Genomic DNA, 72,089 nt, shown 5'->3' with positions numbered 1-72,089 from the left:
ACCACTTACTATTACTCATTTTCTTTGTTCTTTTTCCTTTATGAAAACACTCATAAACTGCTTTGGAGGATTTGAATGTGAACACTTCATGTTTCATTTGAATACTCTAATACTTGCTATAATACACTCATAAAATTAAAATAAAACATGTACAATTGATTTATGTTTTACAATGTTAAGTTTTTTTTGGGTACTAACAAGGACATCCCTTTACCTTTTTTTGATAAGGAACTAATCTTTTTCGAGGTTTATTGTTATACCTCACAACAAATATCATTCACACGGACTAAACTCTCGACCTTGGGGATCTGACCTTACATCACTATATCAATGTTTTGTTAATTTTTACGAATGCAAGTTGACAATGAGATATATATTCCTAAGGATATTGTGCCTGCATCGACAACATTTTAACAATTACGATAATTATACCATCACTGCAATTTAAAACATTATTTGAATTTTTGGTTGCTAATCATACCCACAATAATTCGTCTAATCATTGAGCCAATAGAAGATGAGAAACCTAATCACATTCAATAAAAAGAGTGAAAATAATATGAAAGCATCTTCAATTTTCATGTTAGACCAAGAAAATTGAACCTTAGAAAAACAAATCAAGTCTTACATGTTCTGTAGCAAAATCAAACTAAAGAACTATAAAATATGTAAAAAATGTGGTAACAACAATAATCAAGTAGCAGAACCTTAAGGTGCCTCACATAAGTTGAGAAACTTTATAATATGTTTGATGTTCATTTATTATTTCTTCTAATATATTTATATTTATGTGTTACCTTTTTCCTTACAACAACTTACAATATTTTAACCAACAACGCGAGGGTTAAAATACTAGAAGTGTAAGGTCCTATTGGATCTTTAAGGTTGTGGGTTCTATTTTTAGAAGCGATATTTGTTGAGAGAAATAATCATGAATCACAAAATGATTAATTTCTTACCAAAAAATGTAATAAAATATTGTTGGTAGTACAAAAAAACTTATAATATTTACACTAATATCAATATTATCTTTACTTCCATTATCTTTTTCTTTTGGTATATCTAATATCCTGTATGCTAGTAAGGCTATTCTTAAACTTTTTCAACAAAAAAGTTGCAAAAGATCATATATTTGTTAGTTTTTATTCGTTTGTATCTTTGCCATTCAAATCCATTCATTCAAACTCGTTCATTTTATTGTTGCAGCAAAAGTGATTGTTGGACAACATTGGTTCAGAAACAATTAAATAAAGTGTATAGAATAAATAGAAGATAAGAAACAAAATAATTTAGTAACGGCGAAGCTAATTGTACTTACATCCTCGTGAGCGCTGAACATCTACCAAGATGTTATTAGAAAATAAATATTACAAGGCCTAATACACACATGGGTCCAAGTACCCAAAACATGTTTCTACTAAGTGCTTCTATCTGGTACACATAATAACAAGACACCTGAGTTCAATATATCATTGATATTCTATTTTATTCTAATATTAGATATTGTGAGACTTCATATAATAACACATTTCAAACATCTCTAACATATTCAAATTCATTCAATCAAATACACAATCATTTTCTTCTTCTTAATTTCCTTCAATATAAAGTATTACAGATAGTTCAAATCAATATACCTGGATAGAGACATATTATTTGTAGTAATATATGTAGTCATTTCCGTCAAACGATGTCGTATATGTATGGTAGTGTAGTGTGCGGAGGAATAATTATCTTCTCCTTCTCCAAGGGGTGTTTATGTGACAATAATAGATGACAAGGTGGATCGTGATACTTTCTCTATAAACGTATTAGGTACTTTTTTTAGTGTGTGATTATTCTTTCAAACAAGTATCGATATCATTAATTAAATTTTTAACCTTTTAATCTATATAAAGTATGAATGAAATCTTATATCATTGTATCAATTTTTTTTGGTGCATTAGATAACATTTGTTAATGTATTTCAAGTAGTGGTTATCAGGCAACAAAATAAATGCCCAGCTTTAGAAAAAAGTGTTAAGAAGTGAAATAAGTATATAGTTGAAGATAAAGTATAAAATTTATTTTTAAAATGGATGTTTTAAACTTTTAATATATTATAATTATTAAACTTATTTTTTAGTGTTACTTTTCCTTTTTATTATATTATTTAAATAAGATATGTATAATACTTGTCAACCTAACCCAAATAAAAAACTTAAAATGATTATGAGGAATCAAATTAATTTCTAATTTTTTTTGCAAAGACATTATAATCCTTATAAAATGAGATAGTTTCGGTGTCCAAAATTTTGTATCTTTAGAAATTAAAGTTGGTCTTTGCTTTTCTTATAATATTTAATGAACATTGGATTGTGGTCTTGATAGGGTGTAGATTTGGAATACATATCCTCTGTCCAAAAACACTATATCTCTATATCTCTATGTTAATATCTAATATAATTACACTAAATAATATTAAAATATTAATTTATATTCTTATAAATCTTTTTTAATTAAACAACAAATTTTGATCTAACTGAGATATAAATTGGGACACCAATAAATATATGAGATGTTGATTAGTAGATTTGGACTTATAAGTTGTGGAGAAATATTTATAGGTTTGATAAAGATGCTAAAAATAATGGAAGGTGTGTTGAGTGGAGGAGAGGTGATGTAGTCTTTTGAATAAGAATAAAAAGGTTCCTTCTAAGTTGTGGGTGAAGAAACACACATAGTTAGAAAATGGTTAGAGAATATCTATGATGGTGCTACGGTTTTGTTGAGGTAGGGTTTTTAAGCATATTGGTTCAGCAACACAAGAAAGCGAAGGACTAACCAAATTCAAGAACCCAAAACTAGCACATGATCTTACTCATATTGAATATGTCATTGTGGCATGGTAGAGAATAACTCAATATTCACACCAGGTGTTCAACTCTATAACAATGTTTATATTATTGGTGAGTAAGATATTATGTTACATTTGTATTGCATTTAATTTGTATTTTATGATATAATTAGGACTTTATGATTGTTTTTAGTTTTTATTTCTCTTTGTCCGGCTTGAATGATTGTTTTTGGTTATATTGTATAGTTTGAATGGATTGAAGCCAAAAAGAGTAGAGACTGTGTGCAAGAATATGAAATTTGGTATTGAGGCTATGTGAAGACCAATTGAAGGGCCAAAAGAAATCGCATTGGAGTCTGGATAGAAGAGAAGCAACTTAAAGTGAAGCCGTCACATACACCCACGGTCATGGATGTATATTTTTTAGATTTATTTTGTTGGGCTTAGACCAATATTTTGTAATTAGGATAAATAGAGGTTCTCCTTTAAGGGTTGAACACATTTTATATTACAATTATCTAATTTAGAATTTGGTATTCTCTTCTTCATCATGAGTGAGTAATGCCCTTTGTTTCTAGGATTTGGACTATGCCATTTTATATTCAATAAATACTTGTTCTTACTTCTATTTCATTGAGTGTTATGATTTAAATAATTAAACTGAATTTTATTCGTCTAATTGTCTGACCAACAAATTACACCTCTTACATATATTGGAGAATAACCGAGAGGTTAACCCAACTATCCGACCATTTAGTTATTCAAAATAGAATCCTAATTAACGAGAGTAGTCTTAGAATTCTCGGGGGTTTCTGAAATTCACCTTGGGTTGCTACGAAGCTATTAGATACAAAGATCCAAGTAAAGAATTTGATTGATAATCATACTACGAGACTAGGTGCAACTTCAATTGAGTACACGTGCCGGAGCTCGAAAGAGGATGACACATATCAAAGATCAATTCAACCTCACAACTTAAAGTTCGTGAAAAAGAGCAAAACAAAGATTTGCATGTGTAAAAGCAGTAACCCTTATCCTGGGAACTTTTCCTACATTAGATTTCAATTCTTTTTATTATTTTCATAATTATTCTTGTCAATTGTTCAATTAATTTAAACTCACTTTTAATTCCTCTTTGAGTTACGTAAATTAATTGTTATAATTAAAAGAATTTTCTAGTCCTCGTGGGATCAATATTTTATTACTTGATGATATAATCGTGCACTTGTGATTTGTCCTATCAAGTTTTTGGCACCACTATCGAGGACTATGTCAAAATTTCTTTAATTCTCAATTAATTCATTAATTTACTCTAGTGTCTTACACGTTTTCATTTTTCTTGGTACCTCTACAGGTTGCCCATTTGGTTTATGCAAAGTTCAAATCACTACTCAAAGCTAGAAAGGACGTTCCGTAGAAGAAGGCAACAAAGAGAAAGAACAAGAGAAAGACGTATGCGTGTACAAACAGTAGCTGAACGAGATGAAAAACCACTTCGCGACTATGCAACCCCTAATGCTCGTAGTTCACATCTTGGAATAATCTGCCCAACTATTGAGGCATATAACTTTTCTTTGCTATTTGCTCTAATCGAAATGGTGATGCAAAACCAATTTGGAGGAGGAACTCATGAAGATCTGAATGCCTATATTGATTAGTTCTTGGAGTTCTGTGAAACTATAAGGATCCATGGGGCTTCTGAAGATGTCATTTGTCTCTGCATGTTTCCTTATTCCCTTAGAGACAAAGTTAAGATGTGGCTAAGAAATCAAAATGCTGAAATTCAAGCAACATGACGAACTTTGGAGGAGGCTTTTCTCAATAAATAATTTACTCCTTTCAAAACTGTGCACTATAGGCACTTCATCAAAAACTTCAGTCAAAAGGATGAGAAGTCAATTGCTAAGGCATGAGAAAGATTAAATGAGTTGATTGAAGTTTGCCCTCATCATGATATTCCACCTTGGATGTTGGTTCAGAATTTCTAAAGTGGGCTAGACTTTCCATCACAATAATTTTTGGACTCTTCAGCAGTAATCGTGAGTTTTCTTACCCGGTTCCTCAATTAGTACGTCTGGGGGGATAAGGGGTTCTTATCCCAAGGTGTAGTACCTTCACGTAAAAAGGAATTAATGTTGCTTCAAAGATCATAGAGAATGTGGTTTCCAATCATCACCAATGGGCGAATGAGATGAGACATCATCTAAAGAGAGACTCTGGTGCATAATATTTAGGAAATCAAATAGAAAATGTAATTTCCACACTGGAGAATCTTTCTCAAAGGTTTGGAAATCTGGAAAAATGTCATGTTAATATTATTGGGTTTACAATTACAACATGTGAGGGATGTGAAACAAAAGGGCATGAGTGGTCTGAATGCACACAATCCACCGAACCTGTACATGGAGCTTGAGCCAATGAACAACTTGAATCATGCAATTACTATGACTACAAGGAGATGAATGTACAACTATTCAACCCACCATACAAGCAGAACAATCCCAACCTTTCTGGAGGAGCAACAACACTTTAAATCATCAACATTAGGATGAGAAAGGTAATAGGAAACCTACAACACGGTTCTCACATGTACAATCTTCTCCTATTGATCTCACTCTTATAACAATAATGGAAGGTCAGGAAAAATTACTTGCTAACCTTAATAAATTTCAAGGGGGTCAAATCACAATTAATAAAATTGTTTCAAATATGTTAAATAATTTGAATTCTAAAATAGAAAATCTGACCATGAAAAAATGTTAGAAACACAAGTTGTCTAACAAGCTAGCAACTTTAATAGGCAAACATGAGTGTTTCTATGACAGTCCTAAAAAAATTCAAATAATGAACAATGTAAGATTATCCCATTAAAGAGTAAGAAGGAACTCAAGGATGTTCCTCAAACTGAGAATGATACACAAGTGGAAGAGAAACATATTGAGACACAATTCTCTGAAGTGGAACAAAATTCTGAAAATATATCTAAGTATGTAGTTTCACCACCATATGTACCACCTGTTCCTTTTCCCCAGAGATTTGCAAATGCAAAGTTAGAAAAGAAATATAGAATATTCTTAGATATCCTTAAGAAATTATATATTGAATTTCCATTCACTGATGCACTATAGGAGATGCATGCATACATGAAATTTCTTAAGGATATTATATCTAAAAAGAAAAGACTAGAGAATTATGAAACAATTTCTCTAACTGAGGAGTGCAATGCTTTAATTCAAAATAAATTGCCTCCTAAACTAAAAGTTCCTAGTAGTTTCTCTATTCCGTGCTTAATTGGTAACACTTATTTTGACCATGCTTTATGTGACTTATGGGCACGTGTGAGTCTCATATATTTATCCATGTATAAAAAATTGGACATGTGTGAACTAAAACTCACTACTATATCACATCAATTAGCGGATATGTCAGTTAAATTCCCTATAGGCATCTTGGAGGATGTTCCTATCAAAATTAGGAAAGTTTTCATTCCAATGGATTTTGTAATACTAAAGATGGAAGAAGATGCACAAATTCCAATCATACTAGGTAGACTATTTTTTGCTACATTTGGTGCTATAATTGATGTTAAAAATGGAAAACATTCTCTAACCATAGGGGATGAAAATGTTGAATTTGATATTGTTAAATCTATTAAACAACCTTCTCTTAGGACTCATGTTGTATGGTTGATATATTGAACCATGTAGGTAAGGGAGAAAGTGCCTAATGTGAAATATGAGGATCTCTCGGAGAGAAGAATGCTGGTAGGTGACACTTTGAATTTTGATGAGGAAGTGGTCGAGGGTAGTGAACATATACATGCAATCTCAACACTCCCTACAACCCGCATGAGGAGAGCTTGATGGTCATACCTAAATTTGATAATCGGAAGAAATGGAAAACACCTAAAACGAAAGTAAAAACATTCCACCCTTGGGTATGAGTTCATGGGATCATGTGTGATGTGTAAGTACCAACCGTCAAGCTAATGACGTTAACGAGCGCTTCGTGGGAGGCAACCCACACTGAAGGTACAGGGAAAAAAATCACGAACTCTAAACAAAATATTACATGGAAAATTGCTAACACGACTTTGCCTATTAGTTTCCCTATTCACAATGAGTATTTGCATTTGGTCGATCTAGGACATATATGCCATTTGAGACTTTCCCCCTTCTTTTGCAAATACTTCCATTACATCTAATGAAGTCGACCGCTTATAATTAGCACATAAGTCAGGGACACTTCCTACTAACCCGTGAGTTTTCTTTTTCTTTCTCTTATTGTTTAGATTTTTACATTAGAGATAATGTAAATTTCTAAGCTTGAATGGGTCTTGCATTTAGATAATTCATTCATGTCATGCATACCGTATAAATTTTAATCTTTTTTTAGGTTGAATATACATACTATCATGTATTAGCATATCTTAATTATCCTCTGATTTGTTCTATGTGTTGTCTGTCTACTCTAAATAAAAAAGTTTTAAATGAAAAAGTATGTCTAAATGATGATTTTTGATCTATGATCCCATTGAAAAAAAGCTTTTGATAGAATAATAACATGAAAGACATTAGATTTGTCAATTATGAGAAATTTGGGCTAAACACAATAAATGTTCTAATTTAAATTGATAATTGCATTAAAAACCTTTTTTTTTCTTTCATGAATGCATAATTTGTTATGATTGTACATTCTAGAACTTGATTTGTGATATTTTCAAGATTGAAGTATGTCTGTATGTATTAAAATGATTGAAGCAATTATAATATTTTCTTTTAACCTTCAACCGCTTGCTATAAACATTGAAAACTTATTAGTTGCCCACTTTTGAGCCTGAACTTTAATGATTTTTCATAGCTACTTAAATAAGGGTTTTGGGGTAATTTGTGATGTTTGGTTGAAGTAATGAAAAATGTAAAGAAAAACATGTGTGATGAAAGAATCCATAAAAAGGTGAAGAAGAAAAAATAAATCATTCATTCTCTTTTAGAAAATAATAAATAAATAAATAAAAATACAAAGTATACTAAAAAAGAATAGAGAGAAAAAATTGTGTTGTAAAGAGAAAGGTTGATCGAAAAAAGATCATATGATAAAGTAAGGCATATAAAGAGAATTTCAATGCTTCAATTGGATGTCTAAAAAGTTTAAGTGTTTTGAGAAACATTGTAAGTCTTTTGAATTACCATTTCTTTGTTTATCTCACATAGAATCATTCACTTTGGCCTCATTATAATCATTTAAAGACCTCTTGATTTTTGAATGCATTCAAATACAATCAGTGGCAATTGGTCTATAATCAAGTCTATGGTAATATACTTTAATGAAAATTTGAGAGAAACATAATGACTTTTAAACACATGTGACTGATAAGAGAAGATTGATCATATATTCATGTAATTGTTATGATTCAAAGACTTAGCTTGAATTGAATATGTTTGTAATTGTCTTGTCTTAATATCTAGATTATTTAAAACCTATCATGAGATTGTTGGTTATTTTGTGTCATGGTTTCTATATTGTGACTTATACATGATTGTGAAAATTAGACATAATACTTGTTTGAGGTCAAGAAAGAGATAAGCTGAAGTAGATTTGATGAGTGTGAAATTTTGCTACATTTGCATTGCATTTTAGGACATAATTAGGGCTTTATGATTGTTTTTATCTTTTATTTCTCTTTGTTTGGATTCAGCAGATCTTTTTGGATATGTTGTGTAGTTTAGATTTGTTGAAGCCAAAAAAGTAGAGATTGGTTGCAAGAAGATGAAATTCAGTGTTGAGTCTATGCGAAAACCAATTGATGGGCCAAAAGAAATCGCCTTGGAGTCTGGATAGAAGAGAAGCAACTTGAAGTGAAGATGCCACACACACAGTCGTGTATGTTATATTTTATTCTTATTTTTTAGATTTATTTTGTTGGGCTTAGCCCAATATTTTGTAATTAGGATAAATGAGGATTCACCCTCAAGGATTGAACATACTTTACTTATCATTCTCTAATTTATAATTTGGTATTCTCTTTTCTATCATGAGTGAGTAATTCCCTTTGTTTCTAGGATTGGGGCTATGCCCTTTTACATTCAATATACACTTATTCTTACTTCTATTTCATTGAGTGTTGTGATTTGAATAATTAAACTTAGTTTTATTCGTGTGAGTTGTCTTACCAACATATTACACATGTTAGATATATTGGGGAATGACCGAGAGGTGAACCCAACTATTCGATAATTCAGTTATTCAAACTAGAATCCTAATTCACGAGAGTAGTCTTAGGATTCTCGGGGGTCTCTAGAATTCACCTTGGGTTACTACGAAGCCAGATAGAAAGATCCAAGTAATGGATTCAATTAATAATCGTACCACGAGAGTGAGTGAAACTTCAATTGAGTTCACGTGTCAGAGCTTGAGAGAGGATGACACATATCAAAGAGCAATTCACCCTCATAGCTTAAATTTCTTGAAAAGGAGCAAAACAATGATTTACAAGTGTAAATGCAGTAGTAATCCTTATCGTGGAAACTCTTCCTAAATTAGATTTCATTTTTTATTATTATTTTCATAATTATTCTTGTCAATTGTTCAATTGCTCTAAATTCACTTTTAATTCATCTTTGAGTTAAGTATAAATTAATTGTTATAATTAAAAGAATTTTTTAGTCCTCGTGAGATCAATATTTTATTACTTGACGATATAATCGTGCACTTATGATGTGCCCTATCAATTATTCATGTGGCGTGGCAGTTCTATAACATAGTTTTGCGTTGTTCAGGCAGAGTGACAATGTTGTAGCAAAGATCAATAGTTATGCAGTTATTGACCTTGCCATGTGTTGTCATTATCGTCATGTCCTTAGTTTAGTCGATTGTTCAGGCATGATCATGACTGCATGAGTCAAATCTTATTTGCCCAGTTACCTTGTGAATTGCCTGACTAATTATGACTGGTTTTGGAACCATGATGTAACAACGCCTTTTTATGTAGTTAAAAAGTTATCCATTTAAATGGTTGGTTTTTGTGATGAAATTATATAAAAAATTGTTATTCCAATGATAATGATATATGGTTAATGGATATCAACAAGATGTTAATTTAGTGGTGTAAAATTTTACTCGATTCCCATCTAGATCAATATGTCAATGTTCGATTCTTATGAACAAAACTTATTCAAAGGGACAGTCGCATATCTCGAAAGAAATTAGTTCACTACTCATAAGGTGATGAGAAACACTTGATTATACTAAAAATATATAGTCAATAAATATTATCTTCTCTTGGGTTTTTTGGAAAGAGATTACTATTGGTAAGGTTTCATATATTTGTTTCTTTTATTTTCTTGTTTTTGTATTTAAGGGAGTATATCTTTTGTTCCATAATTTGTATTACTTCATGTGCTATGATTTGTAATTATTAGAAAAATTCTTAATAATTAATTTTTTAACTAAAATATATTTTCTCCAACTGATTACAATGGATGACAAATGAAGTGATATAAGTTGTGGGATATCAGATGTGCTCTCTTTATTTAATAGGTTTATTTAGATTTCTTACATCTTTTTCATCTTTTTATTTAACAATTTTGATTATTAATGTTTCAAATTTATACCATGTTATAATATATTAGAAACTTTTAGCTTTGGTTTTCTCTTATCATTCTTTTCTCATATCATGTTACCCATGTTTTGACCAAGGAAGTATGGATCACCTTTTGAACCAAAAAAATAAAGTGTAGATGAAATTTTAATGCACAACTTTAAATATATAAGACTATAGAAAATATGTAATTTAAATATTAATTAATAAATAATTATACTATGTTCTATGGCATTATAATTTTGTAACTCTGTTTCCTACTGATGTTCGGAATTTCATGTAACTAGGAGCAGTAACTTGCAGCTGTTTTTGGTCTTACTAACTTTGGCATCTTTCAATATAATTTCTTCTCCTATAAAAAAAACCTTAACATTATCTTTGTTACCTTTCAAACATCTTAGGTCTTGTTAACATTGTTCATAACTGTTTTGAATATAATATTTAGGAGTGTAAAATTTTAAAACAATTAATACATTATTTATAATTTATTTGAATATAGATTTCTCTATAATATATAATAAGAATTTAACATAATAAATGATTTATCAAAAAAAAGGAAATGAATGTAGTTACCCTACACAATAATGTATTTGTTTCAAAGGCATAATAATACTTATACAGATAGGAGAAAGACTTAATGTCCCAAATTATATATAGATTAATAATATTAAAATGAAATAAACAAAATAATTAATATTTAATTTTTTAATAAATATAAATATTTTTATTAGTTCAAGAAATAATTTGGGACAAAATATCATAATTTTGTCCTCATTACTACTGCTAGGGTTGTTAACACGTGTACAGTTTCTGGAAATTTCGACATGAAAGTTGAGAATATTACACGTACCCCAATCACTTTCCAGAAGTGCAGGACAACTTCTTCACTCTCATTGGTTATTCTTTCTTTCAATCAGACCAATGGTTATACCGAGATCAACACCATTTTCTTTCAGGGTCACTATTAGTGTACATTTGTTGTACCATAATATGTATTATAAAATTATGATTAGTTAAAAAAATATTTAAGTTAAAAATTAATTATTAAATATTTTTATGAATTATAATTTATGACACATGAAATAACACAAATTATGAGAAAAATGTACACACCCTAATAACATAGATCAACCAATCAACTTTCACTACTATTCTGAGTGATTATGAGTCTTTCATTGTTTTTTTTTTGTCAATAACATTAATTATTTTATATTATAAAATTATAATTATTCACACTTATAAACTAATTAAATGAAAATAATAAGTGCAAATATGTATAAAGGTAATTTCAAAAAGTAATTAAAATCAATGTTATAATAGTATATCATTATTATATTGGTGATGATACTTATATAATGGTACATTAATTCAATCAGCTATTAAACTACATATAAGAATAAATTAAATAAATTTATATTATTAACATTATTATCTATGACATATAACTCAATTATTTGAAATGGCTGATGATTGGCCATGTTTCAAATAACTATCCAAGTTTATGATTCAAATCCCTAAAGTATCATCTTGAAAATATTAATATTTTCTTGTAGAACACAATTTGGATCTGTTTAATTTTTCTTAATTTAGTAAGGAAATATAGAAAATTTGTAAATATCCTATGTTGCCCTAGACACGTGGTGGCTCCTGACCCAGCCACCGTGCTACCGTTATCATTATCCCTTCAACCTTTTTCTCAAAGAAAGAAAAGAAAGTGAAGATAGAAGAACCTAACTATCAAAAAGATAATAGAGAGAGAAATAAGAAAGAGATAGATCCACACAAAAACCTTCATTATCAGAAACTGTGATCATGAACAGTGAAGACATGTGGCGCGTGTCATCACGTGAAGGTTTTCCTCACGATAATAGAATACTAAACACGATAATGCTCCGGTACCGACCAATCGCTCCAAAACCGGTTTCCGACGGTTCAATTGATCCGGTTCAGGTGAACCGAATCAATGGTTCAGTTTCGGGGAAAAGAGTGAAGAGGAAGTACGTTAGGGTTCGGAGGAATAATGGATACTTGAGAAAGAATAACGATAAATCTCCAGAGAAATTGGTTGAATCAAGAGATGGTGTTGCGGTTATGACGTTGCAGTTGTTGCCGGAGAATGATAAACCTGAAGAAGAATCATCTCTCGTTGGAGATTCATGGTGTAAGAGCCTTGATCTTAACCTAACCATGGAGAAGATCCAGATCCTTGATAAAAATCAGAAACCACTGTGTATGACGGCGAACGTGAGTTCCGGTAGTACTCTAGATCCATCACCGGTGGTTGAGTCGTCGGTGACGGTGGAGAGCGTGACAGGCACGTGCATGGTTGAAGAAGGTGGAGAAGGTTGTACGGACAGAGAGAAGTTGATGAATCTAGAAACTGACACGTGTCCAGGTTTTTTATCGGACGGTTATTGGAACGTTCGTTGGTTAAACGATGCGTTTAAGAGAATGATAGTTGATAAGAAAGAACCATTTCCAGAAATGGTGGTTTTGTTGAAGGTGAAGAATAATAGTGTATGGCGTTGTTGCTATTCTTACCCGTCGTTCACCTGTAGTGTGAGACTGCAGTACACGTGGCGGAATGAGAAGTGTACTAAGATGGTTCCATGTGATGTATTGAGATTAGAATCAGGTGGGTTTGCATGGAGGCTAGACGTGAAAGCTGCTCTCAGTTTGGGTCTTTGAAATTACAGAGACAACAACAACAACAAATAATATATATGCATATACATTTCTATCATAGAGGTATTATTATTCAAATTCTACTAATGTTGAAGAAAATTTTAAAAAGGTGGGACAAGTGAGTGTTTCTAACAAGTTATAAGTGAGAGAATGGGGGAATGAACGAAGAAGGGTCGATATTGGAAAGTAAGTTCAGCATCGTCTAACTCGTTATTTTGATTGTTTCGAGAATGATTTAATATATAATAGGGTTAATTCTAAAATAAAGTAAGGAGCTAAGTCTTCTATTGGGACTGAAGAAGTAAACTATATTGATAACTAAACATGAAAACTTGTTAGTACTCATGAAAAGTACTTCTATGCTCTGTGTCTATAACATTTAAGTGTGTAACTATTTGTCTCTTAAGACTATGAGACATATTAAAAATAATGTGGGAAAGTATATTGCATATCAATATTTATGTCGTTATCTTAATGCATGAGTGATGAGACTTACTTAGCTTATTTGTAATATAGAATAGAAAAGATAGGCATAAGCATTTTGTACATGTCTTGTTTTGTTCATACTATTTCACTCATGTGGGGTGCTAGACTTTTAGTGTGTATAAGGATTATTTTCTCGAGAGGCTAGTGACGGATATAATAACAAATAAAATATAACATGTAATGATACTTTTATTTTTTATTTATAATGAAATTATATTATTGTCACTGAAAACATGAAAAGAAAAAACATTTGCCTCCACATTTTTGGAGAGGATGTGTGTTATAACTACTTTATGAAAAAAGATTACAAAAGAATGTGCAAAGAGTTCTTAAACTTTATGTTTTTTACAAGTAGGTATTATAAACTATTTTTTGTTCTTTATTACTCCTTAAATTTTATTATTTGGTGAAATTGATTTATAGATAAATATATTCTTAAACTATACATATATAACAAGGAAATCGTTACAATCAGACTTACAATACTATCAATGCAACAATTCAAGTTAGTGAACGATGATATCAGGAGAAAACCACTATCGAAATATAATATTGATTGAGAAGAAGAAAATAAGTAAATCAATGAATTAAAAGCCACTAATGTTATAATATTGTTATATATATATAAATAATATAAAATTACAGTATTTTTTGTTACTTTTAATTTAACATTATCTTTATGCAATGATCAATTTCACCATTAATTAAAGTTTATGAGGTAATTATGAATAAAAATTAGTTAAATATTTGCAAAAAATACAATGTTTAGAGTGTTTTATAAACTTTTTTCTATTAAAATGTAAGAGGTTAGTCACAGTTAAGACTTGAGATATAAAACAAATTGTAACTGTCACCATTTAATTTTTAATACTTAAGATAAACTACACATTACACTTTATCATTAAGCTATAATCATTATCGTATACAAAATCTAATTTGTGACACATGATCCACTTAAAATTTTGGTTAAAGTGAAAATACGTACATCTAGTTTACAATAATGTATAAAAGTGAAAATTTGAATATTTTGTGTACAATGGTATCTAGAAATTTTAATAATTACCAATCATACACTAAACTCTTTGCTTAATGACAAAGAGGTAATATATAATTTATCTGAATTTATTTTTTGAGTTATAAACATATAGTCTTGAATAGAAACATTGGATAAAATATTCAAATCATTAGGTTAATCAACAGAGAAAAATTACCCCCTAACTAAAAAATATTGTAAAATGCCCTATCTTAATAATGAAAAATCAAGGCCGGGTTGTGTGGTTTTCAAATTTAAGTTTTTGAAAATTTCAAATACCAAAAATAGTTTAATTTTTTCAATTTTAGTTTTGATGTGTGGATTTCAGTTAAAAAAAATATATTAACATTTTTTTGGTCTCCACCATTCCTGCGCTACATGGAGGATAGTTGGGATGGTAATTGTTATTGTGTTAATAATTATTCGTATTGTCTCATGACGACCTCAACCATAGCATAGGGAGAATGGTCGAGGTGGAGGTCCTCTTTGATGTTGGTACAGTAATGATGATGTTGATCAAGGTAGTGTTGATTGTGACGATAATGATGATAGTGACAGTAATGATATTACAATGGTTGTTAAGGTCATGCTGGTTGAGGTTGTGAGAATTGGTAGCTTAGATGGCAATGCCTGGTTTGAGAACATAAGAACTTGTGTAAACGTTTATAGAGCTATAATAAGATCTACATTGACTCTAATAAGCCCCTAGGGGGCTAGGACGCAACTCATCAGAAAAAATACAATATGCCAGAATAGTAAAACAATAGCGCTTAAAATTGTTATTTAATAGCACTTTTGAGACGTTTTCTATGTGAGTGCAGTAGTACATGAGGTTATATTTAACAACATTTTTTGAAGCGATGCAGAAAGTAGACATTTAACAGCGCTCACCGAAACAAATGTTATTAAATGTCTACTTTCTAAATAAGACAATATCTCTTCCAGACATTATATCAAATACATGACGAACATGTCCAACTCCACCACATTTATAATAGATTTGTTAAATCACCAACGATTTCAGCTACATTCAACATTAATAGATTCTAATAATATAAAATAACATAATTAGTAATGAGATCTTACACAAATTGTTCATTCTTTCTCCTCCAAATGTGTAAGTCCTTACATAGTGTTCATGTGTTCCTCAATGATCAATGCAAGTTGCAAATACAATAAAAAATGTCATCTATAAACAAATTGCAAAAATTATGAAAAATACAAAATTAGCAGCAATTGATAGAGAATATTTACCATTATACTCAAACATTATGTTCTAAACTAGTGAAACATATGCAAAACCCTAGAACATCATAGATGCATAACTTCACAACAAATAAAGACTTGTTATTTATGGTGTAAATGCAAACATCAAAACTGAATCAAAAAGAAATAAATGAGCTAAAACAAGATAACGATTTACCTTATGCGTAAAGAGAAAAAACAAAAACCGATAACTTGTTTGAAGAGAAAAACTAAAAACAAAAGAGAAAAAATATCATGGAGAAAAAGACAAGTAAGAGAAATAATAAACTGATTGATATGTGTATTATTGTATGTGATGTTTTGTTTTTGAATTTGAAAAAATTCCCGCTCACTAAAGGTGTTATCTTTAACAGCGCTTTCTTCAATAAGTGGTGTTAAATGTTAAGCAAGCGTTGTTGAAGGTGTTGTCTTTAACCACGCTTATTGAAGAAGTGTTGTTAAATATATGAATTATTATCTTTAACAATGCTTTCTTCAATAAGTGTTGTTAAAGATAACACATTTAATAGTACTTTGCTTAAATAAGTGTTGTTAAAGATAATACATTTAACAGCGCTTAGTGAAAAATGACTGTTAAATATATGAAGTATGATCTTTAACAGTGTTTTCTTCAATAAGCGTTGTTAAAGATAACACTTTTAACCGCGCTTTCTTTAATGAGCTTCGTTAATTCTCTTTCACCTTATATTTAACAGCGTTCAACACATAAACACACTTGAATGTGGATTGTTAAATATTAATTCTGCGGTAGTATTTCTATGAAAGAAATAATTTGATCAATTTTATTAAACTTAGATAATCAATTATGGTATTAGCTAGGTTAATGACTTATTGATTGGATAAGTGGATTAGTAATTGAATCAATTGACTCAATTTATATTAAAAAATTAAAAACTCAATACTCCAACTTAATAACTCAAATTCATGATAACAATTAATATTATTTAATAATTCAATACTCCAACTTAAAAACATTATCAAACTTAATTATACAACTAACAAATAAGGTTTCATTACGACAAATACCACAAATAAGTGTTTTCATCAATCATTATAAGTTTTATACTTTAATTGCAACAAAAACGCACATGTAAGTTTAAACTTCAATTAAACAATTAAGGTTTTGCTAGAAATTAGGTTAAAAAATGATAAACATAACTTCATATAAGTGAAAAGCATTTGATTTTGTTTTATTTCATTTCAAAATGATATTGTTTTGGTTGTTATAAAACAAAATTTAATTAACTCGGTCAATCCGACCATCTGAATCAATAATTTTAGGCTTAAATCGATCAAATTGATTCGAATTATCTTAATTTTTATGCAAAACTGGTCAGGTGGAAGGCTTAAACCGACCAGATATCCAATTTAACTGGTCAAAATGGTCAGTCTCAACCAATTTTGTAACGTTGAATAGTTTATTGGTTTTTATTATATATAGATATTATCATTCTGATACCCGATTGGAAACTTAATTTCCTATATAAGGTAATATTTTATATTTCCATAAAAATCATGCCATACTCATATAAACATATCTTATGATAATTAAATAAGTAGGTATTGTTCCACCACAGGTAATCCAAGTCGTGCGAGGCTCGTGTAGAGTCTCCCAACATGCTCGCCCAGCATCCTGGTAGACTGAGGGCAACTGTTCCTACCTGGCGAACCAAAGAGACGCATGCTTGGTCGCCGAGGTAGGTCCCGCATGATTGGCCCACCAGAGTTGACCTTAGAGACACCCCTGGCATGCCTTCTGTACCTCACCAACCCCTGCCAGCACGACAGACAGATGGCAGAACGGCTACCAAACCAGCCACAGGCTAAAAGACAAGAGTGGCACAGAGTACGGTCCTGGCAGACCGCCTGACACGGAAAAAACAACCCCGACAATACCCTTGGTCAGCCACGTGTTGCACTACATGCCAAGAGCCCAAAAGTCAGCTCTCCCCTCTATAAATAGGAGCCTCTACCAACAGGAAGTATCTCAATCTCTCTATTCTCTAGCATTTACTCATTCTATTACTTTCTACCTTCATATTATCATATTCCGATACACTTAACACTGAGTTCATACACTGACTTGATCGTCGGAGAACCTTTTCAGGTACCTCCACCGACGGGTCCAGCTCTTCTACATCACCTTGCTACTTCGACGTCCTTCCTCTTCTCCATCCTCAACAACTGGTCAACTATTGTTTCATACATTTGTGTTCTAGGAAAGAACAGGTATCATCCCACCTTTAAAGTATTTTACAAACCAATCCATTTAGCCAGAGGTTAAAATAATTTAATCTTATTTTTACCATTGACTACAATATAAAACCCACACGTTAAATAAGTGATTATATAACGAATACTGCAATAAATTCGTTTAGATAGAAGGTTTTACTTAACAACGACCAAAGAAGTACCAATTATTATAAGGAATTATAGAAAGGGTTTTTTTTATATTAAAATTAGCGTACAAAATATTTAAAAAGATTTAAATCAATTTTTTTAATTAAAACTTTTAATATTTTAACTCTATTCAATGCATATATTTTTTCATATTTGATCTGATGTTCTAAGAATATTAGTTAGCTTTTTTTTAGAAAACATTTCTGTAGATACATTTAAGGTAAGAAAAAGGTGTGCCTGCTCATAGAATAAAAGTTTTTTAATTGAGGATTATAATAAGTTTGGATGAGTCTGGGTTGTGCATTACCTGGACCCGCCTTGTTTCTTTATTTTTGGATCAGACCCGTCCTAGACCCGTGCTAATACCTGTCAGGTCTGCTACCCATGAGTTCTTGGGTACCCAGCAGATCTGTGGATACCCACAAATTCAAAAACATTCAAATAATTGTGAATAATTTATGTAATTATGTGTTTACTTCATATAATCTTATATGTTATTTAGGTAATTAACAATGGAAAAAATTATAAAAAATATTTAAAGTTTTAAACACATTTTAAATTGACTATTTCAATATTATGATATAAAATTGATTTAGTAAGAATTCGTCGATCAACAAAATATTATATTATACATATAAAATAACAACATAACATCACATCACTACTTAATAATATAACATCGTTGACATTATTGTTTAACAATCTTTAACAATATAACAATCACATTTATGAATTAACAATATATATAAGAAGGAAGAGTGGGTCTGGGTACCCGTGGGTCTGACTACCTCATTACCCAGACCCATCTAACAACGGATCTTAAAATCTCGGGTCTCAATTACCTACGGGTCTAAAAACATGAACTTACACTCGACCCATTGCGAGTATTTTTTGTAGGTACCCATGGATCTGCGTACCCATTGCTATCTCTATTTTTTACGTGGTTATTGTATCATATACCATTCATTTTTAATCATTATTAACTCTTAAATAAAAATAATACAAATAAATAGTATGAAATATATTGACTATATATAAATTTTTATGTATATAGATATTATTCTCTTATTAAATCTGTCAATACATAGATAATATATAAAGTTTTTTTTTTTTTTTTTTGGTTAAGATGGTAAGTTTTATTACAAGGTACACCTAAACATGTTATGACTAAGTTAAGATATTCCTATCTGATCTTGATTACCTAAATTTTCAACATTGAGTGGTCCTTGTCAGAAAATGGCATATCAAAGGGCGTTGTGATTGGTCCCACGGCTGAGGCAGAGTGCCAATGAGGTTGGAGATGGTGTCCTACATTCATGGAAAAGATAGGGTACGTGGCCTCTTGCAAAGGGTGATGACAGTATTAAAATATTCTTGTCTCCATGTGGAAGTTAAATTATTTATTTAATTGTCCCACTAATCTATAAATAGCTACACATGATTATGCTCTTTTTTGATATGAATGGTTTGGGGAGTGGAGGATTCTATCCCTTAATCTAATTTAGTCGGGTTATAATTGAATTCTTATATAATACTTTGTCGATTTTATGGTCAAGTCTGAGTTTAAATATTAAACGTAATTAATATATAAGATTATATAAGAGATAAAAATGAATCGACCTAACATGTCTCATAATTAAAAATGGTTTTTATTCATATATATATATATATATATGTTTACAATTATATAAATAATAATGGCATATCTTTCATCTAGGTTGAATAATACATTTAGTTGTTTCAACATTATATATTCATCCAATTTCATATTTATGAAAAAAAGAATGGTAAATAAGACAACTTGAACACTATTTCCAAGGCATATAAATATGTTGTAGATAGGTTTATAAGTAAGAAATATATTAATAAATGTATATATTGTAATTTATATAAGAGGTATTTTTTCCCACAATTTGGTTTCTGAATAAAATTAAGTTCTAAAATAGTCATTGAAAATTTCTATCACTCTCTCATTAAGGACTATTTGATGAGTTTATTTTTCAAGAACCAATTTATCTCAAATAAAATTTTCAAAAACTACTTTACCACATTATTATTTTTAGGAATCAAATTTGGTCTTTATTGGGTTTTCACTATTTTTATAAACACTACATGTATATGTATGTATCTGAATGTAGATTTGAAGTCAAAGAACATGTGTGTTGGTTATACATGATACTTGAAGTCCTAATGATGAATTATTTTTTATAAACCATGTATGAGGTGTGAACAATGTGATACTATGATGATGATTTTGTTAGGATTTAAACACATAAAAACCTAAAAGACTAGTTTATTAAGTGGGATAAACTCTCATAACTTAAGTACCACATAAAATTTGTTATTCTACTCAATATCAATATGAGACTCCTATTAGATTTTCTCTTTACTTGTTTTGTTTGCCACATATGAAGGACACATAGTGATATTTACACTTTAACTAAAGTTAGTATGCATCTAAATTAATAGAATCATAGTCACATAATTGACCTATATTCCATTTGAACTGCGAACTAATTTGTGGTTCTTCACCATTTGATCAATGACTTGAGAAAACCCATGACTAGAGGATGAAGAACGAGAAAACATAAAAGGTTCATCGTTCAATTAAGAACTAGAGGATGAAGAACTAGAAGTAGAAACATGACTGCTAGATTAGAGAAGGAGAAAAAATCTAAAACTAAAACCATCAAAACTCACTGTTCAGTTAAGTTATTATTATTGAAAAAACATATTTTGTGGGCTGACATATGGTTTTTATTAACTAATTTTTATTCTTAAAATATGAACTTTGTCTTGATTCAATCTGTTTAACTAATAATGGAAAAATATATTTCATTTAGAGATGACAAAAGTAACAAACTCATACTCATGAATATCCATTAAAATATCTATAATAAGTACATGTAAAAATAAATTATGAGTGAGAACGAATATCATGATATTCGCATATTTATAAATTTATTTTTTAATAAATAATTTATATATATTACACTTTTTATTATTTTATAATTATATATTATCTATTTTTATTTTATTTTATTTTATAATAAACATTAGTAATTGAAATATAATGATAAATTTAACATGTACATAAATTTTATTATTATGTAATAATTATTTTATATATATTAATTATTACAAAATATATAAATATATATTTAAACTTAAAAACTCGTTGGGTACCTCGAATACTTGCTATACGTGTGAGTACTTGCAAATAGTGCAAGCATGGCACAAGAAAGCACTACCCACTCTTATTGTCATCCCTAATTTCATTCTATCCAAAACTTTTGATGTTTAATGTTATAAACATAATTTAAGAAATCAATAAAATGATATAAAAGTTTAATATAGTTTGAGTAAAATGAGTCATTTAATGCACATCAAAAACTGAATTAGAAAGAAATGGACGGTGAAATAAATGAATAGTTGTTGGAATTTGTTTGAAAATGATGAATTTTAATGTGGCTTTTAATGCGTATTAATGAGACCATTTAAGATGACTTTTAAGTTTGTGAAATAAAAAAATTCACTAATCTCATATTGCTTAGAGGAGGAACATTCAAAGGCTTTATAACCCTTAAGTTTCATCATTGGGTGTGCCCTAAGGGGTACAATGAGTTTTGTGGGTGGGTGAAGACTCACACAAACAAAACTCCTCCACACACGCATCACCACCTCCGCCGTTGCCGTCCGGCTCGACTCGGCTTGGGTTCGGACCTATCATTCTTTTTAAATAAATTTTTATTTTGGGGCCTTTTTGGGCTTGGACCATGTGTTGACCAAGTCAACACACGCATGCCACACCTGTGAGACTTAGTCCACACGGTTGGAGAAGATCTTGGTCTTGGATAGTGATCCGCATGGAGAAAGTTTCTAGCCGTCAGATCATTCGACCGTTTGAGATTTGGCCTTCATTTTGGGTCGTCGAATGAGGGATTCGTTGGAGGCCTCAAGCTATAAATAGAGGCATCATCCCCTTATTATAACTCGCATCTCAAGTTGAAGGTGTTTCCTCTCAACTTTTATTTCTCCTCCCTGATACTCCTCCGACGCATTTCCAGCAACCTTTTCCCCATTTCTTTTCGTGACACTTGAGAATTGGCATATGCAGCCAAAGTGAGATTTCGAGAACTGACACTAGTAGTAAGGTGACATGATCGTGACTCAGCTAGTAAAGATTATCTTGTGATATTCAGAATTGTTGCGAGCTATGCAAACAACAATTTTAAGACTGTTATACTATAATGATATTCATAGATAATATTACTGGACCGAACAACTATGATTTGAACAAGACATTTCGATTTGACGAGACAAATTTCAAACGTTGGCAACATAAGATGAAATTTTCCTCACTATAAGAAATGTTGCCCACATTCTGAAAATTGAAATAGCTCTCTGGAATGAAAATGATTACTTATGTAAGAACTTCATTCTGAATGAGTTGTATGATGATCTCTATAATTACTACATCTCATACAAGTCTACCAGATTAATTTGGTATGCACTTGAGAAAAAATATGATATTGAGGAAGCTGTGACTAAGAAATATGTTGTTAGTCGCTACCTCAAGTATCATATGACTGATGATAAATCAGTAGAGTCTCAGTCCCACAAGATTCATAAAATTGCTCAGGAGATCATTTCTGAGAGTATGCCCCTAGAAGAGCAATTTCAAGTGGCTGTCGTAATTGACAAGTTGTCTCATAGTTGGAAGGACTTCAAAAACCTTCTGAGGCATAAGACCAAAGAAATATCTTTGGAATCTCTGATCACTCATCTTCGTAAGTAAGATCAGAAAGATGAGGTGTTGATTGTCTCTAACAATAACACTAAGAAGAAATTCTCATGTGTGGTTCTGAAGCCTTCTAGCACTAACTTCAAGAATCAGAACCGCAGTAGGAATAAGGCTAAGAACACGAGTCGAAACAAGAATTGGAACCCCAAAATGTCCAATATGCTAAGCCACTCACTAAGAATGACTCTGGCAACCTGTTCATCTACTTCAAATGTGGGAAGTCGAGTCATATGACACAAAAGTGCAGAAATAATCCTATGGATCATCCTCCATAGGCCAACATGGTTGATGAGCCATTTGTGGTTGTATTATCTGAGATCACTATGGTTGGAGGAACTGATGGATGGTGGGTAGATACTGGCACATCGCGCCATATTTGCTTTGACCATGCTATGTTCAAAACATACACGTATGTTGATGATAAGAAGGTGTTGTTGGGTGACTCACACACCACCATTGAAATAATATGAACAAATTAAAACATCAAAAGATATAAAATCGAAAAGTAATAACATAGAATAAAATAAAAAGTATAGTGTATTGATTAAGTATATATCTCCCATACAATGTATTTGAAAAGTAGCCTATCACATACTCATAGTATAACGTATTATGTGACTATGGCTATACCCTACTAGGTGAGTGACAAGCTCGTGCATCGGACTGTACTTTTTTGTCTTCCGCCTTTTGATAGATGCTGACTGCAGTTCTGACAGGATGCAAGTTCTTGTGGTTAATACTCAACACACTTTAACTTGATGTCTAAAGGCTAAAGAAACACTTCATATTGTTATCAATGCTCTTCAGTTTTCTTGTTTTTAAGCCATCATTGGAAGCAAAAATCATTGATACATAGAACTTTGCACCCAGATCATGAAATTGTAAGTAATGGCTCCTCCACTTTTCACTCTTCAACATGCTTAACATTTATTAAAAGCAATAATACAATCAGATTGAAGAGAATTATTTGTTTGCTCCCTTTATATGGGGACATATGTTTATTCTCTTATTCTTGTGAATGATTTGTAGTCACTCATCTAACATGGAATACATTGACAACAAATATAAAAGCTCTAATGAGTGCATTGCCAATGCTAGTTCTCACATAACTAGGCACCAAATTGAGATAATTTCATGTCAAACACACTAGTTTTCCAATAACAAATGTGGCTGAGGATGAACCAATCTTAAGTAATAAGATATAATCTATAAAACTTATAACTATGAAACCTGTTAGTTACTCTTAATAGGGTAGTTTCATATTGATAAAGCAGCTTTTTCCCTTCTTTCTTTGATATTAATCTGGTTAGGAATAAGATTAAGCCACTGCAACAACATCACCTTTCTAACTCTGGCTTCTCTGATGCATGTGAACTAAGTTTTTGACCTTAAACAGAAATAATGGCCCCTCAATTTCTTACTAATAGAAGTTCTCTTTGCCGAATTTGGTGATTCATCATCATCAGGTAATTGATTTGATCTTGAACAAGATGGTCCAGCGATGTCGTTATCGATGTAAGCACCCTTTTGCTTATCGTCTATTGATCTAGGCGAAGAAGTTGTTGATTTTGAAAAGGAACTAGACCTTGATCTACCAGAAACCTTTACTTGTGGCATGGATTGCATTACTCCATGCACTAGTTCTGAAGCAAATCTCTTTTTGGCATTTGGACTTGACTGGTGACTCCTCACAGATAGAGTCCTTTTGTTGTTAGGAAGTGTCGATGGCCTCGAACTCGAAAATCTTTGCCTCAGTGATAATGGAGATTCATCCGAGTTGTTGTTATTCCATTTACTGTATGAGTCCAATGACCCCTCATCCATAGATTTCTTAGATCCCTCACCTTTCTTGTCCTTCACCCTATGCCACTGAAGTGCTCTTTTCAACCTCGCTGCAGCATAGCTTACAGAATTCGGCCTTTTACTCGTAGCGGTTGAGACGTGATTCATTGCAGCCGAGTCATATGGAATGTGTTCTGATGAAGATGAACTCTTTCCACCACTTCCATGGTCATCTGGTGAATTCTCAATACCTGTGTACAAAAGTATTTCAGTGTCTGAGATTCTAAATGATGTTCCAGGACTTCTACCAATGCTTTGCATTCTCAACTGTGAAGCTATGGCTTTTCTTGAATTATAACCTTCAAAACCAAACATTCCCCCAGCTGAGATCAACTTTTTGATTAGTATATCCGATGAAGCCGAATTTGGGCGTTGCCGAAGATAATCAAGTGGAGTCATGCCATTAGCATCACAGATATTCACATCTATTAATGGAGCAGTCATCAAGAGTTGCACAAGATCAGTATGAATGTTCCCTATGATGGCCATGTGAAGAGCAGTTCTTCCATCATTATTCTCGACATTGATAACTCCTTCAACATTAACATTCTTTCCACTTATTAATTTCCTCAAAAGCTTAACTTGTCGATCCAATCTTCGGAACGCAGGAGTCTGAAAACCGGAAACAGCCTTATGGAGAAAGGTTTCTCCAGTGTTGTTTCTCAGAGAGATCAATGTCGGAAATGCTGTGACTAGAGCTTCAGCTGCAGATAATTGGCCCCTGGAAGCAGCCACATGTAAAGCACTGTTTCCATTGTGGTCTGTGGAGTTGATCATGTCAAAGGATGTTGTAAGATATTTAACTACCTGCATGAGTGTGAACAAGTTCATATATAATGCAAACGAAAATTATCATCTCATACTGTTTTTTAATAAACCTCTTTCACCCCAGATTAATCACATGTATCGGATATTAACGGGTTAACCATTAACCACAAATATATTGGTTAAACAACTCGCTAACTATTCAATACACGTGATTAATCACGAATTTATATATCCTTAGTGAGGTAAAAGAAAATGGTACAATAATTGACATGAAAAATGCAAGGAGGGATGATATTCCTCCATGAGTACCATAACTTGGGAAGCTAAAAAGGGATCTAGGTTCTTATTCAATTGTTATTTTATACCAAATATTCTATAAGGTATGTTTTTTTCATATCATGCACCCAAAGCATCTTAGGTTTAAGTTTAATTAATATCTAACAAAACATACTATATGCCTAAAAGTATTATAATGCCCCCACTACTACATCAGAACAGCCATCTCCTAAAGTGGCAATAACAAAAACAAGGTAAAGATCAACAAGGTGTTGATCTAGTGGTGTAAGGCTCTGCTAGATCTCAGGATGACCAAAAGGTCAAGGGTTCAATTCCTAGGAGCGACCCTGGTTGGGAGGGGTAGCCACGTACCGTGAAAGAGATTAGTTCCTTATCCAAAAGGATGAGAAGATACCCTTGGTAGTACCAAAAAATAAAACAAGGTAAAGACAAGAATACAAATAGCATTAGCACCAATCATTTGTTGATAAGATTGAAAGAAATGTTAAGATCATAAGAGAGCAAAATGAGGAGAATATCACCTCAACCTTCCCTCTGCTTGCAGCTGAATGTAAAATAGTTGAGCCATGAGCATCTCTATAAGCCAAAATATCAGAACAATTTTGAAGAAGCTCTTCCAAAATCTTCACATTCCCTCCTCTAGCAGCAGCATGAACAGCCTTATTCGTAATCTCCCACCTATAAACAGAAGGAATGTCCCCAATATGCTCCTCAAATGTTCCACCTTTATCTGTGTGAAACCTTGGAGACACTGCAAAATCAAATAGCAGCCTGAAAACCTCACAATTCTTGCTCCTGGCAGCAGCATAGAGTATATCAGTGACACCATACTCGCCTTCGCCGAAAACCAGAAGAGGGTTCCTTTCAAGAAGTAATTGAACAAAATCCAAGTCCCCTGCTGAGGCTGCAGTGTACATTAGCCATCCACCGTAGCCTGCGCGAATGAGAGACTTATTCCCTCTCTTGGATTCACATTCTAGAAGCAGCTTTTGGGCCACCTGAGACCGAAACTTGGCCACATCATTGAACTGTTGTTCATCATCCCACACAACTTCCAGGCGCCGGATTCTGCGCAGGGAAGTGAGTTTGAAAAGGTGATTGCTATCTATTCGAAGCAGCTCGCGAACCAAGTCATAGTGGCCATTTGCAGCAGCCCAATCTATGGGTGATGCATACCACCACTGGTCTCCAGTGCTCTCCCAACGAAGAGGGAAATTTATAGAATGCATTGGGAAAAAATCGAACACTAAAGACTAGTGATTTGAGAAATTAACAGCAACAACAAAAAGATGATCGAGTGCACGAGACTCCTCTAGAGAATCTTACCCCGCAAGCGAATAGGCTGTTTCCGGTACAACAACAAAAACCAAACCTAAATCCCACTGAATAAGGTCGGCTATCTGAAATATTAACGAATTCAACTAAGACTCACGCTGAAACTAATGATTTGAGTGAAACAAAGTGAGGTTGGAACTGAATACTGATACATTAGAAGAAAACTAGCTTACATAGAAATTATGACATTAGACAAACCAAGTGAGCAAGAAATCCAATTACAAGAAATGTAGAAAAAAACTAAAACAATAAAGCCACACAAAGAGACTAAGAATAAATTATGGGGTTGAATTGAACCACTTGCAAAATCCAATTACAACACTGATTAATCAAATAAAATAAGGATCACACAAGAACAAAGGAAAAGAAGGGTACCCTTATGTTTGTATATATGGGTTGGTGTGATCATAATAATTTATAATATCTTGTACTATGAGAAAGGAAATAGCTATAATTGTTCTCACTAAGATAATCCAGAAAAGGTAATAAGCACTTCACGAAAAAGCTAAAAGTAGAAGAATGTGGTTATATATAAAGTGATCACAAGACCATTTTCAGAAGATATCAGAACATGATAAAAGGGATATACTCCAAAAGAATTTTGTTCAACTTAGAATCTCAAAGGGAGTATAGATTTTACTCTGCATCAAAATGTTGAATAATTATTGAGGCAAAGCTGAAGCAATGGACATAACTCATGGTGCCATCAAATGTTGTGTACTACTTTTACCTCACTCATGAAGTCGGCTATATGTATCGAACGATATCATAATATTCTATCATATAATAAAATCATGTTGAGAAAACATAAAATAAATTATCTTAGTCATTGTAAAATCAATTACATTCTATGAAGACATGGTTAAAGTGATAGTTTAGTTCAACAATCCACATCTTATCCCTATTCAAGTATTTAACTAAAATAAAAATGTGCTTACTCATTCCAAAGAAATGATTTGGGTAAAGTTTATTGTGGTTGACTTTTTATTTATCACAGTTGACAAACACATTACACAGCCACACGTTTCTAATATATAATATAGTATTCATGAATATAAAATGGTTGGTTATCAATTTTTTAGAATTTCTTTAATCATGCTTATATAAATAAAAAATAAACAAAAACAATCTTATCGATTCTTATAAAACTTTTATGCCTTCATGAACCATATATAAAACCTGTTAGATTAAGTAAACACTTGAACACCCAAAAGGTTGTAGGCACCTTGCAAAGTTTTAATACTTGTGAGTTTGAGGTAAGGTTGTTTATTTTTGTTACCGAAAATAAGTATTTATTCTTAATTAATTATATATTAACTATGATAAATTGATCATTTGTAAATTTGTATATAAAATTTGATTATGAAATTGTTCTTTTATTTTTATATTTAAATATTATATCCTTAGAAATATTAACTCATTATATAGCAAACTAGATATAATGAAGAGACATTAATTCTTATATTATTTGGATTTAACTCTATAATATACCATATTTTGTAAAAATATTGTTTGTAGTTAAACAGAATTGTTTCATTTATTTTCTATGACCTCATTAGCAAATATATTATTTTATAAAATAAATGACAGTTGATAATTATCCTTAAACTCAAATTCAAAACCAATCTTAATATACATTATTTTATCTCAACATTGAAATTCTTTAACGATATAATATTAAAACTAAGAAATGATTTAAATAAAAAATAATGCACGAGTCATAATTTTATTATCATTACTAAAGAGATGTTATACAACTTAAGATCAGATAAAAAATTCGTATTTTATATAAAAAATATGATAATATCGTAAATAATATCGGAAGTCAAAAAATGTATTTTTTATTAAAATTTCATTAGTAATAAACAATAAAAAAATTTGAGTTTATCTTATATTACGTGTCAAAAATTACATCGTCAAAAGGAAACAAAAATATAGTAAATTGTAAAGAAATTCATGTTGATTTCTTACAATATGCATCAATAATTCTAAGGATATATATTTAAATAAAAATGATTTCATAATCATTTTTTATATACAAATTTATAAACTATCATTTATCATAACTAAAATACATGATTAATTAATTAAGAATTGATTACACTAATACCCTTCTTAATTTAACTTAATTAAAATCATCATCCATTTTTAAAAAAAAAAATTACATTCATTTTTCCTACATTAATAGTTAGCATAACATATTTATATAGATTAATAGTGATTCATATGCAAAAAGAAAAAAAATAATATATATAATTCCACTGAAACTTAATAAATATTAATTTACTCTAACAATAATTATATAAAACTACAACTTATCTACACTATAATATATATCACTTGTAATAAGTAAACTAAGACATCATTTTTCTTATCCTAATATATATATAATTTAATTTAAATAGTATTAGTAATGCATTAGTGTCTAGTTGTATAAGGTTTGTTAAATCAAAAAAAAGTTAAAATTAGACATTGAGAAGATAGGCACATTGTCTAAATATATTAGTTAGTTCCTTACTCATAGCCTTGGTAGTCCTACGGTGAGCTAAGATGGATTAAACATGTTCATCAACCATTCTTAAATATTGATCGGATTAATTTTTGAACCCGAATTCATTCTTAATTAGGATAAGATATGTGAGGGATGAGTCCAAAATAAGACGAGTCAAGAAAGAGACGAATCCAAATTGGAAAAGGACAAAATGACAATCGTACTTTTTTTCCTCAAATCTTTAAGCATGCACAATCAAGAGGGTAAGGAATAAATTTTGAAACTGATATTTTAAATTTTGTATTTTGTGAAAGTAAAAGTTTAAAATTTGTGCCGTTACCTACTAAGGAAAAGGACTAAGGTCTATTATTGATTGAATGATGACTTGAAAATAATGGAAAAAATGAAGAAGAGGGGTTGAAGGCTATTGGGTATTGATAATCAAATGTAATAGCATAAGTATAAGCAACTTCAAATAGGAAAAATAAACAATGAAAAAGAAAAAAATAGCTAACTCTTAAGCACCATAGTATATCATTCACTCTCATCGCAATAGTCATTCACTATTTAGATATGATAAGTGGTGTAGATATATTGTGTGAGCTTGTATCTATTTGAGTTATGTGTGCTGAACATAATACTTATTCAACTATAAGGGACAAGTCAGGTAACCCGGACATATAAATGGACTCATCCTTTTTTATGACGAGTCTATCCATTTTAGTTGGGTCTATCCTTTTTTATTTATTCAGACTAACTCGATTATCGGATTAAGATGGGTCTACTGGTGGGGTCGAGTCTTGTTCTCACTATTACCCACAAAGTTTAAACAGTGAATTGTTGAAGTAGCAAAGTAGTAGAGCGGGTTGATAAGCATTATAGACAACTTGAATTTGTGTTGGTCTGTGCACATTGTGTAATGATTTTGTTGTGAGAAAAGAGAAAGTTATGGGAAGAGTCTTAATCCTATCATCATCATCATCTTCAACTTCTCTTCTATCTTCAATCTCTAAAACCACACATAAATGTTTCAATTTCTCATTTCTTCACCATCACTCTCAACATCCATCTTTTCTTCCTTCCTCTTCTCGCTTCTCTATGTCTTCTTCTTCTTCTTCTTCTTCCACCATTGACATTTCTAAATACAAACAAGCATTTTCTAGGCGAATGGCCATGGCTGGACTCAAACCCCATCATAGAATTGGTTAGTTTAATTCACTCTATTGGTTTATGATAATTTTTGCATAAAAATTTGATTTTTTTATTTCCTTCATGAAAAGTTATGTTTTTTATGCAAATTGTTGTGTGCCCTTTTCGATGTGTTTGTAATATCTTCATAACTTCTTCAGTAAATACTCAAATTTGTTCTTGATGATAATAAATGTGTCATCTAATTTCACTTGGTTCATGATAATCTCTAATGTTAACCAACTTGGTATTTTTTTAGGTCTGATTTTAAGGGTACATTAGACTCTACCGAGCACTATTTTGACCGAGATTCCATGTTCATAGGGACCAAGTTGAAATTTTTTCATTAGTGTGGGTGCACTTTTTCTAATGTGTGGATTTGGGTATTTAAAAATTTGTATCCCTTAGTTTAGTGGGTGAGAAACCAAAAACCCAACTTGGTCATTAAGAATCTCATATGTCGGTCAAATTAATCTTTTTAAGGACATATTTTAGGAACATCTTAACCATATAAGGACTATTTTGATACGCATTTGATGTTCATAGGGACCAAGTTGAAAATTTTAATTTCTTGGTGACTGAATTAAGGGAGGGATGGATTCAGGTAGTAACACTAAATTGTTTTATAAAGTTGCTGTACCAAAAGAAATGACATTTTGCATACTTACCATTTGCAAGTGATGCAATGCATCTAATTGTTCCTCTTGCGTAGTTTATTGATCGTTTGATGTTATCATGTCATGCATATTTTCCGATCAGCTTTGGGAGTCTCTGGTGGCCCTGACAGTATGGCACTTTGTGTGTTAACTGCTGGATGGAAAACTGCCGGTGTTAGTGATGTTAGCTCTAAGAGTGGTGATTTCATAGATGGGCTATTGGCTATTATTGTTGATCATGGACTGCGTGCGGAGAGCAAAGAGGAGGCCAACGTTGTTTCTCACCGTGTTTCTCAAATGGGTACATCCAAATTTTGTTGCTTTATCTGTGATTCTGTATTTTGGTGATGTGAGTCAAGTTCTTAAACTTATGCCAGTATAAACTTTGCTGTCATTGACATTAAATGCAGGAATCAGATGTGAGATTGCCCACTGTGATTGGCCAAGTGGCAAGCCGAAACAGGGGCACTTGCAAGAATCTGCTCGTGAAATGAGGTTATTGTATCTGTGAACATTTTATTGAGAAAATATTAGATGTCTGTACTAGGAACTATGATAAAGTATACTAAGTGCTGTTTTTTATTTTTTGGACTTCAGGTATAAAATCTTTCATGAAGTTTGTGCCCAACACAAGATTGGGGTATTGATGGTTGCACATCATGCTGATGATCAGGTTGGTCGACAGTACTTTATGCTTACCTATATCTTTTTTATTCACTCTTTCTGTTTATTTGGATGAACTGCATGCATATGTTACATGTAGAAGTGAGTAACTCCTTATAGGAACTCAAGAAAGTAGTTTTGACCTTTTGGTCATGAGTGATTTAGTAATGTCTGGGCATACATACCCTACATATAGCTAAGTCAAAGATTTGAGGAAATACTTCGATTTTCTTGTGAGAAATGGCTGAATGTGGTGTTTTATTATTTGTAAATTAATTGTAATGTTAAAGGCTTGTTCAAGATGTTAGATTTGTAGTGATTGCTGAGACATGATGCAGGCCGAGTTATTTATTTTAAGGCTTTCTCGAAACAGTGGTGTGCTTGGACTTGCAGGCACGCCTTTCACCTCCCAAAATTTCCCTAATAAAGTTCCAGAAAATCATGGCATCCTTCTCGTGCGTCCTCTTCTGGAGTTTTCAAAGAAAGATATGTACAAGGTTGGTAGTATGTGTTTATTTATGTGTCACACTTTTTTCACTCTCCTCCCATCTGAATCACTAGTTTATTTGAATTATTTGTGCTTTTATCTTTACAGATATTGCAAGGGAGTAGTGAGGATTGGGTAGAAGACCCGACAAATCAAAGCCCAGTATTCACCCGTAATAGGATACGGATGGCACTGAATGATTTATCATCTTGTAAGTTGTGATGAACATTATGATTGCTTTAATAGAACTTTAAGAATTTGTTTAGTTCTTACGGATGACATTATTTTCTGGATTGAAAACACTCATCTTTGTTAAAAAATATGACATCGACATCTGGATTAAAGGGTAGAAAATGCAGGCAGGTCTCTATCCTCAGTCATTCTTCGGAACAAGATTGTCTCCTTTGTGTCTATCGTTCAACATATGGATTCTTCTCCGGGAGTCTCCTTGATAAATTTTGTTGAGGAATTGGGGAGTTATTTGTACTGAATTTTTGTTTGGAGGTTTTCCCGCATTCATGTTTGGTGGTTGGCCTTCTTTTAGCCTTTTCTCCTAATAAAATTTACTCTAAATAAGACCAATTTGCATGAATATTAAAATATTTAAATACTAAATGCTACATATATTTTTTTGGATGAAAAGTAAATGCTATATATTATAAAATCATAATGAAATGTGATAAAGTTATTAAGGTTGCCCAAGAGGAAAAACTCAAACAAAAACATAATTCACCCATAAAGGAAAGTAAAACTGGTAAAATTTATACTGAGCATTGTGCATTATCAATTAACTCTTTCAAGGAAGGTCCAAGGGGAAGCCTTCCTAGAAGGTATCCACTAAAATACACTATATACGTTTTCCTCCCACGGTGCTAACACTTTGTACCTTCTTTCATTCCCGTGTCCAGCATTGAACCCAGAGCTGGAAAGAACGATTGTTTTTCTGTCTAGTTTAGATGGTCTTGTCTATGATGGAGTATAGAAATGACGAACTAGTTAATAATAATATCTGAAATAGGGATAACAAATATAACATTTCTATACTCCATAATAGACAAGACTGTCTAAACTAGATAGAAAAACAATCCTTTTTTCCAGCTTCAGGATCAATGCTGGACATGGGGGATGAAAGAAGGTACAAAGTGTTAGCACCGTGGGAGGAAAACGTATGTAGTGTATTTTTGTTATTATTCCTTAACTTATGCTCTTTCTTGTATGTTGTTACAGAAGGGTAAACAACGACCCAATACCTAGTGGGGTCTGGGGAGGAGAGATATATGCAACCTTATCCTTGCAAGCAGTGAAGATGCTGTTTCCAAATTGGGTATTGATGAGTATTTACATTCCACGCAAAAAAATATTAGTTAACTCACTATTTGGAGTGTAAACAAATAAGTTGACTTTTACTCATCTTAAAATAAGATGACGAGTTACCTTCCATACCTAAGATCTTGTTATGATTCTTTATACCTTCAGGGTTAATTTTTTTAGGGGTAACATGGGGTATTTATTAAACAAATTTAGCATGTTTGGATTAGCTTATTTTGTGTTTAAAACAACTTATAATCGATAGTTCTCTTGGCTTGATAAAAAAATATTTCCCAAAATTTAAGCATTACCAAACATGCACCTAATAGATTCTAGGTTGTTTTTTTAGGAATCATAATGTTTGCTATCTTCAGTCTTCATACATTGCTAGCCTTGTGCCATGCCTTCGGGCAAGCATATCATATACTGAGAAATGGTCATCTGCAACACGTGCTACAAATTGAGTTTGTGGTACTTTTTGTTGGGTCTAAGATTTATAGTACTTCACTGAAAAAACTTTAGACAATATTGTATATATGGTCTTCAGCATAAGGTGGTTTATTCAATTATTCACGACTTATATGGTCAAACAAAGGTTGAGTTCTTTTAGTGACTGGTTTCTTACTTTTCCAGCTGCATTCAAGTCTGAGCTCCAAGCATTGATTTCTACATGTCGAGTAACACGTGCATATATTGATCAAGTTTGTTATAGCTTGATAATGAAGGCTGTGGTTGTCATGGATGTGAGTATCCTTTGCCTAATACACGTGCCTATGTTTGATTAATACTTGAAGTTGAGTATGGCATGGCTATGCTGATGTTATATGAGATATAGCACATACATTAGAAATGCCCCCTTGTTTCTTAAATCTTAAGGTATACTATTCTGTTCCTTAGAATTCACTATTACCCTGCAGTTGAAATTGTCGTTGGTTTTTGTTTGCAGCATGGATATGCTGTTATTGATTTGCAGCTTCTTTGTCCTTTGAAAATCGAGGACATATGCCTGAGTAAGTTTCTTTCCCTTGTATTGCAGGTACTTCTGATCTTATACATCACTTTTGTCTTTCGAACTTTAGCTTCTATGTGTGTACTCTTGTAATAGTGGTCTAGCATCTTCTTTCAGTTCGTCTCACAAAGGCAGAGGCAAATCAGAGGTAGTGCTTTGAAATTGCTAATGGAGTATGTTCGTACTTTTCCATGCAAGGTAAATCTTTTGTGCATATTAACTATCCAAGTTTATCAATACCAATTTAACTGGATACAAGTCTGAAAGAGTTTATTTCATACTTTATTTACCTTCTATCCTTCATCTCGGCTTTTTAACAGACACAAACATTTTTGCTTTGACTTCTATCTAATGAATTTAAACTTTATTGACTGCTTGTTTTATTATACCGAATTTTCCTGTAGAACTCTCTTACAGCAGCAGGTTGTTATCTTTGCCCGGAGCCTGGTTCTAAAGGGTCCAAAGTCTTGGTTTGTTGTTCTGTTGAGCATCCTTTTCCCGAGAAGATGGAATTTTTTGAGTCATGCTCTGACGGTGAACCCGAGTTTAGTGTTGCAAATGAGTTGGGAAACATTATAGAGGATGGAAAATCATTTGTGAATCACTTGACTCCAGATGCATCAGATGTCCACTTTTTGGATGTAAATACCGAGTTAGTTTTGGATGAAGCCAAAAGACTAAATATCATCACTGAATCAACCTACAGGAGCATTCTTGTATTGCAGAAGGGAGAAACCGACCGCTTCAGGGCGAACGCTGTGGCCATTTCTGACTCTACCTCAAAGCATGGAATTGAAAATGTTCAAACTTTTGGGAAATCACTTCAGCCAGGGCAGATATGTTACTTCATGGATAGATTCATTCTCACATGGAAGTTCAACAATAAAATTTCTGGAGATGCACTTCGTGATTTAGCCGATTATGACATGGATTTAAGCGGGGATGCTCCGAGCTTTTGTTGCACGTCTTGTGTTGGTGATAGCAAAGCACTTGAAGTACGACACATGATTGAATCTGATTGGTTGTATCTTGCCCAGTTATCAAAACATACACATTCCAAATTTCTGCATCAAGGGGTTGTATCAGTGAATGAAACCAAACAGATGATGGAAAATACGGCTTCATGTTTACACTATGCCAGTATATCAGCACAAAAGGCTCTCCTGTTATTAAAATCTGTCCCGGTTGCTGCGAGGAGAAGTCTTCCCGTTCTAGTCACTCAACAAGGATGGTTACTAAGCATTCCAGTAAGTTGACCTTTCTTACTATAATATTTTCACTGTGTCTAAAATTTCACCATTTTTTTGGATAACATGTCTGAATTATTTGTTGGAGTAAGTTGCATGTTACCCTCCTTGAATAATGATAATTCTTGATACCGGTCTCAAATAATCAAAAGACGTCCTTCGTAAGATTGAAGTATGTTTAGTTTGTCGCAGCACTTGACTTTTGGGACCTAACCATGGTTTTTCATTATTTTTCAGAGTGTCAATTTCAGACATTGTCCTTGCTTGATGGTACATGTGGAATTTAAGGCAAAAATACCACTCGGGGGAGGTCATAGCTCATTCATATAGCAAAATAGTGACATATAAGGGTAAAGCTTATGATTACTAGAATATTTTGATCGTTAATTCTAGATTTTGCGTAGTTGGTTGTCTTGTGACTTGGAGGTAGTGAGTTCAAATCCTGTAAACAATCTCTTCGTTTGCAAAAGTAAGACTATGTACATCTACCTTGACCCCACTATGTGGGAGTCTCGTCCAATGGGCCACCTTTTTTTTACTTGTTGTTTTTGCATGTTGCGAAATGCAACAGACTACAATGATGGAAAGCTACATCAAGTCAAACACTCTCATTAACATTTGTTGTCAAATAGTAAGGAGTTTTCTAAACCCCATTACATATTGTTCATGTTTGATTTTGTCAAGATGTTTTTAGTTTGCTTAGTGTACTTGCTTCTGTAGTTTTTCATTATTTCTTAGTATACTCATTTGTATATAATCTACATCAAAGTCATGTTAACTTTTATTTTTGTTAAACATATGAGAAGTCAGAACCCACATAGCTTCGATTCTAGCTTGGTTCTGCTTGTTGGCAGTGCATATAATAGAGTGAACTGGTGAGTTATGACAACATCCACATAGCTTTGATATGAGTATACTTGCACATTTCATCTACCTTGGACAATGTTTTGGCACTTATGGTAGAATTACTAGATGTTGGTCCTCTATGTTATTTGCTATATTTAGTATGAACTCTTATGATCTTATGTTGTAGTAATTCATAAGAATCCACGGTCAAATTTTGCTAACATATTGAGCATTGTAAGCCATTATCGGAGTTGTATTTAGAGAACTTGTAAATAATGTCAAATTTGATTATACATACTCATCACAAATACTCATATTTATGCACAAAAAAAAAATGGAAATGAACATAAAGGCCTTCAAAAGTTGATATATAATTTTTAATTGTTAAATCTTATTTAAATAATCAAGATTAAAATATAATTGCATCATTTTTTTTGTGGCACATCACTTTTTTATCTATGTATAATCTATAAGAACAGGAAGAATGTGAGAATATTAAATCTTCTACAAACATGTCTATTAGGTTTAATCAATCAAATGTTTGGTCATTAGTATGCTTGGAATAAGGGTTTTGTCATCTTTTCAAGTTGGTTTTGTTGTCTTTTCAAGTTAAATGGAAATGTTTGATTGGTTGTGCATAGTCATGTTAAATCAGTTAACTATACAATCCAATATAGCTTCCAAAAAGTACTTTAAAATGAAGTGATTTTTTTTGCTAACCAAAATGCATTAAAATCAACATAAGGAGTACTAACCCAATGCAAGAGAAAGATTAAAACTTGATCTTTTTAGAATAAAGTTTAATACAAGAACTTGATCATTACATCAATTAGCGAAAACTAAAAAAGTAGGAGCTATATCTGATAAGAACAAGTCCAAGATCTAGCTTGGATCAAATCCATGATATATATATATATATATAGCTTACCAATTTCTCAGGAAGAAAAATGAGGTCATTCCGCATAATCCAAATGCACTACTAAAATTTCATATTTACTCTTATAGAGCAAGTGCAATGTCTCAACTCTCAACCAAACTAGTACAAACGTTTACGACAGTTAGGTTCACCACAATGGCAAGACATCTGAATGATATTTCCATCTGCTCCAATAACACTATCAAGTTGGTAACCATAGTCATATGTAAGTTCCTGTCAAAACAAATTTAACAAATTCAATAATAATAATAAAGGCATTTTCATAGCAGCAATATCAAGAGGTTACATGTCTAATTATGCCGATGAAAAGTTTTCCTATCTGAGAAACATAAAACAATGGCCATTTTCATTTTAACATAGAAAAGTATGTTCTACACATTTAAAGATATGATTGGATCTTGACCATGATATAAAGGCATGATTAGGAAACATATATTATATGGTGCTTCAATATTATGTACTAAACATTTCATGCAATGATTCATTTACTACTTACAAGTATATTAATAGATGAAAACGATTCAAAATTTGAATGAAAAAATTAACAACGGCACAACTAAGATTCTTACTTGGTAAGGACCTATATCTGCTGCAGCAAATAACACCACCCGAGCTAGTCTGATGTCATGGTGGCCGCTTAGGACACACTGAACGAAGAGGTTTGGCTCACAACTGTGGTTGATAAACCTTGCAACATTACCATAGGAGCCGGCATCTATGCAGAACTCAGGTTCAGTTTCTGTTGTCTCATTATCAACCGATGAGCTAGTGGGCAATGGCACATGACACAACCGTCTCTGAGGAAAAAAAATCATTGCAAAAACCTGTTAATATCACTTTTCCAAATAATGTAACATTGTAATGTATCAGTTTCAAAGATTGACCAAATGGGCACCTGAACAAGAAGATCATAGAGTACTTAAAAAAAAAAGTAATCCGAAGAAGGACGCGTTAAGGTTATTTTTCAGTTAGATTATTATCAAGGGCATTTCAACTCCTAACCAGGAATATATAACAATGAAATTTTCATTAATAGAAAACTCAGTTACAATATTAATAACTACCCAATCCCAAACAAGGAGACAGAAAATAAATCATTCAGAAAATTATAAAGAAAACTTCAAATAAAAGAAATTTTTTATCCTTACCTCCCTTCCCTCTATCTCATTGATTGTCTGCTTACAATCAATCTCAAAGAAGTAGCTATTATCTATATCATTCTCTACCTCATCACTTCTCTTAAGTATACCGATGTATTCACAAACCGGTGCACCCTCAGGAATCTTTTCCAGTGTTCTGACAGCCCAACCTTTGTCAGGCATACGAAAAACCTGTTAAAGGAAATGGCAATAAGGGTCTATAGATATCCACACATAAATGATGGAAATGTATAAAAGTTTGGATAAATGACCTGAAGCTTATACTTTATTCCACACTGGGAAACTCTATTACCACAATCTGGTCCACATCGACATTTTGGCCCACATTCAAACACCACATCTCTTGGTGCAACCAACCTGAAGATGAATAAGGTATGTTAAAGGACTTCAAATATTAGAAAATCAAATACAAGTGAGAAAACTTGGAAGGTCAAGAAAAAATAGCTTCAATGTATGTTTAAAAAATGAAAGAACATGTCAAACTTTACCAAGGGAATAGGGAAGAAATTGAATGGTCGTAATTCATAAACAAAAGTTCGTAAACCCACCCCAAAGATGGTTAAAAGTAGAAAGGGTTAATAAAGCCCTTTTCGAAATAGTGAAGTTATTCAAACATTGAAGCAACAAATCTTCTTTGCGCTGATTCTTTCAAGACCTTTATTCTGCTACTTATTTATAACTACTCTTGGAAAAGAATCTTAGTCACCCTATCAAAATTATTGAGAATTTATAATACAGGAAATTCTTGTTTCCTCCATTAAAATTAGGATATATATTCCATAAACTTCTTCAAATGTGAGATCCGTAGTTTTAATACTTATAATGACTTAATCTCTACTTGCCATGTTCATACTAAAAATAATCTCTATTTTATAAACACTACCATGATTTAATATACAACAAGTTTAAAAAAATATTACTAAATATAAATGTAACAACTTCAACATATAATTTTGTTCATACCCATAGCATCAATATTATTTACAATAATTCAGGCTTACAACATTCACCAACATAAAAATATGTCAAGCAAGGAAAAAACAAATGAAATGCAAGAGGGAACCAGTGAGAATATGTAGATTTTAAAGATTTTGAAGATCTAGAAGCCTAAAAATAAGCCAGAGAACTTGGTAATGTTATCAACTAAAGTAATAGTTATTTACTCAAGACATAGGTCTCTTAGGGTATGTTTGCAAGTTAGATATTGGAGTGGGAGGGAGAGTGAAGGAATGCTTCAAGGTAATCTCATAAGTGTATTTCATGACTCTTAAACATTCTTTTCCTTTTCCTTTCTCTCGAAAATCCAACTCGCAAACGGACCTTTATCGTCTATTTCTCTATGGCAAGAGAACTCTACAATTACATAGAACAAAATCAAACCCAAACTGAAATAGTGAAATATCACCTTCCACCATCTTGAGGAACATATGGAGCAGAGCCATTCAGATGAACACAGGAACAACTCCGTGCCTCCGTACAACTTTCCTTACACCGGCATCCATCAGCTCTGACTGGAACCTTCACATTGTCTGAAACTTGCATAGATTTGATATATGTGAAGCCTGAAATTTTAAAACATTATTGATGCCAACTCCATGTAATTAATTTGATAAACAACACTTCATAAAAAAACGAAATTAAAATGCATTGAAGTATTAAACACACAGAAAATAACAAGCCATAAAAGATCAGAAACATAAAACAAGATTATTAGCTTAAGAAGATATAAAATACAAAAGTTCCCAATCAACCAACTATTTACATATTTTAAAACGGAAGTATGCAAAAGAAACTACAATTACTTGGAAGACATATTGTTACTCATATCTCAAGCAGAGTTGCTCCTGAACAACTAGTATAACTTGACGATTAAACTTACTAGCAGGCACAACAGGAGGAAAATCACACTCATTGATAACAGGAATGCTATATTCTTCTTCACCATGGCTGATATCCTTACAAACCAATCTGAAAAAATTGCAACTTCTTTTGTTTACAGCATACCATGGATAATCAGGAGCTTTGGGTACTTGTCTTCGAGTAGTAGAACGAAGCTAACATACAGTTCAAAAAAAAGTTAGATGACACTTTGCTCCAGCATGCAGAGAAGTAAACATTACACATTTTGAAGATTAGATACAACTCGTGATGAAAAGAAAGCATCCATGTCTAAACAAGGAAGCACACTAAGTCATTTTTTTAACCAACTGAAAAGATGAGCTGGTCATCAATTCTCTACCAACTTTCCATAAGATTTCCCCATAGTCTACTTCACCAAACCCTACAACTCATTTCAACTCTGTGAAAACCAATGGCCAAGACTAACACTGCATATTATAATTTAAGTTGTTTGTAAGGTCAGAAATGTGCCTTCATGCCAAATTAGGAATGCCAGAATCCAGATTATTATTCATGAAATCTGTTTAAGAACCAAAAGCCATGTAATGGCAGCACAACAAGCATAAAGGATACAAAATAATAGGAGAATTAAAACCCAAAAGGCTCACCCTTTTCCTTGAAAATTCACCAGCTCCCAAATTATTATTATCTTCTTCGTTCTTGCATCTATTCTTCTCTTCCTGGAAAAAATAGTATTAGGGAAAGCTATTGTAAATTGGAAATGAACTTGTTACACTACAATAACCAGCAAAGTAATAAAGTCAACAAATTTGAAGATACAAATGAATATTAAGTGCATAACCAAAATTTATGTGCGACTTAGTCCTTAAGCAGCAGGGCCCCCCAAAGGGCAGAGGCGTCATCGTTGGTACCCTAGGGTTTTAAGTTTGGGTCCACGAGTGCAATTTAGGCCACAATGATGAGGTTTTAATTGCCTTCATAACTTCATTGTGACCACAACTGCAGTCGCATTTGTTGGTAAACACAGCATAACGGCACTCATGACCACAACTGCAGTCGCATTTGTTTGTAAACACAGCATAATTGCACTCGTGACCACAACCGCAATTTAATATCTATGTGCTTGCCCAGTACAAAGGGCATGGGGCTAAGAATGGACTTATGGTTCAAGTGAGAAAGTGATGGTGGGGGAAGGAGAGGAGAGGATGCTGGAGTAGGAGCATCTCAAAGGGAAACTGTGGGGGAGGAGAAGCTGCATTTCCATTCAGTTAATGGAAAACAAATTCAAGATTCGTGTTCGGTTTATCTAAACAAACGGGATAAGAAAATATTACTGATCCAGTAGCCAATATCTGACCTGGTTGCAACACGAGACAGAAACGGGTTTGAGGAAGAACGAGACAGGGAAACAGAATGGGTTGAGGTCTACTTTAAAAAAAATCACTAACTTACATTTTAATTAACACAAGGTCTTCTCTCACCATTCACAAAGGGTTAGGGATCTACGTACACATTTCAGTCGTTGGAGATTAATTGCATGTAACCTAATATCAAGATGTTAAAATGAATTTGTATTTTCCCTATAAATAATATGGAACCTGTAATTAACAATAAAAATATCCAAACAAAAAATGGAAAAGGAAGAAAGAAATTGAGGTCTGTGAAAGTTGATATGATTACCTCTACAGATTGAAGCCTTTTAAGATTGACAAGCCTCAACATCTCTTTTAACCTAAAAATGGTCCTTTTGTCCATTTCATGAGGAAAAGCATGGGTATAATTTGAGAGAAGATCATCCTCACCATCAACACATGCCACTCCACTATCACTATGATTGACCTTGGCTTTCTTTTGAACCGACTTTTCATCATTACTACAGTTACTCATCATCCTCTTCTCATCACTGCCAAACTTAGCCTTACCCTCGCCTTGAAGTTCAAGGCTAACTTCCTGCTGCACTAAACATTTCTTTGTTTCGCCAATCTCTTCTGGATGTTGGGAAACTGCATTGTTGCTCATTGTAGCGCCAGTTGATGAAATTTCACTAGCTTGTCCATCAAGTACCTCAAGTCCATTGCTTGTACCAACATTTTTCTCACAATTCTCAGTTACAGCCATCTTGTTGAATCTAATTCATCATCTCTTGGATCTAAAAAAATAATTGAATACCCTTAAAAGTTAGAACTTTAATTCTCAATTCTTGAATAAACAAATATTGAGCAAAATAACATAGACAAAACAATAACAGGCTTCGGTTTGAGTGGAAAGGAAAATGAAAAAATAACTTTTACATCAATCTTTACAAAACCTAAAGAAAAAACTGATATTTAATAGATCCAAAGGGTTTTAACATGGGCCCGTGACAGCAACGAAAGCCACAATGTTAAGAATTTGGTGGTTTCCGAAACCACATCGGACCGCAATTGGAGCTACATCCATCCCCCCTAGACCCACTAGGTGGGAGCCAGTGCACTGGGCCGCCCTTTTTAATGGCGTGGATTCTTTGAAAAAATAAACTTCAAAAGAACAACTTAAACTATCATAAAAAAGTTATTAGAAAAAACTAGCATCTTTAAAGGCAAGTACTTGAATTCTCAGTTCATGAATAAACTAACATTGACCCGAATAACATAGATAAATCAATAACAATGACTTCTATTTGGTAATGAAATAGTGAGAGAAGTAACGCTGACTGACCAAGTAACATTAAAGGTGAAAAGATGGGTGCAAAGATGGAGGCATAGAAGAGAGCTATATATAGTGCGAATATACAGTATATAGTTACTACTACTATTGACTACCATTACAATGATAAATTCGTTTTTCTTTTCTTAATCTAAGATGGCAGAAGAATGATTTTTTTTTGTATTACTAAGGACCTATTATCTTATGGTAAAGAACTAATCTCTTCGGGTATATCAGGAATCGAACCTTAACCTTTTGGTTTTTTCTGAGAATCTCGTGGGGCCTTAAACCAAGAAGAATGATTTCTTTTGATACCTAAAGATTGATAAAGTAAGTTTTTCGACTTTATTTTTTCATGCAGATCAAACTCCTAAATCACAATTACTAATTTTTCTCTCCTTTTAATAAGAGCCAGACAATTGTTTATTAACTGAACTACGGATAAAATAAAATACATAGCTCTCCATATAAATTATTAATAATGTACCCAAAAAAAAATAACTTATTAACTTTGTCAGTAACAAACATAATTTTAATCAATAAATTAGTATTACAATTTTATACTAAAAAAATTAACATTGGAGAAATAAATTATTATTTTCTCGTATCATCATTAGTTAATAATAGCAACATTCTAAATAACTGTTTTGATTGTGGTTTCAGAAATGTAGAAAACTTGAATAATAGTTTAAAAATAAAGTATCTACGTTCTTTAGGGATTTTTAATGCAAATTACTAAAATATACATCTTGATAATAAAAAAATGCAAAGTCATATTTATGAAATGCTTTATTTTCTTATTTAATACTTGTGATTAACTCATTAAAGCACTTGTTAGATGCGAAATACGATGAATCCATGAAGAAAGGAAATAAATTGAAGGCTAATTTAGATTAAAACAGAAATGGAAAAGAGTGTAATCGAAAATGATCCCTAAGATTGAGGAATCCCTGGAATCTATACTATAAAGATCTTGAACCGGAAATGGCGAATCTTGAATTAAAATGCAATTTAACAATTTCATGAACAGAAAAGAAGGGAAAGGGGAAAAGAGAAACGCACCTGAAGGGAAATGGCGTAGGAATCAGAGAATGTAGTTGAAACGATTGATTGAAGAAGAAGAAGAAGAAATGGTAGAGAATGTGAATTGCGAAGTGAAAAAACCAGAGAGTATTCCTTTCTATTTTCTAACTTCTGTCTCTTTCAATATATTATTATATAATTTTAAAAATTAATTTTAAAAATAAATTATAATATCTGATATATATTGTTATAATTAAATATTTTTTAATACTACCAAAAGTTTACTCTACTTTTTGACGAGGAATTGACAAATATAATTTACAGGAATGAAACTCTAAACTTACATCTTACATGAGACGAATATCTTATTCATTATTATTAATATAGAAGTACATATGCCAGAAAATAGAAATACAATGTTATCATCGGGATTTGGTTTTTCAATTTATTAATACCCGTCAATACATTGAAAAAAAGAGGGTAAAACTTTAAAAATGAATATTCTTAGTATGATTCTTGAAAAAAGTTGAGGTGAATTATACTTAGAATTACTCAAGTGAGAATCATTTTTTTTTATAAAAATTGGGTTTTATAAGTGATAGGAACTAAAAAGGTAATTATTGATAGCATAATAATTATATATATATATATATATATATTTTAATCTTAATCATTCAAATAAAATTAAATAATTCATATTAATTAATGTCATTTTCCGATCTTATACCCATGTCTTTCCAAACATATATATATATATGAGACATGACACTTATCGAAATATCTATAAAAGACTTGGGTCGATAATGAACTAACAATGTATGCAATGAAGTGAAAATATACCAATTAAAAAAATTAAATTTCATATAGCAATTATTTTATGTTATTTTATTTGTCACCAATGAGTAAAATAATCATTTTTATTCAAAAAAAGTTAGGATAATTTGTTTCTTAATGAAAAATTAATTGATTTTTTTAGTGATATATTGTTTTTTTGTTGATGACAAAGATAATGATATAGAATAACAAATATATAAAATTTATTTTTTCCTATAGAATTCTCAATGTAGCTACTAAATGTAGTTAACAATAAGAGAGCACTTACTACAATTATTAACAATGCACATGGCATAATGGATATGATAAGAAAATAAAGAGGAATCAATTTTATATTCATGATTAAAAGAACTTATGAAAACATTAGAGAAACAAAGGGACAAATCAATAATATCAAGCATTTCATTCTAACACAATAAAGATCAACCATTAATAATTTACTAAACCATAGACAAAAACAATAAAATCAATCATAGATCAATAACTAACACACCATAGACCAATAGTTAACACAATAACTTCGATTCTTTATTACTAGATGTGAGATAGTGAGAGCTACAGAGAGTTAACTATAGGAGATCTGTCAAATTTTATCTTTATAACTGATGTAGTCAGAAATATAAAGGGTTGGCAAATGTAAAACCTATAACGAAAATACAAGTTTACAAGCAACAAACCTAATAGATAAAACTCTAGAATCCATCAGAAAGAGAAAACTCTCAAACTTTTATTTAATGATAAGATAAAACTGGACTACCACATCATAAAAGTGCTTAAATATCTAAAGGAAAACCTAATGCGAAATTATCGCAAAAAAGAAATAAAACAAAAATTGCTAAAATTGTTAAAATGTCGTTCTCCTTTCGTAAGAACACCATCACGTTGTCTCGCACATTGAAAACTTTAACTCTCCTATGTTTGTCGTCGACAACCTTATTCTTCTGCCCAGTACCCTCCAACTTAGCCTTGGCAGATTCTTTAACAGTTATAATCTCCTCAGCAATAGTCTCAACCGCTATACTAACTCCAGGCGCCTTAGGTAACTTAACCAAATCAACCACATGCTTAGGAATAGAAGTGTAAACCAGAGAAAATGGTGACTTCCCTGTAGCTTAGTGCACAATGTTGTTATAAGCGAATTCCACCTAAGGTAAATCTAGATCTCACTTCTTCAGCTCATCTCCACAAACGCTCCGAATCATATTTCCCAAAGTTCTATTGGTTGCCTCAGTTTGTCCATCAGTCTGTGGATGAGCTGTAGAACTCCTATTCAGCGCTGTTCCAAACAACCTCCAAAGACTAATCCATAAATGACTAAGAAATTTGGTGTCTTTGTTTGAAGTGATCAACACATGAACCCCATGAAGGCACACAACCTCCCTAAAAAAATAGTTTGGCTATGTTAGACGCAACAGTCTTCTTACAAGCAATGAAGTGCGTCATCTTGGAGAATTGTCTACTACAACAAACACAAAATCCACATCACACTGCGTACGAGGCAACCCCAACACAAAATTCATGTCCAAATCTTGCCAAATATCATCAGGAATAGGTACAGGCATATAAAGACGAGTATTTTGAGACTGACCTTTAGAAACATGACAAGTACAACACCTCATGACTATAACACCAACGTCTCTCCTCATGTGTGGCCAATAATATCTTTCCTTCAGGCTAGCAATGGTCTTGTCTCTATCCAGATGACCACTAAGACCATCACCATGTAGATCTCGGATCAACTTCTCCCATAAATATGAGCAAGGGATGCATAACCGATATCCTTGAGAAAGGTAGCCATCTTGAATACGAAAATCTGCCCAATGGTGATTACCACTACACTTGGCCCATAATTATTTGAATTCAACATTACCTTCATACAACTCTTTCAGGCACTCAAAGCCTATAATCTCTCATGCTAAAGTAATGAGCAAGGAAGCCCTCCTACTCAACATGCATGCTACCTTGTTAAAAGCCTCTGATTTATGTTGAATAATAAAAGGAAATTTCTGCAGAAAACTCACCCATCGAGCATGCATCTTGTTATCACCTTCTGGCTATGAAGAAACTTCAGAGCTTGGTGGTTAGTGAACAGAACGAACTCCCTCTGAACTCGATAATGTTCCCACTAATGCAGAGCTCTAAAGACTACATAGAACTCCTCGTCATAAGTGCTCCATTTCTGGTGAGCATCACTTAATTTCTCGCTGAAATAAGCCACTGGTCTCTTCTCCTAAGATAACACAACTCCTACTCCGACTCCACTAGTATCACATTCAACTTGGAACATTTTATCAAAATCAGGGCAGTAAATAGATTCTCCTTAGTCAAGGCAAAACTCTGCTCTTGTTCCAACCCCAATTGAACTTCCCTTTCTTTACATTTGGTAATAGGTGTAGTGATAGTACTGAAATCCCTGATAAATCTCATATTGAAGGTGGCCAAAAACAAAGCCTAAGAAGAGTAGTTTATTGGTGTTGAATGTACACTTCTCAGATTAATGTACAAATGGTTCTCTTGTAAGACTTGCAACACCTGTTTCACATGCTCTAGGTGTTCTTTCTTGGTCTTAATATAAATCAGAATATCATCAAAGTAAACCACCACAAAAAAACCAATAAATGAAGGCATAACCTGATTCATCAATCTCATGAATGTGCTAGGGGAGTTAGACAACCCAAAAGATATCACCAATCACTCATACAGACCATCTTTGCTCTTGAAAGTTGTCTTCCATTCATCTCTAGGTCTGATTTTGATATGATGATATCCATTGTGCAGATCTTTCTTTGAAAACACCTTAGAACCTACCAACTCGTCAAACATATATTCCAATCATGTAACTGGGAATCGATAGATGACAGTTATCTTACTAATGGCTCTACTATCAACAAACATTTTCCATTGATTTCCCTTCTTAGGGACTAAAAGGACTGGTACTGCACAAGGACTCAAACTTTCATGAATGATTCCTTTTTTCAACAGATCCTCAATATGTTCATTTAAGATCTCATTCTCCTTAGGGCTCAAACGATAGTGAGGAAGGTGTGGTAAACTAGACCCTAGAACTAGGTCAATCTAATGTTGAATATCTCACATAAGAGGCAAATCATTTGGTAACTCATCTTCAATCAATTCTTTGAAGTCCCCTAGGACTTCTAGCACCTCTTCTGGAATTCTTGATTCTTTCTTGACACCACTAGGCAGAAACATTCAGTTTCTTTAACAGTCTTATCAAGCTCCTTTTCACTCTACGTCATCACCAAGACACTCGACTTCTTTCTCCTAGGTTCTATTCAAAGTGCAAAACAGGAGCCATAACAATATTGTGTGTTTACCAAGTAAACATCATCGCATTATCTCTTCCCTTGTATGTGATATCATTATCATATTGCCAATGTCACCCAAGCAGAATATGAAATACATCCATATCGAGAACATCACACACTACCTCCTCTTTATAGTGTTTCCCAATGGAAATAGGCACCTTGTAAGTATGCAAAGCTTTAACTTATGAACTCATACTCACCCATCCTAAGGTGTACGGTTTCTTATGAGGCTCAATTGTCAACTTTAAGTAATCTACTAGCTTATGGGAAATCAGATTATCAATACTTCCATTATCCACAATCAAAATTACTCACCTTATTTTTAATAGAACATTGTGTTTGAAATAGGTTCTTTCATGGTATTTCTTCCTTGGACGACAACAAGATCCTTTGGAGCATAAAGTTTACCATTTCCCCAGACTTCTCTTTAGCAAACTCAACCCCTTCATATCCTCATCCTCCTCGTTTAGAATGACGGCTATTCTTGTGGAAGGATAAACATTGGATCTATGATCTTGCCCACTACAATGAAAACACTTATCACAAGTTGGCTTCACATAAGGGGTAGCTAATTTCTGCATGGGTGCCTTATTCTGCTGCATACCGCTAGAGCTGTTGGCCTCTTTTTTTCTAGAGTTGTGATCCCTGACTCTTATGTTCTTCTCCTTATCGCATGTTGACTCATAGTTTTTCTAGGGAGAATACCTTCTAAAAGATGAGAAATTTTGAGGAGATTTCTCCATCCATTTAGCCTTCAAATCTAGTCTGGATGCCTCACCCACGGTCCATAGATTCTGCAAACCCATCTTCTCTTGCAAAGAACCATTTAAGCCACTAACGTATCAAGCCACCTTCTAGTTCTACCAATTCGTTACACTGAGAAAAACATAAGAACTCTGTTATATACTTTGTCGCGGTTCTTTTCCCATGAACACTTTTGATATACATATTATAAAGAATGTGTTTATAATCTTCCGGTAAAAATCGCTCCAGCGTCAACTGTTTCATTCTTTGCCAAATTCTAACTAGCCATTTCCTTTGCTTATGCCTATGAATAACAAGCTTATCCCATCAAACAACAACAATACTCTTCAACTGATCGCTACCATCTTAACTTGTTTGTTCTTAGGGATGCCCATGAAGTAAATAATATGTCAATGTCAATCTTCCAATCCAGAACTCCTCAACTCCCATAGTTCTGTAGAACAATGGAATATCAGATTTCATTGGATAGTCATGGTTATACTGCCAGCTTTCTTGGTCAACCATTTCTTCCTCATCAGGTTCTTCTTCTTCCAAACTCGAACTTCTCGCAATAACAACATAATTATTGTTTCCACGGCGTGGAACCCTATGTGGTTATCCTCCCCTGTCTCTTTGTTGGTTCCGGTTGTTGGTGTTGTTCATCACTTGATTTTTTGAATTCGCCCACTGTCCAGTCAAAGTAGTTAGGGCCATGGTAAAAGCTACGGTGATACCCTGAAGATCTGTTCTAGTCACGAGTTGATCTCTCATGGTTGTTTAGATATAAAAAGAAACATGAGAAAATTTGCTTTGATGCCACTTGATGCAGTTGGAAATACAAAGGGTTGGCAAGTGCCAAACCTTGAACAAAAATACAAGTTTGCAAGCAACAAATATGATAGATAAAACTCTAGAACTTACGAGAAAGAGAAAACTCTCAAACTTTTATTTAAGGATAAGATAAAACTGGACGACCACATCCCAAAAGTGCTTAAATACTTAAAGGACAACCTATTGCAAAATTATCCCAAAAAAGAAATAAAATGAAAATTGTTGAAATTATTAAAATGTCGTTTTCGGGCCTGAAATGGGCTCAGATGGCCTAAAAAGCTGATACCTCATGGCAAAGCCGTGATTTGTATTTGTCGGTCTGATTCTATATTCGGAAAGGTGTAATAATGGTCATTATGATATCAGACACCAAACTTGCACAAATCATGTTGATCCTTTCCCACGAGCAACTTCGTTTTCGATATATGCAGTCAGCATTCTTACATTAATAACAATAGCTTGGGTAACTAGTTATGTAAAAAACATGAAAATAAAGAAAGTAGCAACCTTTTGGTGAGAAAATAAGCTAGATAGTTAAAGCTGAATTGGTACGTTAACCTTGGATAGAATAATAATTACAATCCTAGACAGGACATAGACTTAAATTAACAAAGACTTAGTTTTAGATACTAAATATTATAAAAAATAATCAGATATATAGATGGTAAAACGGAAAATGGTCACAGGTGCTCCCACGTAGCCCACATTTTTTTACGGGCATGACATACAAATTTTGCTCATTTGTCTATTTCGCCCGACAAGCCTGCTACCATTTCCATTGGCAATGCGGACGACCCATAAGCATAGTTTAAGGAAAAATTAAGAAAATTGTAATATGATTTCCATTGGACAATGATGTAATATGATTTTTAATCCCTAAAAATATTATAATCTAATTTAATTTGTTCAACATCATATAAAATATCAATGTTTTTGTTAATTTCTTATTTTCAATAATTTTATTTAATTTATTTATATTTATTTTATATGAATTTTTTATTTTTTTAATTATTGAACAATGCTCGTGGGCCGCTTGATCACACGTTAGCCTATTTTAAAACGGTCATGACATTGAATTTTTTCTAGTAAGACAATGCAGACATGCCCGCACCCACTTAAATTTTTGCAAGCATTTACGGGCACATGCAAAACGAGATGGGTGACCTTTTTGCCATCTCTAATCACAAAATACTATAGCAACTATGAGAGTACATCTTCTGTCCTATAATTTGTGTTACTTCCAGTGTCATGAGCTGTGATTTGTCAGAAAAATACTCAATAATTAAATTTTTAACTTGAATACATTTTTCAACCAATCACAAATTATGACATATAGATTAACACACATATGGGACAACAAATGTGCACCCAACAACTATACTACTGAAATCGGCAGTAGCAACTACTTTTTTTTTAAATCATCCTTGTTTTACACTTGAAATAAATGTGATTATGCATCACAATGTCAGTTATTCTATATATTGCACCTATTCAAAAGTTTGTCTTCCTATTAGCAAGATGTTGATCTAATAGTGTAAGGTCCCATTAGATCTTCAGATAGGTCAAAAAATCAATTGTTCAATTTTGTGAGCAACACTTGTTGAGAAGATCAACCATACACTCTAAAAGAGATTAACTCTATACAATAGGTGAGAGAATACCCTTAGTTATACAAAAAACATGTGTATGTTCCTAATCAGTTTTTTCCACATAGAGTACACAAAATTTCAAGTTTACTTCCTATCCTAAGTTCCTAACTTCTAATGTCCTAAGCAAATATCTTAAGTTCCTAACAATTAGTGGCGAATCTTGACCATAATTTTAGATGAGACGTGACTATGATTTATACTTAAATACTATGAATTCATTAGAATGTATATAAATTTTAATATAAAAATGAGTTATTTTCTCATGTTTAAATTTCCAAGAAACATGATAGAAAATTTAACATACAAAATCTATGAAGAAATTCCAAATATTCCTAAGCACAAATAAGTTCATTATCTTTTATAAACATTATATGTATTTTAAACTGTGAAGAATAAAAATTTGAACATAAAGTTAGTTTTTCTATCCTCTCAAATAGAGAATCAAAATAATGTATGCTTGAGATTGATAAAAAAATTAAAAGAAAATTATAAAGAGAAAAAAAATATAAAGATAACAAAATTAAGAGTAACATACATAGTGAATGAAATAACCTCACTAAAACTAATTAATCAAAAAATAGTTCACTAACAAAGAATAACAACGCCCATAAATGAAATTTGATGCAAGAAACAAACAAATCATAAGTAATCATGTTATGACTTTATAAGCATATGATAATGTGCCTATGGAAAAAAACAATTGAAGAAAACTGATCTATAAAAAGTAAATATGATATTTTTAAGGGGAATAATTAATGGTTTTGAGTTGGAGAATTGTCTGAAGTTATATCAAAGATAGGGGAGGAGAATGTGTCATGTGATACTAAAGTGAGTGAAGCTTCTTATAGAGTGAGAGTTTTGAAGAGAATATTGAATTTTTTCTTATCCAATGAGTAGCGTAGAAGTATTGTTCTTTGAGAGAAAAACGTATGCACCGATAACGTATGAATTTTATATATTGTCACTTCATCATTTACCACTTATATCTAATCTTCATTAACTATTTAAAAAATAATCTAAATGAATGATGGATAATATAATAACTAAGTATAAATCTTTACACTAACAGTGAATAAATATTACACTATTATCCTTGAGTTTTGTTGTTGAATTTTGAAATATACCAAAAAAAATCTCTATAATAATATTTTGAAATATTTGAGGGGGCAACTGCCCCCACATGTGCTAGGGAAGATCTGCCCCTGCTAACAAATACACTACTTATACTCCTCATACACTCATTCTAGGTGGTCAAGTAATTTCTAAGGCCTTGTTTGGGAGTGAGGTTTTAGAGGGGAAGGGAAGGGAAGAGATGGCTTTGAAAAGTCTTCCCCTTGTTTGGGAGTTGGATGAAGGAGATGAGAAGGTTTTGAAAACCCTATAAAACCCTTCATGTGTCCATTTTTAAAGTTTCCTCAATTTGGGGTTTTTTGAGATAAAATGTCAAAGTAACTAAATATTTTTAGTAATATTATATAGTTATACATTATTGTCTATTTCTCATTATTAATTACATTTGTAAAGGAAAAATAAAAAAATATTATTACATTATCATTAGTTTTCTCTCTCTCGTCTAAATTTCATACCCCAAACAACACAGAGGATTTCCTTCATTTCCCCTTCCCTTCCTCTCCCTTCCTAACCCTTGATCCCTCTTCTTCCTTTTCCCTCCTAACTCCCAAATAAAACCTAAATGTACAATGCCCTCTTGTTGTCCTTATAAGTTTCCTGAAATGACAACAAATACTATACCTAATTAAGTGTCGTTGTTTACAACTTGCTTTATAATGCTAAAGATCATGTTTTCATTGTTTTAAAATAAATTACAGATGCACATATTGATAAAACAAAGAAGTCATGAAAGTTTAAGAATGATATAACAATAACTAACTTAACTAACTTCCTATTTTAGAAACTGTTAGAGTTATCTAGAGCGACAATTTTCCAATATTATTTCTATATGTCTCGCTGAGCAAAGGTGGACTTCCTCAACAACTTCTTGTGGCTTGGTGAGGGAGGTCTCCTGGCTCGCTGAACGAGTTTTGCTAAACTTCGTGTCTCAATCTCGCTTAGTGAAAGCTAGTTCTCGCTCATTGAGATGACTCCCCAATGAGTGAGAGCTCCTATCTTCTATTTAGTGAGTATGCTGCTTTTGTACCACGTTGCTCTTCCATCTTCATTTGCTTTCCCTTCTTCTTGCTCTTTTATCACATATGTTGAAGATCAAATATTCAAAAAGATCTAAACTACACAAGTATATAGAGTAAATAATAGAAATATGTTTCATATAACCATATGTCTTTTCAACCAACACAAAATTTTAATAGGGAATGCAAAAAAATAATAAACATTATAGCTTCAGTTCCAATTCAAAACTACAATGATTAACTCAACATAAACTAAACATGATGAATCATATTTTTTATTAAAAAATTAACTAAAATAGGTTGGAAGCACAAAGTAGTTGGAATCCAACATTTTTCTTCATTGAAAATGGATTTTTCTCCCCTTTGTGTAAATGTGTTAAATGCATGAGTTGGATGATAGATGTGTATGTGTGGAGAATTAAGGGTATAAATGTGACTATACATGATAATTATTATACAATTTGATTTGAAAATAATATCACACTTATAATTCTGATTTATACTAGAATATAAAAGTTGTATTATTCCTATATTTGTATTTTGAAAGCAAGCAAAGGACACGTATAACCCATCTTTGATTTAGTTTTATTCTTTCTTTCAAAACAATAATATTCTTCCAGAAGTTATAAGGTCAATAAAAACGAGCTCAATACTAACATATTGATTACATGATTAAACAATTATAAAAAGTAGGACGAAAATGAGACAAATAAATTAATATAGCAAAATAACAATTATACCAAGTTAAAAATTAGAAAATTCCAAATAATTCAAAGCAAACAAAAATAAAAAGAGAAAAGATGTATGCATCAACCATGTAAATTTTTTTTACACTATTACTATATCATCTCTCATCTATTTTCAATCGTCAATGATTCCTAAACAAAAGTAAAACAAATAAATGATTAATGATGTATTATTTGTATATAAATCTTTACATCGATAATGTATATATGTTGCACTAAAACATTCTTAGGTAAAATAAATGTTCTACTAGTTTTTCACAATCACCAAGAGGTCTATTCATGTAAGCGACATTGTTGGAGTGAACAATCAGACATCAGCCTAAAAAGGATTATCGATACAATACCAAAAAGAAAGAAGCACTACCCTTCTCAAACATTCTAAGTAAAAAATGTTCCGCTAAATTTTCAGTATGACAAAAAAATCAAAATTCGATTCATATAACCTATATTATTGGAATAGACAGTGACATCTTTCGAGTCACATCTTTCTTCCTACAGGGGTAAAAAGAGAAGAAAACGAAGCACTACCCTTCTCTCTATATCTTCTTCTTCGTTTCGTTTACATCACAGACGCCATCAAAATCAAAACCATTATTTGAGATCAAAACCATTATTTGAGATCAAAACCATTTGAGCTTAAACCAAACAAAACAAAAAGTTGAAATCCAATGTAATAACCGAAAAGAAGAGAAACCTTAAATCAAAACCTTTGATAAAATGCCAAGCGTGGCCGTTAAACTATACAGTGTCTTCTTTAAGTTCCTCTTAAAACAACGTTTACAAAATCGGATCCAATCCAATCCCCAACAACCCGACCCGTTTGGTATCACTTCTCGACCCGATGAATCCGTCGCTAATTCCAACCCTTCTTTCTCTGATGGCGTCGCTACCAAAGATATCCACATCGATCCCTTCACTTCTCTCTCTATTCGTATCTTTCTCCCTGATTCCGCACTCTCCAAACCTGATTCCAAACCTAATACGAACCCCAACCTGGGTAGGAATGTTGTTCCTGAAACGCCGTCGTTTCGGGGAGATTCTGATTTGCATGTTTTGCGTAGGAACAGTTATGGTTTTTCCGGTGATGTGGAATCGAGGGGTGAAGAGGAATCTTCTAGAAGGAATAGTATTGGTGAGGGTTTGAGTAGTTATAAGGGTTATTCTCCGGCGATGGATAATCGCCGGAAAAAGCTTCCGGTGATGTTGCAGTTTCATGGAGGGGGTTGGGTGAGTGGGAGTAATGATTCGGTGGCGAATGATTTCTTCTGTAGGAGAATTGCGAGGTTGTGTGATGTGATTGTTGTGGCGGTTGGGTACCGGTTGGCGCCTGAGAATCGGTATCCGGCCGCGTTCGAGGATGGGATGAAGGTGTTGAGTTGGTTGGCGAAACAGGCGAATTTGGCTGAGTGTAGTAAGTCAATGGGGGTTAAGAAATTGGATGCTCATAATAGGCATATTGTTGATACATTTGGTGGTGCTTCAATGGTGGAACCATGGTTGGCTGCTCATGGAAATCTATCAAGGTTGTTGTTACACTTGCACTTTTTAAATTCCTCATGATCTTGCTGTTATAGACTGATTGGTTTAAGCATTTTTATGATTGGAAGTGAAAATATGAATTATGAAATGATCATAGTTGTGAGCTGTGACTAAATTGAATGGTGTGATTTTTTATTTTCGCTTATGTGCATGCATTATTTGTGATAGTGATTAATGCAATTAGGCATGGACGCAACGGTAAGATTGCTTGTCTTGTGGCGTGGAGGTCATGGGCTAAATCCTACAAACAGTCTCTCCGCTTGAGAGTGTGAGGCTGCATACACCTATACTCCTAGACCCACTAGGTGTGAGCCACATGCACTGGGCCGCTCTTTTAAATTGAGGGTGTTCCTCGGCGCACAACGTTATGTTTGCTTGCCTTGTGGCCTGGAGGTTATATGCTTAAATCCTAGAAACAACCTCTTCGCTTGTGACTATAAGGCTGTGCGCACCTACTCTCTTTAGATGCTACTAGGTGGGAGCCTCATGCATTGGACAACTCTTTAAGTATAGGTAGTGATTAGAGACTGTAGAGTAAGGCAAGCCTTGACTGGGAGGAAGCGACTGGCCAGGGAGTAAGTAGTGTTTAGGAAATGAAAGTAGGGGATGAATGTTGCATATTATTTGAATTGATGGAGGCATGTCTGGGTTGGAGTTTTCGATTCAATGTCGATTACTATGAGCTAGTGAATAACTTATATGTGTGTCTGATAAACAAATAGCACAGTATCGTGGTGTTTTACATATTTTATTGTTAATCACATCTTAAGGGATTGTCAGGTTTGGAGCCAACATATTTACTTTAGCTTCTTTTAATTAACTGATTTCCCCGTAGATTGTTTAACAGAAACACATCTCGACACGTCTTCCTGTTCCAAACATATAGGTCCGGATCATTTATTTGGTTGGGGATTCTCAGTTGTTGTACAGACTAGTCACATATAATGAAATTCACAATTAATGTGTAAAAATTGCATTGTTCTAATTAATGTGATTTGCAAAATTCATAATGATATCTTGCCATTCTCTCTTTTTGTTTCATTAATTATGTACGTTTTTAATGAAAAGCAATCTCTTACATTTTTATACTTATTTTGCTTCTCTTTTTCTGGGTTGAAGACCATCTTTGCAAAATCTCATCTTGCTAGTTTTTTCTTAAGCTTAACTTATCTGTAAGCCTCAACTTTTCTGCTGAACTAAGAATTGATTTTCTTTGCTACTGTTTGTAGAAGCATTAAGCTTCATTTTCATCATACTTGAAGGGATGATATTTGGTGATATCATTTCTTTCACTTTTAATTTAAAATACTTCCGTATCCCAATGATATGATTTCTTTCACTTCAGAATACATCTTTAGCCCAGTTCTTAAAACTTCAGTTAATACAATAGATGTGTGGAAAAACACGAAGGCACTGAAGCAGAGGTGGTAAAGTGATATGCCATGTAACATCTTCTGATGGATGTTACTTGATGGTTGGCACAAGTCATTCTGTATCACTGAATGAGGAAATTAGAGGGTTATGATGATAAAAGTAAAGGATTTGTGGACCTAAGGTGCCTAAGCAATAGTTTATTGAACATCTTTCTTCTAGGGTTTGACCATTTTTGCTTTTGGTCTGATGATTTCTTTACTATATTTATTGTCAGTATCATCAATTCAGTTTTTTATTTCTTTCTGTTCACTGGTCTTTTTTGGTGCAATGGTAAGTTTGTTGCTTGTTGATCATGAGGTCACAGGTTCAAATCCTGGAAATAGCTTCTCCGCCTGCAGGGGTAAGACTGCATATATCTACCATCTCCAGACCCTACTAAGTGGGAGCCTCATGCACTGGGTCGCCCTTGTCTTTTTTCCTGTGCTTTTTAGAAGACATACTCTACATGTGCTTTAATAGCACCCGTTTGGGACTTCTGTTACTGTGACTGAGTTTTATCTTTAAAAAGGAATTGGTCATAATTCTAAATGATGTTAGTTTCATCCATTTTATGAACAACAGTGGGCTAAATATGCCATTCGAGAACATTAATACCAAGCAGATGCTACTATATGAATGGGCTTCATGGACCTAATGAAGGCTAATACAGTGCCACACATGAAGCTTCTGTGATTTTCTCTTTTGGAGTGGCATCTAATAACCATTTCGGAGTCATAACTTTCTGGGTCGCTTTTACTTGGGCTGTTGTACTGTTCAGTTTGTTCCTATTGGTTTCGTCTAAGAATGTCCAACTCTTCTTGTTTAATTTGTTCTCCTTGTATATCTGCAAACTTAACTCAACATTGTCTTCTATACCATACGGATTTCTTCAGCTTCTTCCCTTAACAACCCCAATATTTATGCCATCAAACTTGTCTAGAGATTCTCTGATTCAGTCTAATTCTGGTTAATTTTTCCATTCTTAATATTCTATCTCTATCTAAATTTTGCTTGGCAGAGTGCTTCAGGTATCATGTATGATAAAAAGGTACAAGTCAAGCTTAGGGAGTGTTTTACTGCATGACTATAAGACTTAGAACGTTATGAGACTGAATGTTGGGCAATAAAGTGTCAACAAAAGAATAGACTCTATGTATCTGAGATGAGAATGTTGCATTGGATGATGAATTGATGACACACTAGACAAGATAATATTAGAAATGGATGCATTAGGTAGAAAATTGGAGTAGCTCCTATTGTAGAAAAGATGTTGGAATCACGCCTTAAGTGGTTTGGACATGTGTAGAGGAGGCAGGTAGAAGCCTCATAAGGAGATTAGATCAAATGGATGTTAGTCCACTTCCCATAGGAATAAATGATTAAGAAAGACTTAAAAGATCAATGCTTTGTCAATGAACATGATTTATGATAGAGCATTATGACGTCCTTCGATTAGTGTAGCCAACCCTACCTAGTGAGATAAAGGCTTGATTGTTGTTGATAACACCTTTGAAACAATAAATTTATCTTTTTTAGAGCATGTGCTTTGCAAATGACATTTAGTGATTGGATGAGTTGAGACTTAAGAGGATGAATGTTTTGTTTGATCATATTGTCATCTGTGATTTTGAGAAGATTATTTCTTTTACCTCCTTTTAACATGATGGAAAATATTGGGTGATGTATGCCTCTTTAAATAGGCCTTGTTAGAAAGCGAAAAAATAATGTTGGCAACTCAAGTTGAAGGGTAGCATTTTTGTATACAAGTAATTTAGTGTTTCCCGATGCCTTAATTTTTTTTCCTATCATGGTTCTGTTGGGATCATATTTTCATGGAAGTTGTATACTGGGCTTGCTTGGTGCCTAAACTTCTATTCTTTCTTTGATATTGAATCAGGTGTGTTCTTCTTGGTGTTAGTTGTGGTGCAAATATTGCAGACTATGTGGCTCGAAAAGCAGTAGAAGCAGGCAAACATCTGGACCCGGTAAAGGTGGTGGCACAGGTCCTGATGTATCCATTTTTTGTTGGAAGTGTGCCCACTCGGTCTGAAATAAAGTTGGCCAACTCTTATTTTTATGACAAGGCTATGTGTATGCTCGCGTGGAAACTTTTCCTACCTGAAGAAGAATTTAGCCTGGACCATCCAGCCGCCAATCCCCTAGTCCCAGGTCGGGGTCCTCCATTAAAGTCGATGCCTCCAACAATGACAGTAGTGGCTGAACATGACTGGATGAGGGACCGTGCCATTGCTTACTCAGAGGAACTCAGGAAGGTGAATGTCGATGCACCCGTTCTTGAGTACAAGGATGCGGTTCACGAATTTGCAACACTTGACATTCTTCTCAAAACCCCTCAGGCTCAGGTTTGTGCTGAGGACATTGCCATCTGGGTCAAGAAGTATATTTCGCTTCGAGGTCACGAATTCTCATATTGAGAAGGATATGACAGAGTTGTTTGAGAGGGAGACATAGACATGTTGAGCTAGTGAAATGCATTTACCTCATGAACATCACGTTTTGGAGCCCCCAGTTCCATTTTTTCATGTGTATTATGATGTACCATTATGATATAAAATTTAGTGCACTATTCTTTTACAGTCAATTGTTTCATCATTAATCTTCTTGTTGCTTCTTTTTTGTTTTAGTGAACCTCTCATACAGCACACAGATGGGAACAACTCTTTATTCGGAACACATCTTCTGTCTCAAACTTTATATCACTCTGAACCCATTGTTTCTCATTGGTCAAAAAAATAAAAATGAATTAAATATATATTAACTTTATATTTTTTGACCAATGAAAATGAAAAGGTACATGAAGTGGTACAAAGTTTAACACAGAAGATGTGGTCCCCTTTATCCTGGTTATAAGTTATATCAATATCTTTGATTTTTAACTTAATTATATTTATTATTTTTCCTATTTATCCCTCCTCAAGAGAGGTCGGCGTAATCACATTCGCTTCCTTTATATGAATACCCTAATGTATATAGTAAATTATGAATGATTCGTGTAGGTTCGGGATAAATAATGTATGTAATTTTATAACCATGTTCATGCCCAAGCTAAACCAGCTCAATGTTGGAAGCACTCTGAGGTTGACATACTGAAGTATACTCAGATTCATAAATCTGTGACTTTCTGGTCCTATTTGCATAAGTTACATCTATGCCATCATTCCTGTAACTATGACTTGAATGCTAGGGGAGCATCTTAGATAATAAAATACGAATTTAATTGTTGATCCAAAATTGATGGTTATGATTATAATAAGATACATATACATGTATAATAAATTATGAAGATATTGTTAAAATTATGCATTTTATGGATTATCAACCATGCTTGCAACAAATTAAGAAGCATTGTGGAATGTGTAAAAATCAACAATAAATGTGTTTACTACAAAAAAAAAAAAAACTATCTTGAATTAGTGCACATTTTTTTAAGAGTTAACTACACTGACACCTTTGAGTGTTAGTGAAATTACACAATTCACTCCTCACTTTTCTACACCTATACAAACCTCACATAGTTTTTATACTTTCATTACAATGCCAACCCTTACATGAGAACTAAGTATAATCTTTTAAACAAAAAACATGATAAATACAATTAAGTTAAACAAAACATGATATATTTTGAGGAAAAATCCAAATAATATACAAATCAATGTATCTTTATTATTTTTTGTTACAAAATGCATCAACAATTGTAAAGAGATATTGTTTAAATCCCTTTTATACTGTATCATAACGAACCAAAAATAATAAAGACGTATCAACTCATATATTATTTGGACTTGTCTCCACAATATAACATGTTTTGTTTAATTTAATTGCATTTATCATATTTTTGTTCAAAAAATTACACTTATTTCTATGCAGGGGTGGTCAGTGTAACAAAAGTATAAAAATTAGGGGGTTTGTGTAGGTATAGAAAAAATGATGATTGATTTGTGTAATTTCACTAAAAACTCAGGAGGTAATTTACTTTTTTTTTTATAATTATTATTGTTAACATTAACATAATAATTTGCTATGGAATGTTGTAGAATCTTTAGTTAGGAGCTTCACCTAACAATTAACAACATTTACGCACACAAAAATAAAACTCAAAGATGGCAGTGTTCGCACCTATCAACAAATTTATAAACTAATCCTACAAAGTAATTTTATTTTATCAACTAGTTTGGAAGTTTCTAATTTTACACTTCTACTTTATAAATAAGATTGCAATTGATCTACAAGCTTCAAATTAAGTTATTCGTGCCAAACAAATCTGAACTCATCACATATTATTTTAGGATCTATTTGTGAGTTGATTTTTAGAAAAAGAAAAAGTAAAAGAAAATGTCTGAGAGCAATGAAATACACTCTTAGAATGACTCTATAGCTTTCCATTATTATTTTTTCAAATCTAAACTCTCAAATGAAAGCAAACATTGAATTCAAAAGAAAATTAAGCTGAACACACACATATCAAACATAATCTAGATTTTGAACTTTTCTATTTGAAAATATAAGCCTGCTGTAAAAAGTTGATTGTATTATAAAACATTTTCGTTTATTTTTACATCTTCAATTAACTAAGCCAACATCAGCCAATAAGATAATAATCTAATGATATAAGATTTCACTAGATCTTCAAAAAAGATCAAATATTCGATTCCTTGAAAGAGCAGTTATACATCTTAAAAGAAATTAATTCCCTACTAAAAAAAGGTGAGAGAATACACTTCATAATTCAAAAATAATCTAAGCCAACAATATACATTGGCAAGTTTAAAATTAAAACCTCAATGTTGTCATTATTATACCCAAAATTAAGAAGGCTTTGCATTTAAGATCCCAAATCACATGTGCCTAAAAACTCTATCCTTCCCAATTCTTATCCAATTAAAATACACCAAATAATATAATTATTTATTTATGAATTTTTTATTTAATTTAATGATTCATTTTAATTGGTCTGATGTACCAATTGGACTGAGGATCTCCATTCTTGCATTTAAGTAATGCAAAACTTTAAGGATGAGGATCACCTATCTTAACTTGGTGTCCTCATTCATGTCTCGTTCCACTTATATATTAACATGTGGACGTAATATATTATTTTAATAAAATAAAAATAAAATGATATGTTGTTTTTGACTTATTGACAAAAAATGATCGGGAACATGAAACAATAACTTTTATGGGACAAAACATCTCGTTCCAAACTTAATGGTTCAGTCATACGGGTCAATTGGTCCTAAATGTAAAAGATGATTAATCGTGCATAGCATAGATCATTATAAGGAATATTTGGATGCATGCACCAAACAAGTCATTGAGCTCTTTTATTCTTTCTTTATTTTTCCTTTCCGTAATTGTGCTATAACATGATGCATGTACGTACATATGAATGAAGTCCAAGATAATTGAAGAAGATATTCCATAATCTTCTCTATATTATTACAATAATGTTATCTACACATCATTTTTATTACATTATTCTTATCTCGCTTCTTTTTAAGATGATAAAATAAAAACATATTTCACTAACACATTTTGTATAGAAGATGAAGTTATATATATAAATATTATTTCCCTTTATATTATTATATAAGGAAGAATATAACTTTATTGTTTCACTTATAATATTTTTTGTTATTTCAAAATAGGTCGTAGGCACCATTTCAACCATTCAAACTGTGGAATGATGTTGCTGTACTTTGAATATTGGAAAGTCAACCAATCTTTAATTGAGACTTTTTGAATAATGAGGGTTTCACAAGAAGAAAATATTAAAGGTAATGCTAAATATCCAAGGAGCCTAGGAACATTAAGTTTTAGGTTTGATTCCTATCACCAATTTATTTAGTATTTTAGATGCAACAACCAACAAGGTGTTGGTCTAGTGATGTAAGGTCTCACTAGATCTCAAGATGATCAAAACGTTTAGAGTTCGATTCTATGAGCAACACTTGTTAAGAGAGGCGGCCATACACCTAAAAAAGATTAGTTTTTTACCCAAAAAATAAGGAGATACTCTAAATAGTACAACGAATATTAGATGCAACAAGTGACAAGTGATTCCCTTAAAAAATAATGAAGTTTGCACATCCTAATTTGACAATGCAACCCCATGAATGACTGAAGCAATTTTCTTAATTTGTTTCTCTAATTTCACTCAGCTTATGTATCTCATTTCCTTTACATTTTGTCATCCATGATTTACTCTTGTATCTTTGGCATATACTTAATAAAATTTATTTGCCTTAAAAAAGTTCACATGGTAAGATTATAAATTTATAATTGTAGTTTGGGTTTCATCTCTTGTGTATAAAAATAAAATTGTTATGAGGGGCCTAATTTGGTGTAGTTCTATATGAGGAATGATTTTATGGATACATAGAATTACGTGAATGTTAGTAACTATTATTATTACCTAACCTAAGGGAGAATACTAAAAAAAACAATGTTGATTAGCAAGAGTTATAAGTTTATATTTTTCTATTTATTAGGTAATAAAGGATTAAAATAACTATTTAAATCAACAATGTATTGATCTAGTGGTGTAAGACCACACTAAATCTACAAATACATCAAGATGTTAAAATTTGATTCTTAAGAGCAATAGTTATTAGAATGGGTAGTCATACACCCCGAAATATATTAGTTTTTGACCTTAAAGGTGAAATAACCTTCATTATACCAAAAAAAAAAATAACTATTTAGAGTATTTTTACCATTCATGTGTATAGAATGTATATGTTTTTCTTTTCAACATCATTTTTTTCTTTTATACTATACAAATAATTTGCTTACTTTGTCCTTGATTAATAAAATTAAGTCTTAGCCATAGTACATTATCTTTCTCATTAGATTTGTGAATAACCAATTATTAGAAATCAAAGACTAAGAAATGGATGTAAATTTCATTCATTAGTGAATATTAAATTGAGTTAATGAATATTGAATTGAATGAATTGAATATTAAATGAGTCACAATGAAAGTCTGTTATAAAAGAAAGAAAAAATAAACTAACCTAATACTAAAACTAATTAACTTAGACTAGAATCAGCCCAACAATACAATATCTCATATTCACATATACTATTATTTATATTGATATAATATATTTTAGACATCATAGTGCAACTTATAAATACTGCTCCAATCAAAGCTATTGATGAATTTTTTTATGGACCAATAAGATAGAAGCTAAGCCAAGACCTTTAGTTAAAGTAAAGTGCTCAAGTGTCTTAGGACAAGTTAAAGGTCTATGTAGGACTATTTGGTCTAAAGATGGAGACCCATTGTGGCAACAATGCATGTTTTGATATAAACAAAATGTTTGCATTCATAATTAATAGTTTTTATATATTGTTATGTGAGTTTAATAATGCAGTGAATATTTTTCTTAATGTTAGAGACCCTAATGTGGAAAATGGTGGGTTCTGAATTAATTCTTCATGCGCAGTTTATAGAGGGCCCTATGTCTTGCTTTTTTCCACTCATTTTAGGGTATTTGATACCTTTAATTCAGACCAAATCATTAGTCAATAACCTCAGACTAAAGACACAGCACAGAGTTGCTTAACAATCACTTCTTTTTTAATGATTAAAATTCACATGAATGTACTTAAAAGATATATTTTTATCCCTAAAAAATTGTGTGTATTCTAATTTGATTTGATTTTTTTGGAAAAATAGTCTACATAGATATTAAATATATGTCAAATTAATTATTTTTAACATTTCTATTATCCTTTATTAAGATTTTTTTTTGACCAATATTCATAATCTTTATAAGTAATAGTTTGAATTTTTAGTGAATATTCAAAAAAATTATAATCATGTCCTTTTCACTTTAAAATATAAATTTTGATTACCTTAATTAGTTTTATTGTGACTTATTTTTTTGGGAAAATTGCATAAAACCTTCCAAAATTTTATGTCTTTTGCAAGTAGACATGACAAATTATTTTTTATTTCTAATTACCTCTTAAAATTTATCATCTGGTAAAATTGATTTCTATAAAAATATATTGTTAAATTATTCATAGATAACAAGGAAATTGTTGCAATCAAACTCACAATAGTAGGAATATAACAATGAATATTAGTCAATATTAATATTCGGGGAAACACCATTAAAATAGAAAATTGATTGAGAAAAAAAAAAGTAAATTATAGAGTTAAAATTAATTAATACAGTGACATTGTTATATGTAAAAAAAAACAAAATAAAATTAACAGTTGGCATTAAAAAAAGTGTATGGGCTAAAAAAAATCACTAAATTTTAATTTACCATTATGAAATAAAAATAGTTCATGATATCTATTTACAAATAACATAAAATTTAAGGCATTTTCTTTTATAGATTTTTCCCTTATTTCGACTGATACAACCACTTAATCAATTAAAAGATTTATCTAAGTAAATATATCAAAACTATACTATTTTCCTCATCTTTTTCAAGCAAGTTTTCTTTCAAAATATGAATTAATTGTTTTTATTACTGAACATCTATAAAACATTGAAACACGAAACAATTAAAATTTAAATTAAGGAAATGGGACCTATAGAAATGCAATTAAATAAAGATGGAATACCAACAGACGTTGGTTCAAGTGATACATGTTTGATTCCCTTTAAGCAAAGTTTCGTGTTCGAATCTTGTGGATGAAAAAAATGTCCGTTGGGAGAGTTAGCCCCACATATCTGTGGATGTTCTCAGCTCAGACAGGATTGCCTCCAGTGGATACATGTGTAAAACCAAAAAAAAAATAAAGATGAAAGAGATTTCTTATTATCTTATTCTCAATAATGAATAATTAAAACAATTAATTGTCGGATGGACCCAACTATATATGGAAGTCCAAGAATGAAAGAATACATTGTTTAATATAATCCATTTTTTTCATCTGATAATAGTCTCTGTTTTATAGTAATAAAATAAACTATACGTAAATAAATCCATTTCTCAATAATGCAACTTTAGGTGTTATTTTTTTAGACAATAGAGTTTGATTTATTACACCATAGCTTAATATGTTTTCCATTTTGTAACTTCCAACATTGTGTAACAATAATTAAACATAACATCTATGTAACATAATCCAATATCATGTGTTCTCAACAAAAAAATTCTTGTCTTTTTTAAAGAATGTTATTTCCTATTAGAAGCTTCAAAAATATCATATCAGTTATTTCAAACTTATACTTCCTTATTCATTTACTTGATTCTTCAAGATTCCCCAGTTCCCAAATGAATCCACGAGTGGAATTTCTAGACATTGAAACATTAAAGTAAAAAAAAAAGGAATCAAACATGTACCACTTGAACCACTACCCGTTAAGGGACCAAGGAAATTAGATTCTCCTAGAAAGACAAAGTTGTGCCAGCCTTTAAGGGACCAAGGAATCTCATCAAACTTAATATTTTTATGATCCATATATGGAAAGCTACCAATAAGAGAAGATTTGGTACCAATTAATGAACATTGTCAACAAGGTGGACTCACATTTAGTTCTTTCTTCCCTTCAAAAAAATTTCATGTTGAACACAAACTCTTTCTATATTATCTCAACCGCTGCCACTAACAAGACGTTGATCTAGTAGTATAAGGTCTTGCTAGATTCTTAGGATAATCAAAAGGTTAAAGGTTCGATTCCTAGGAACGACACTTATTGGGAGGAGCAGCCACAAACCCAAAATAGATTAGTTTATTGCCATAAGGTGATGAGATATCCTTGATAGTGGAAAAAAAAACAATGCCAGCTACTAACATTTATAATGTCAAACCCTTGGTGCTTTTATTTTTCTAGCTTTTAACTCAAAGTGCTTTTCCATCCAATCATTTATCATCCTCCACAAATGACATTGTGCTTTTATTTAATTGACTTAATGAACTGGCAGAATCTTTACTTCCAAGTAGTCTTGAACCTTAAGCTCTTATTTTAAGTACCATCATTTTATGTCACACTTGTTAAATTCTCAAGGGACATCTTCATTATTTCATTCATTTGGCTAAGGTAAAGTGTCCAAAATGGGAAGACAACCTTGTTGTGATAAGGTTGGTGTTAAGAGAGGTCCATGGACAATTGAGGAAGATCACAAGCTTATGAATTTCATCCTCAACAATGGTATCCATTGTTGGAGAACAGTTCCCAAACTTTCAGGTATTTTTTTCTTGAACATTATATTCATATGTTCTATAGTTTATTACTTTGGCTTAAAGGGTATATATCTCATATTTGACTTAGTATATTATATATTTTTTGCATGATGGTGAAGGTTTACTAAGATGTGGAAAGAGTTGTAGATTGAGATGGATTAATTATTTGAGGCCAGATCTTAAGAGAGGTGGCTTTACTGAAATGGAAGAGGATCAAATTATACAACTACATTCACTTCTTGGTAACAGGTACAAATTCATTATTTGTATCCCATAATTGAAACTTAGGCAATATCCACACTCATATTTGCATGTGGTTCATGTTTTCTAATCCACCTCAAGGTTGATACTTACTTACACTTCAGAACTAAACATAACACATGAGTTTTATTATATGTTTGGCTCGATTTATTTATAGAGAAACTTTGTTCCATTTTGTTCTATATAGGTATCTTATTTCAGGTGTTAAAAAAAGTTGTCTTTGAAATGGTCTTATTTGTCATTCTAAAGTAGTATTAGTGAATATTAACTAATTTTCGATTGGAAACCGGCTCTGCATTGTCTAACATAATAAATTTCATTTTTTAGATGGTCTAAGATTGCAACACATTTTCCTGGAAGAACAGACAACGAAATCAAGAACCACTGGAACACAAGAATTAAGAAGAGGTTGAAGCTCCTTGGTCTAGACCCTATGACCAAGAAGCCAATTGAGCAAATGGAACATTTTGATAATGGTGAAAAAAATAAGACATACCCACATCCAAATACTTCAAAAGGGTCAGAAGAAAATATAGAGATCAAGTCCTTGGACAATAATGGGACCAAAGATATGCCAAAAACAGAAGGGAAAATAGAAGAAAACAAGGTTACATGGGATGTTGAACTTCACAACTATGAAAACCAATGTTCCCAAGTTGAAATGGGATCATGGATAAGCCAAGAAAATAACACAAGTGCTAGCTCTTATTGTAGTTCTTCTTTCTCTCTTGATGAATCTAGTTACCCTTCTGTGGGTCAATCCCCTTATTTTCAAGGAGATTCCTTACAACAATGGGTTGATAATATGGATTCCATTCTCTCATGGGATAACTTCAATCCACTTGAAGATGATTTTCTCTTCTTGGAAAATAAGCAATAAGTATAACCATGCACCCTTTAAAACTGTCCCAGCTTCTTTTACAATCTTTCAAGAATTAAAATGTTTATACAAGATTATTTAAAGTTTAATCCCTGCATTTTCATTTTTTTTTTATACATATTGTCAATGTGATGATTAATCTATATTGTTGAAAGTGAATTGGATTTTTGGTATTTCTTGTTCTTTCACTTCAGCTAGTATTAAGCTTCTCAACAGCACCTTACCCTCCCAATGAAGCTGAAACACTTGATCACCAAAATGTACGATGTTGTTACTCAATACTATGTAAGATTGCAACATATGTCATTAAAAAAATTTGAATGATATAGATTTTAAAATATTTATAAACAAAATATTATTATAAATGGTGAAACCAAATCTGTGTCTCATATTCCAACACTAGACTCTCTACTGGAGAAAATCCCTACCCCTTGATCACATCGTCACTTTTTTGTGTGTCTATTTGTAGGTAAAGAAAATGATCAGTTATTATAAAGTATAAACTAAACTATATCTCGGACCAATAATATTGAAACAAAAATATAAAAAGTAATAAATATTTAATATTTTTTAATTGATATGATATGTTTTTATTGGTTCAGGACATGATTTGGAATACAATTTGAGATAATAGATTATCTGAATTTAAATATACTTCCTAAACTCTCTTCTACAAATTTCATCAAATATTAAGTCAAAAAAACAATAATAACAGTGTTTTTTTTATAACCAAACTAAGAGGGTGAGTCATGTAGTTATTGTGTTTTGAAATGTTTATTCACATTTTTTATTAATCAATCACAATTTAGTAAAATAAAAAAATATTTATCTGAAAGAATACAGAGAAAATTTATAATGTAAATGGATATCCAAACTTGATGCCTATTATTTTATGGAGAAAACCAAGGATAATAAATGAGACCCTGATTTATTTTCCTAAAATTACATGTTTCAAGTTTGGATGTATAATTTGGTTTTCAAAATAATAACATTATTGGCACAAAAAAAGTGTTAACACTTTTTATATTTCAGAAATATTAGATGTTTTTACTTTCTAGCCCGGAGATGATTGGTACAAAAAAATTGTAGGAGGATATATAGCAGTTTTTTTCTTATCCCTAACATTTCTTACTAAAATTAAGAAAAAATATAAAATATAATAACTCAATAAAAGCATATTAAAAAGAATGTATAAAAATCTGACCAACATTTATATATTTAATGAATTTATTTTAAGAGTATAATTTCTATGTACTATTAGTGTAAAAATTTATGTACAGTTAATACATCATCCATCATTTATTTGTATTACTTTTCTTGAAAAAATTAGTGATAATTGAATGGACGATAAATGATGGACGATAAATGATGGACGATAGATTGACAATGTATAAAATTCATACACTATATTTTTTTCTCTATTATTTTAATTATTAGCAACATGATGAGGTGTCAACGTTCTTGGTTGCTTTATGCTTTATAGTTGTTATCATCATATTTTTCTATGTTCTTCTATTCTATTGGTTGTTATTCTCCATGGAGGAGAAAGTAACCTTATTATGTGCACTCATGATGCAGCGAGATAAACGTGTCTGTGTGATAAGTTATTCTAGCACTTGTAGTCCAAGCTTCTTTTACTCTTGAAGTAGCACTATAAAATATTTTCTTGTTTTAAATAATTCACCTTTTTTTAAAATTATTTAATAATGAGACATTACAAAACCATTTAACCGGGAAATTTACAAAAAGTCTAAAGTCATAATGTTGAATTACCAAAAAACTCTCCCTGCAAATTCATAAATAAGAGGAGATAGTAAACCAGAAAAGAAAGTGAAAATCCAAGAAGAAAATTAGAGAAAATGTCATGAGGTGAAAAATAAAGAAAAAGTAAAATCAATGAAAGCCAAACACAAAAAAAAAAAACATTCTTTGTTAGAGTTTTGTTAATTGGTGCAATATCAATATATTGAATCTTATAATTCTCATACATAATAAAATAATAATAGAAAATTTCTAACAATTCTCTCTTCTTGCTTAGTGTCCGTAGCATATATGTAAGGAATTTGGATCATCTCCATTATTGAAAAGTTCATTATCATGTTGAGATTATAATATGTGGTAAAAAAAATCTAATTGTCATGATTTTAACTTATTATTTAATAAAATAAATTAAAAATCTCATTTCCCTTATAATCTAGTACTGGACTGTCCAGTACTGTAGAAGAATTGGACTCGACTTCTTCTAGAGCTTATGGACCCTCATGGTCTCTATTGAGATGTTGGCTAACCCCTACTGCTCCTCTTCTCATTAACCCTCTTCCTTTAAACCCATATTAGATTTTCTCCATATCTATCTCAATTCAATTCATTCTTTTCAAGCAAGAAACCTTTTTGCATTCAAATGACCACATTATATAGCATCACATGCTAACCCTAGTAATAAATTGGTGAGTGTTCTATGTGCCATAGCAAGTTGCTTCTCTTATGCTTTGTGACTTATCATTTATGGTAATACAAGCCACCATTTATGGTCTTTGGAGCCAATAATGGAAAGTTGGGTTGAAATATCTATTCATCAACTATAACATTCTTTTATGAACTAAGTAAAAGAAACATATAAGTGAATTTGACACTAC

The 72,089-nt window shown here is 32.1% G+C and overlaps 6 protein-coding genes across 11 annotated transcripts; 4 read left to right on the top strand and 2 right to left on the bottom strand.

Annotated features, from left to right (window-relative positions):
• LOC109347140 lies at positions 12,161–13,596 on the top strand. The gene has a single exon (XM_019586863.1). The coding sequence runs from the start codon at positions 12,249–12,251 to the stop codon at positions 13,122–13,124; it is 876 nt and encodes a 291-aa protein (XP_019442408.1). The 5' UTR covers positions 12,161–12,248; the 3' UTR covers positions 13,125–13,596.
• Positions 24,188–27,553, bottom strand: LOC109347436 (serine/threonine-protein phosphatase 6 regulatory ankyrin repeat subunit C-like). Of its 2 annotated transcripts, XM_019587291.1 has the most exons (3): positions 26,539–27,553; positions 25,637–25,759; positions 24,188–25,594 (listed from the first exon to the last, which is right to left on the bottom strand). In XM_019587291.1, the coding sequence occupies exons 1-3, from the start codon at positions 27,244–27,246 to the stop codon at positions 24,485–24,487; spliced, it is 1,941 nt and encodes a 646-aa protein (XP_019442836.1). In that variant the 5' UTR covers positions 27,247–27,553; the 3' UTR covers positions 24,188–24,484. The 2 variants fall into 2 exon arrangements, with proteins under 2 accessions (XP_019442836.1, XP_019442835.1); XM_019587290.1 differs by having other exon boundaries at positions 24,188–25,759; positions 26,539–27,551.
• On the top strand, positions 30,733–36,944 carry LOC109347434. The gene is made up of 11 exons (XM_019587287.1): positions 30,733–31,047; positions 31,791–31,988; positions 32,098–32,182; positions 32,285–32,360; positions 32,689–32,847; positions 32,946–33,048; positions 34,779–34,888; positions 35,092–35,181; positions 35,272–35,352; positions 35,559–36,401; positions 36,639–36,944. Exons 1-11 carry the CDS (start codon positions 30,792–30,794, stop codon positions 36,729–36,731), a joined length of 2,094 nt encoding a protein of 697 aa, XP_019442832.1. The 5' UTR covers positions 30,733–30,791; the 3' UTR covers positions 36,732–36,944.
• LOC109347435 (histone-lysine N-methyltransferase, H3 lysine-9 specific SUVH4-like) lies at positions 38,169–45,079 on the bottom strand. 2 transcript variants are annotated; one of them, XM_019587289.1, is made up of 10 exons: positions 44,952–45,079; positions 43,184–43,353; positions 42,885–43,132; positions 41,852–41,923; positions 41,224–41,398; positions 40,750–40,906; positions 39,596–39,701; positions 39,333–39,515; positions 38,754–38,981; positions 38,169–38,397 (listed from the first exon to the last, which is right to left on the bottom strand). In XM_019587289.1, the coding sequence occupies exons 2-10, from the start codon at positions 43,320–43,322 to the stop codon at positions 38,284–38,286; spliced, it is 1,422 nt and encodes a 473-aa protein (XP_019442834.1). In that variant the 5' UTR covers positions 43,323–43,353; positions 44,952–45,079; the 3' UTR covers positions 38,169–38,283. The 2 variants fall into 2 exon arrangements, with proteins under 2 accessions (XP_019442834.1, XP_019442833.1); XM_019587288.1 differs by having other exon boundaries at positions 38,170–38,397; positions 42,885–43,353.
• Positions 55,829–60,738, top strand: LOC109347433 (probable carboxylesterase 11). 4 transcript variants are annotated; one of them, XM_019587284.1, is made up of 3 exons: positions 55,829–55,862; positions 55,902–56,712; positions 60,039–60,738. In XM_019587284.1, exons 2-3 carry the CDS (start codon positions 55,907–55,909, stop codon positions 60,574–60,576), a joined length of 1,344 nt encoding a protein of 447 aa, XP_019442829.1. In that variant the 5' UTR covers positions 55,829–55,862; positions 55,902–55,906; the 3' UTR covers positions 60,577–60,738. The 4 variants fall into 4 exon arrangements, with proteins under 4 accessions (XP_019442829.1, XP_019442831.1, XP_019442830.1 ...); XM_019587286.1 differs by lacking the exon at positions 55,829–55,862 and having other exon boundaries at positions 55,871–56,186; positions 56,226–56,712; XM_019587285.1 differs by lacking the exon at positions 55,829–55,862 and having other exon boundaries at positions 55,871–56,186; positions 56,223–56,712.
• On the top strand, positions 68,120–69,617 carry LOC109347139 (myb-related protein 315-like). Its single transcript, XM_019586862.1, has 3 exons — positions 68,120–68,316; positions 68,432–68,561; positions 68,901–69,617. Exons 1-3 carry the CDS (start codon positions 68,184–68,186, stop codon positions 69,451–69,453), a joined length of 816 nt encoding a protein of 271 aa, XP_019442407.1. The 5' UTR covers positions 68,120–68,183; the 3' UTR covers positions 69,454–69,617.

The sequence above is a fragment of the Lupinus angustifolius genome, chromosome LG05, assembly GCF_001865875.1.
Source record: "Lupinus angustifolius cultivar Tanjil chromosome LG05, LupAngTanjil_v1.0, whole genome shotgun sequence".
NCBI classification, from domain to species: domain Eukaryota; kingdom Viridiplantae; phylum Streptophyta; class Magnoliopsida; order Fabales; family Fabaceae; genus Lupinus; species Lupinus angustifolius.
This window is presented reverse-complemented; position numbering and strand designations above follow the sequence as displayed.

Bases quoted from the DNA above. Each gene is read 5' to 3' on its own strand.
- LOC109347436 (XM_019587290.1), bottom strand. From the start codon at position 27,246: ATGCATTCTATAAATTTCCCTCTTCGTTGGGAGAGCACTGGAGACCAG. The intron at 25,760-26,538 runs GTGATATTCTCC...ACACTCATGCAG, and splicing joins CAAGCAGAGGGAAGGTTGAG to GTAGTTAAATATCTTACAAC.
- LOC109347140 (XM_019586863.1), top strand. From the start codon at position 12,249: ATGAACAGTGAAGACATGTGGCGCGTGTCATCACGTGAAGGTTTTCCT.
- LOC109347434 (XM_019587287.1), top strand. From the start codon at position 30,792: ATGGGAAGAGTCTTAATCCTATCATCATCATCATCTTCAACTTCTCTT. The intron at 32,848-32,945 runs GTTGGTAGTATG...TTATCTTTACAG, and splicing joins CAAAGAAAGATATGTACAAG to ATATTGCAAGGGAGTAGTGA. The intron at 36,402-36,638 runs GTAAGTTGACCT...ATTATTTTTCAG, and splicing joins GATGGTTACTAAGCATTCCA to AGTGTCAATTTCAGACATTG.
- LOC109347433 (XM_019587284.1), top strand. From the start codon at position 55,907: ATGCCAAGCGTGGCCGTTAAACTATACAGTGTCTTCTTTAAGTTCCTC. The intron at 56,713-60,038 runs GTTGTTGTTACA...ATATTGAATCAG, and splicing joins GCTCATGGAAATCTATCAAG to GTGTGTTCTTCTTGGTGTTA.
- LOC109347435 (XM_019587288.1), bottom strand. From the start codon at position 43,322: ATGGCTGTAACTGAGAATTGTGAGAAAAATGTTGGTACAAGCAATGGA. The intron at 41,924-42,884 runs GTAATCATATCA...TATTTTTTCCAG, and splicing joins AAAGGCTTCAATCTGTAGAG to GAAGAGAAGAATAGATGCAA. The intron at 40,907-41,223 runs GTAAGTTTAATC...TTAAAATTTCAG, and splicing joins TCCTCCTGTTGTGCCTGCTA to GCTTCACATATATCAAATCT.
- LOC109347139 (XM_019586862.1), top strand. From the start codon at position 68,184: ATGGGAAGACAACCTTGTTGTGATAAGGTTGGTGTTAAGAGAGGTCCA. The intron at 68,317-68,431 runs GTATTTTTTTCT...ATGATGGTGAAG, and splicing joins AACAGTTCCCAAACTTTCAG to GTTTACTAAGATGTGGAAAG. The intron at 68,562-68,900 runs GTACAAATTCAT...TTCATTTTTTAG, and splicing joins CATTCACTTCTTGGTAACAG to ATGGTCTAAGATTGCAACAC.